Raw genomic sequence first — 72,089 nt, forward strand, 5'->3', positions numbered from 1 at the left:
TTGGGTATCACCCAAGGGAATCACCTGGCCATCATCAGAATTTCCCGTTACATGTTTTCTTTGTTGTTTATCTTGACTTTTTCTTGGTTATCCCTTGTCTCAACCCTGCTGCCTGATACATGATGTGCCCCGCCCATGCCCATCCTTAATCCCGTAACTCTGTGTACCCGTTTCCTCAACTTTTCCTTGCCAGTTCTGTCTCCTTTGCCTCCTCGTTATCCTTTCCATTGCACCCTTCTGTGCCACTCTGGTCCCAGGAACATGTGGCTAAGCACTAAGTCCTGGTTGGGGGGTTGTCCGGTTAGGCAAGAGACACTAAACCAGTCGTCAGCCCTCTCCAGGGATACGGGAAGTTGGCTAAGTGCCCTTGAGCAGGCGTTAGAAGTCTGGAAGGAGAGATGGGCAAAAGCCTTTGAGTCCATACAATGTTCATAGAGTTCTGAGCACATGGGCAACACGATGCTCAGAGCTGGCTGGAGAAAGAGCAAGTGTGATGATGAAAATGCACACAGTGCAGTGTCCAGCTGTGGCAGTGGTTTCGGAATCTAGGGAGAGGGGGGCTTACCTTGCATGTCTCAGGAAAATATTGGGGTCCAGAGACAAATCATCCATGTGTTTGGTGGAGTGAAGCTCCTAGTAGGAAAATAAAAAGCAAAAGCCCAGAATATATATTATGTGGGCACAAAATCAAGGTTTGCGGACAAAGAAAAACGCTGCATGTTCTCATCAAAGAGTAAAATTACAGGATGTCTATGATAAATTGTCCAAATGGGATCCATTTAGAAGGAAGAGCTGCTACTAATAACTATGCTGGGACAACAGGTGTACTCTGGGACCACCCAACACACAAGTATATATTTTTACCCTAGCTGTATCTCATTTCACAGATATACAATGAGAACCTACAATGTGCTGGATTTGTGGTATAGAGGTGGGCGGTCTGGTCCTCATTGTCAGGTGTCTCTCTGGAACTTGCTAGAAACCCACCCTCCAGGGTGCCATGGAAAGGTGTTCACAAGGAGGTGTCTCATTGGAGACAATCCTTTACCAAATCCCCTGAAGAAGGTGCCGGGGAAGCTGCTAGCCACTGGGTGGCCCTGGCCACCATGCGGGGCAGGGACCCTGTGAAGAGGCTGTACCTACTGCAAAGGCCAGGACCTTGGGAAGCTGGGAGCACTGCTGAGCCTGCCTGCAAGTCCGCTGGAGCTAGAAATCAGAACGCTCTTCTCCTACAGGGTCTCCCCAGCACCCTCTACTGACAAAACTGAACGCTGTGCTAGCTGACAGAAGAACAGATACTTAGAGGGCCCAGATCCATTTTCATGCATCAGGCCATGAAGGGAAAATTTAGAGCTGAGAGCATTACATAGGTAACTGACCCACACAATGAAAGCACATCACCCGCAGACCTACCCCTCAGGGGCTTCTCCTTTGAGTGTTTCGGTTTTAGGTTTTTCTAGTAGTTACTTTTAATACTACAGGCAGACCTCAGAGATATTGCGGCCTCTGTTCCAGACCGCTGCAGTGAAGCAAATATTGCAATAAAACAAGTCACATGAATTGTTTGGTTCCCCACTGCATATAAATGTTATATTTATCACATACTATAGTCTATTAAGTGTGCAATAGCATTATGTTTTTTAAAAAGTACACACCTTAATTAAAAAATACTTTACTGCTAAAAATTGCAAAACCAATTACAATAAGAAGATCAATGATCACAGGTCACCATAACAAGTATAATGAATTTATAAGTTTGAAATATTACAGGAAAAGTTTGAAGTATTGAAAAGTTTGAAAAGTTTGAAATATTACAGGAATTACCAAAATGCGACACAGAGACACAAAGGGAGCAAATGATGTTGGGAAAATGACACCAACAGACTTTGCTCAAGGGAGGGTTGCCATAAACTTTTAATTTGTAAAAAATGCAATATCTGCAAAATGCAATAAAACAAGGGATGCCTGTAAGCTACTTGTAATTCTTGCTAAATCAATTTTAAGCATTATCTACTAATACTTTACTATGAAAAATGACAAACGTGGCCTGCTTGGTCATCCCAGTGTTTCTTCATCATGACTGCAGTGACCTATAAAATTTTAAACAATATACTTGAGCTTTATTTCCACCTGTCATCTTTGGACAGTATTTTGTGACTCTTCTTCACTCTCAGAGAGCTGTCAGTGCCTATATACTTTCTTCTACTGACCCTCTCCTCATTAGCACAGCCAACTGAGTTCTCTCAGTCTCAATGCTACTTTTACATTCCTACTATTACATTCCTTTTTTAAAAAGTTATTATTATAATTAAGTCACCTGTGCTTTGTCTGGTAGTTGGTCTTGAAAACTGAACCCAATGAACTGCATTTTCAATGTTATGATTATGTAAATGTTATTCATTGGAGTATTATTTATGGGCTCTTGGAGACATGATTGCAAACTTAAGAGCAAGTATGTAAGCATTAAATGAGAAAGGTACTCTTCTTAAGGTCATATAGCCAATAAAACTTGGAGTTTTCTGGAAACCTTCTCAAAGTTATAGTGAGTGATGGAGGTGGGATGTCTCAAATCTAATTCTAATGCACTGATATTGAACACAATGCTTTACAGTAAGAAGTGCAGATGATGAGATTTTAGTCATAGAAAAGTAATTTATGTTCATAGCATTAAGTCAGGCAATATTGAGATGTCCATATGTTCCCATATGTATCCATCCATACCAGTGTCTGTGCTTACAGAAATATACTCATGTTTTTAGTTTGGGTTTATTTATTTTATTCTTTTTTAGAAAAAAGGATTATACTATGCATATTATTTTTTAAAGCTTTTTATTTTGAAATTACTTTTTGATGAATAGATGGGTTCCAAAAATATCACAGAATGTCTTGCAAGTCTTTTACCTTATCCTCTAATCCTAACATCTCACATTATTGGGGCATATTTATCAAAACTAAGAGTCTATTAGTTAACTAATAGACTAATATTAGTTAATGCTAACTGTTTAATGTTAACTAAATAATAGACTTTGATTTTCCACTGCCTTTTTTCCGACTAATGTTCTTTTTCTGTTCCAGGATCTGCTCCAAGCTACCATGATGCATTTACTTCATTTAGTCTTCTCCCATCTGGAATAATTTCTCCATCTTTCCTTGCCTTATATGACCTTCACACTTTTGAAGAATCCAGGTCAGTTATTCTGTAGAGTGACTCTCAATTTGAATCTGTTTCATACCTTCTCATATGTAGGCATCTTTATGGCTCTAGGGCAAGACTGTTATAGAGGTGAAGTGCCCACTCAGTGCATCCTATCAGAGAATATTTGATATAAACATGATTTATTACTGGTGACATTAGCTTTGATAGCTTGGTTAAAGTGTTGTCTGCCTGATTTTCCACTGCAGTTACCTGTTTTACTTTTTCATACTCAGTTCATTACAAGCGACTTATTAAGTCCAACCTGCACTCAAGAAAAGTGAAATTAATTTCCATCTACCTCCTGAAGGAATTTCAAAGTACCTGTGGACCCATGTTAATAACAATGCAGTAATTACGTATATTTGATGGTGATATTTGAAGGCTATATAAACTAAACGCCCTGTTTCTCCTTAAAGTTTGGTCAGCAGGTTTGCCTGGAGTCATTGCTGCTATTGGCCTCCAATGGTAACTTTCTATTCTCCTCATTCCTGGGTTCGCCAACTTCCTGTTGGATTTTGTTTTTAATTTGCATACAATAAAACTTATTTTTATGGTGTAGAGTTCTATGGGTATTAAAAAATGCACAATCGTGTATCCACCATCCAGTACAATATAGCAGTGTCATTCTTGTGAAAATTCCTCTATGTAGCCTCTTAGTAGTCAGCCCTTCCCTCTTGCCTAATTCCTGGAAACCACTGATACATTAATCCTCTCTACAGTTTGACGTTTCCAGAATGCCCTGTAAATGGAACCCTAGGATATGTAGACTTTGGTTCTGGCTTCCTTCACTTAACAAAATGAATTTAATATTTATCCATGCAGTAACATAAACCCATAGTCTGTCCTTTACATGGCTGAGTAGCGTTCCATCCTATAGATGGGCCACACTTTGTTTATCCATTCACGTGATGAAGAACGTCTGGGTCATTTCCAGTTTGGGGTTATCATTAACAAAGCTCTTCCAAACATCCATGTATAGGCTCTTGAGTGAATGCATTTTTTAATTCATTCAAATAAAAACTAGTACTAAGAGTGCTGCACCCTATAGGAAGTATATGTGTAACTTTATGAGGAAAATGTCAAGCTTTTTCAAAGTGGCTCTACCAATCTGCATTCCCTCCAACAATGAATGAGAGTTCCTGTGGCTTTGTATCACTGGTAATGTCAGGTTGCTATGGCTGTGGAGTTGTTTAGTTCGCTTTTGCCATTTTTATTAAGTGTGAAATGGTATCCAATTGTAGTTTTAATTTCCACTTCCCAATGACTAATGAGGCTGAACATCTTTTCATATGTTTATTTGCCAAACATATACCTTCTTTAATGAAATTGTTCAGAATTTTTTTCTCATCTTCTGTTGCTTTCTTTGTGTTGAGCTTAAAGGGTTCTTACTATGTTCTGAAGACAATCCACATATTTCTTTTTGTTTAATTCCATTATTGTCTAAGAACCAGCTTTGTATGATTTATATTCCTTTTAATTGTCAAAGGTGTGTTTTGTTAACTGAGGTATAACTTATTAATGGTGACCTTTCAATGTGCACTTGAGAAACATATGCATTCTTTTCCCATTGGAGGGAGTGTTCTATAAATATCAATTGGTCACATTGGTTGATAATGCTGATCTCGTCATTCAGATTTTTCGATTTCATACCTACTCATTGTATCAATTACTGAAAAACAAGTGTTGGGTACACTAACAATATATATGGCTTTGCCTAGTTGTCCTTTCAGATCTGTCAGTATTTGTCTCATGTATTTGTAAGTCCTGTTCTTAGGTGCATGCAATATAAGATTGTTATATCTTCTTGATGAAATGATCCACACATGATTATCATATTATTTACTGTTATTTTACATTTTCTGTGTGGTACTTGTCACACTTGTGTCGTATCTGAGTCTGGTTCTGATGATTGTTTTGTCTCTTCAGATGGTGGGAGTTTCCTGTTTCCTTCCCCAAGCCTCAACGAGAGTCTATCAGTTCTGTAAGGCAGCAGATTTTATTTTTCTTTCCCCTTCTGTGAATTGCTGGTGGTTCTTGGACGAAAACCCTGAAGTCTGCAGCCTCACACTAGCCCAAACTCTCACACTAGCCACACTCAGCCCTTAGGATTTCATGAAAAAATTTTAGTTGAATCTTCTTACTGAACTAAGGTGTCTAGTAGTGTCTGCCCCAGGTAACAATTACATGAGCCTCATTTATCCTGCAAGTACCTGTCTGTCCCCAGATTTCTTGTTGGCTGTTTGTTCTACAAAGTCATTTCACTGATGGGTTTGATGAAAATTTTTAATTTACATTTTGTCCAGCTTTTTTATGTTGTTGTATGCAGTGGCCATTTTCAACTCTCCTACATCTCCAAGATGAAACTGGAAGTCTTATATCCTACATATTATTTTTAGCTTCTTTTTTTTTTTCTAATTTGAAATATCATGGATATAGATCTATTTCCATTGAAATATCAGTATATTGAGATTTAGCTTAATTTGTTTAAATAGCTGCAAAACATTCTGAGTATGCACAGAACCATAATTTATTTAAGGAGTCTCCTCTTGATAGGCAGTCATGTTTTTAATAAATTTTTCATTCGTTTTTTTTCTCCTTACTAACCTTGCTGCTTGTTGGCTTGTTGGGACATTTAAACTGTTAGGCATTGAATTGTGTCCCCCTAAAATATATGTTGAAATCCTGCCCATCATCAGTACCAATCAATGTGATCTTATTTGAAAATAGGGTTTTTGCAGATGTAACCAACTTAAAATCAGTTCATTAATGTGAGCTCTAATCCAATAGATGGGTGTTCTTTTAAGAGGGAAATTTCATGTAAGACAGAGACACAGTCCGTGTGACAACAGAGGTGAAGATCGCAGTTCACTCTCATTATAGCTTTTGATTCTTGCTGGACCATGAATACAGCTGTTCACTGTTTCCCAAGGAAAGAGTAGTTTTCCCTTGGAAAACAGCACTAGATATTTCCCTGTCTTTTGTCATTACTTGTTCTCAAATTCTGTACCTCTATTCTCTTAGTCAGTTGTGTGTGTAAAGTGGGTTTCAGTGAACTTCTGGGTCTGACTTCCCAATAGAAGAATAGAATGGTACCGAGGCAAATAAAGTGGTTATGGAAGTGACAATGATACTCATCAAATACTCTAACTATGCCCCTGAATTTCTCAGCTGCCCTGGGAATCCAGGTGACTACTTTTTCCAGCCAATGGGCCATGGGCAGAAGTGCCATGTGTCACCCGCATGTATTTGTAAACTGGCAAGACACGCCCAAGTTGCCTCTTCTGCCACAGCAACTGAGGAGGCTTCATTTTCAGGATTGTAAAGCTAGAAGACAGTAAAACCCTTTCTACATCTCTGAATGGGTAACTCTATTTGTACCAGACGAGCAGTATAAGTGAAAACAAAACTGTGGAATGATATTTAACTTCAGCATGACCTAGCCTATCCTGACAAACAAGAATACAAGGAGTAACTTTATTCAAAACAGGAAAGCAGGTACAATGATAGTGTCACCTATTGAGCATGAAGAAGCAGATCTTAACCCAATAAGAAAATCAAGGAAGGCATCACAGAGTAGAGAGCATCTGAGTTAAATTTCAGAACTTAAAATCATGTGTCGTTTTACACTTGAGATCTCAGAGGCTCAGAATTGCCCTCAATCATTCAGTTAATAGCAACATAAAGACCAACCCCTACAGCCTCTGAAATGGGACTTTTAAAGAAAATTGTGGTAAGAATTTATTCATTTAGTTTTGATTACACAGACATCAGAATTGACCCTCTGCAATTCTTAAAGATGATAGGAAATGAGAGGAAATAGCTATTTGAAGAAACTCCTTAGTGAGTACAAAACACTGCCCTCCTCTTGGCCACAGATGATTTTTTTTCTCAGGATCTCTTCGAATCAGATTTTCTAACAGTACATCTCAACTCCATCACTAAAGTATCAAAAAAAGTGAATAAATATATTTACATAGGATATAAATATATGAGCCATTCATCAGGAAATTGAGATAATCTCTTAAAAACAGCATTTCTACTCATATTGGTCATTTATTATTTCCTTTGAGAAACTTACTAAAAGCCTCAGCATAAAGGGTCTATATTCATTTTCAATAAAATAAAATAAAATCCAGCTTTTGTAACTGGATCTAGGCCATGAAACTCCTCCAATACTTTTCCCTCTCCTATATAATTGTCATTTTGTCATAATTGTCTTGGAGGAAGTGTTTTATTTGTTCAACAAAAAGACTATCCTATGAATGAAAGAAATTGGCAGAGGCTTTTGGTATTAACTACCTGTATCATTACAAAATTTCCCCAGCTAACATTTCTGAAAATATTTTACAGGTATTTTTGACAGCCTCTTAAAATGTTTAAGTGGTATTTTTTTATGCTTTAGTTATATCACAAGTTTTAACATCATACTGTAAAGTATTATATATATTTATAATATTAATATATAAAATACTTTATAAATATATTTAAAAACCTAATAACCATACAGAATAATTAGATCCAGAGCTCATATTCCCAGGACAGTCTTGAGAAATCGCTGGCGTCTCTACAGACTTAGTGGATCCAATGGTATGTATGATAGTCCGCAGGTGGGTCCACGATGAAAGTTCATGTAGGTTGTACTCCACAAAAGACTCTTCCCCAAGGGAATAAGTAGAGTCCAAAATCCAGTCCACTCTCTGTTTACCAAGCTTTATTTCCTGGTTAAGCTGGATTAGGTGAGAGGAAGTGGCACTTTACACAGAAAGCCATAGGCTCACTAATCCCCGTGCCCCAAGTCAGAGTCCTTCCAGAAGGGTAACATCTTCCCTCATCTGTATACCCCCTTGACAGAGTCAGCAGTGATCTCTTCTATATCTTTAGATCAGAGAGTTCTCATAATGGTTTACAAGTGTGGTGGAATATCAAACCCCATCGACCCTTGAATTGAAAGGGAATTTTTTAGACCAGTCCAAGACCTACCAACAAACAAGACATAGAAAAAACAAAAAAACGTGGAAGCCACAGGCACACCTATTACAGTTAGTGGAATTAAACATTAAAGTAACTCGAATTAATATGCTCAAAAAAAGACTTCTTAAATTTTTAAAGATTAAAAACCATTTAAATGAAATAAAATGGAAACTCTAGAACTATAAAGATATATAATGTCAAAAATTACGATATTAACAAATGAGTTTAACTACAGAGGTATGCAGCTTAAGAGAGAATTAATAAACTGGAAGATAATTCCATAGAAAGCACAGAGAAAGAAGAAAAAAATAGAAAATACTGAAAAAGGCATAAAATTATACATGAGTTATGGTGAAAAATCTAACATGAGTTATTGGAGTCACATAAAGAGGGGAAAGAATGAGGTAGAAGCAGTGCCTGGAGATACCAACAGAATTTTCAAAACTAGTGAGAGATATCAAGCCACATATTCCAAAAACACTGTAAACTCTAATCAAAATAAATACCAGAAACAAACTAACAAAAACATAAAAAGTAAAAGAAACACATGTAGGCATGTAAGAATGAAATGACAGAAAACCAATGACAAAATGTGAAGAGCAGCCAGGGACCAGGGTGGTTTTTTTAAAAAGTCACAATATCCTCAGAGAAATAGTAATAATACTGGAAGCTGACTTCACAAAAGAGATGGGAAGCCAGGGAAGAATGTGCTCAAAGAAAATGAAAGGAACTGGTTAACTAGAATTCTGTACCCAGAAAAATGGTCCGTAAAAAAGGACATTTTCAGACAAGAAAACACAGAATATAATATTGGTAAACTCACACACAAAAAGATATTAAAGTGATTTTTTTTCAGGGAGAAGGAAAATGAACCCAAGTGGAAATAGAAATGAAAGAAAGAATAAAAACAAACAAAAGAGTAAACATGTTGGTAAATCTATAGGAATATTGACTGTATAAAACAATAATGCCTCGAGGAGTTTGAATATATATAGTTTTAAAATTCATGAAAATAACACATAGGAGAAAGGTAATTAAATTTAGTGAGTTTAGTGAGTTTCCAAACAAAGACTTTGCTTTGTTTGGAAAATGATAGCAATATTAATTTATATTGAACTATAATAAATCAAAAAAGCACATTTAATTTCTAGATGTGGACATTCATAAAATAATAGTAACAATCTATAAAAAGGAGAAAAGTTGCATAATGCATCCCCTTTCACATATGCAAAAAGAAAATTATTAACTACAGAGACAACCGAAATTATTTTAAACAGAAAAAGTAAAAATAATGTAAAAGAAATAAAACATAATTGTATACTTCGTAGCTCAGCTGTACATAATATTTGTTAAAATCACAGAATATAGTTACCTAATATTAGTCTAATTACAAGTAACATATTAAGAAGTCATTGAATCATATGTAAAATGTAAACATTAAGGAGTTACAGTATAGAAAATAAAGGAATAACAAAATACATTAAAAATATTGAGGTAAAGACCATAAGAAACAGCTAAACGTGTTGAAAATCGTTGCCTCTGAGAATCAGGGTAAAGACAGAAGGACAAGTAGATGGTGATTTTTCATTGTAAGACTTATAGAAATATTTTACATTGGTGAAGTAAAAAAGTCAAATTAAAATTTAAAATAAATAAAGAAAAATCTTTATCCAAGAACGAGTACCCAAAAAAGCTGAATATTTAAGTAGCTCAGGCAATTAAAAACCTCAAAGGTGAATAAAATTCCCTATTAGATCTTAGTACAAGCAATGGAATGGCTCCTTCATCGAGAACTGTTGCAATGCTTGCAATAAATGAAAAAGAGAAAGAACAACTATTGATTTGAACTTCTCTCTTTTGAGATCAGCAGAATTTTCTTCAAACTAGAAATGTTAGCATAACTGTCGTTTGCACCCTGTGAGAAGAAAGGCAACATACTAACGTCCTCCCAGAATCACAGAAGCCTTTCAGAGAAAAATCCTTCAAAACTTGTAGGAGGCTAAACTACCAAATTCTCAAAGAGGAAAATAAAGCACCTTATAGAAATTTCAGTACGTTTGATAGATTCCTCCCAAATTTTTAAGTAGATAATTTGTGAATATTTGAAAAAAAAATAATGATCACAAGTAAGCTACATAGGTTGCTTCATTAAGAAAAGGAAGTCAATTTCTTCTTTAATTACATAAACAAAAATGAATGCTCTCTCTATACAGCGGGTCTTGAATTCTGCAATACATTTGAGAAAAGTCTATTACGACATGTTTAAATGCACATGATTCAGGAAAAGGTGGACAAAACCTGTGGAAAGGTTTACTTAGGAGACAAAAATGTCCACAAGAACTTTTGCCTAAATTGCATTTGCCGTGGTGGGTTATTTATTAATTTATCCAACAATTAACTACTGCCTGTCCACAAAACTAAGCACAATGCAAGACGCTAATGGGATAGTAATGAGTAAGATAGACAAGCTCTCCCATTCATAAGATTACAATTTACAGACGGGTGCATATGGTTAAATATGTAATTACAATAAATTGTAACAGATTTTACGATATCGATATATAGAGTATGATGGGAGAAGTAAGACGTGGTTCCCAGAGGAACTGAAATCCAAATGAATCTTTGAAGGATGAACAGGAACAAACATGTACTAGCCTGTTCCTGAATAGTGTATCTGAAAACAATCAGAGTACCTTAATATTATCAGCGTGCAAAGTAAACGTGGAGTGGGAGACCTGTAGAGAAAAGACGAGAGACAGCATCAGAGGCCAGGTGTGAATAAGACAAGTCACCTTAAGGAGTCATCCCTGGGAGGCCCCTACAGCAGAGGAGTGATGAGATCAGATCACCTTAGAAGGACCGCTCTGGCCACGGTACGGAAAGTGATTTGAAGGCTGACAGCACTGGAATCGTAGAAACATGGAGGAGGTCCCTGGGACGATTCAGACAAAAGTTTAGATGGGGGATGCAGTGATTCAACAGAAGGATTAGAAGGAAGTAGGCAGATTCAGGAGGTTCTTAGGAAATGACTCAGGAGAACTTGGGAACCGATGACTCTGGAATGAGGTGTTGTATCTGTCCTGGGCTGTTCACCTCGATACAGAGCATAGAGGATACACATGAGAGGGACAGTCATGGGTTAGTCTGGGGCATGTGAAGTATCTATTTGGATCTATGTATTCAAGGTGGGGAATCAGTAGACATCTGGATATCAGCTTTGAAAACAGTGAGTAGCTAGAGAATGAAGCTAGATTTCTGGCAGTCATCAGGGTCTAGATAGGAATTAAAGACACAGGAGTGAATGAAATCTCTCAGGGGGGCTTGTGAAATGAGGATAGACCGGGGCTAGGATGCAAAGCTGATAAACACTAACTTTCAGGCAGAGATTCTCAAGGGATTGCTAGAATTAGGATCAAATCTGTGCTTGTTAAATCTTCGAAAGGCTAATCTCTTATGGTGAGACCCACAGGATTTCTATTCATACTCAAGCTTGGCAACCAGTGATCTGAAGATTTGCCAAAGGGAAAAAGATCAAGCAGGAGGTGTTAAAGGAAACAATTAGAGAAGTTTAAGGGAAAACAACAGAGGCTGACATTGTTTCAAAAAGAGGTGGTGGTCAATAGTGACAGATGTGTCCAAAATTTGAGTAGGGAAAAGTTGGGAATTGCTATTGGGTCAAACCCAGGCATTTGGTTGATATCCTCGAGAAATGCAGTTTCAGAGGAGCCAGGAAATCAGGAGACAGGCTGCCCTAGGAAATTGTAGGGATGGAGAAGGATGGCAGAGCTGGTTAGAGGAAAATGAGTAGACAAACAGACACGCTCTAGAGGTATGGCTGTACAACGTTAACCAGGGGTACAGAGATGGGAAACAAAAGTGACGCGGGGAACTCTTTACAAGATGGGGGAGACTTGAGTGCTAATGGGAAAGGAAGTGAGAGAAAGTATGTGATTTGGGGGCTCAGCCTGAAGAAAGATGCAGTCCAGAGGTGACGTGGAAAAATTGGTTTCAGAGAGGAAGAACAACAGCCAACGAGTTGTGACCAAAGAGGAGGGGAAATGTTGGACCCCCTGGCATTTGAAGATTTGGTGGCAAGATTTTTCACAGCTCTCTTCAATCAGATGAGTCTACAAGTATTCGGGGGGTGGAGGGTTTCTTCTTTCTCATTTGGTTTAGTGGCTTTTTGGTGCTGTTTCCATATCCATGATTTGGGCAGTTTTTTACAAAACGAATTCAATAGTTTAGGGGGAAAAGAAACTTTTTCAATGCTTTGGAATCAATTATGTAGTATGGAAATTACTTGTTTCTATTTTTTGTTTGTTCCTCTGTTTTTGTGAGTCAACTACAAGTCAGAATAGTCTTAGCTTTGCAATATATGCTTTTGACTAATTCTCAAATATCCCTGATGATTGACCTTTTTTAAAAGAGAAAAACCCTTGAGGCGAAGTGAGAGAGTGGCATGGACATACATACACTACCAAATGTAAAATAGATAGCTAGTGGGAAGCAGCCACATAGCACAGGGAGATCAGCTCCGAGATTTGTGATCACCTAGAGGGGTGGGATAGGGAGGGTGGGAGGGAGGCGCAAGAGGGAGGGGATATGGAGATATATGTATACGTATAGCTGATTCACTTTGTTATACAGCAGCAACTAACACAACAATGTAAAGCAATTATACTCCAATAAAGATGTTAAAAAAAAAGCCCTACCTGTTGTCAATATCTGGCAGAGAACAGACACTCAGTGCACATTTTGAATGAAGAAGGAGACAAATCAGCCCCGTGCCTTCCACATTGCCCTCCAAATACATTCTACCTCTTGTATTTACAGCTCAGTTTCCAGTCGGGAGGCTTGAAGCCACATAAACTATTGGCATAAATTGAATCTCTGCTATTTGCCAGGCATTGTGCTAAGCCCTCTGACTTCAGGGCAATTTTCAGTTGTCCCCAACTCTCTCCTCACCATCTACATCTGCAGATCCCACTCAAACTAATTCTACTCAGAGATGCCCCTGGATTCCTGCCTTTTCTCTCTCTATCCTAGTGATGATACCTTCATCCTCTACCTGATGACCTCTCACCTGGACACCTAACAAGCCTCCGGTGTGAGTCCCCACCACCACAGCCAGTCTCTCCCCACTCCCTCCACCTTTTACATTCCTAGTAAAGTTATCCTCCAAAAAAAATTCAAAATCATTCACACCACTGACTGATTTTAAAATGTCGACTATTTGTGACTAGTTTGGATAAAATCCCAAATTCTTTAGCTTGAATGGTCCTTATTTCGGCCACACTTCTTATCCACATTCATTCTCAACTCTCTCCCACCCCGCAGACCCTCCACCATGCTCACAGTCTTGCTGTTCCCTAACCCTCCCTATGTCCCTTGTCTCTGCTTCTGCTTAAATTGCCCTTTGCACCTTCATCTTCTCCCAAATGCCTGCCCACCCTTTAAAGTCGAGATCAAACGTCACCTCTTTAATGGAACTTCTCTCACATCCCCGCACACAATTATTTCCTATCTCTGTAATGTCACTCATCACCGTGCATTCTTATTTACCTTTAAAATCACTCAAGTTGCTCCTCAAAGCAGGGAGACAGGCTCCTTCTCACCCCCCACTGTGTTCCGGGTACCTAGAAGTGTCACATTCAATCTTGGATTAATTTGCTAGGGCTGCTATAGCAAAGGACCACAAGCTGGGTGGCTTGGGCAATGAAGATTTACCATCTTGGAGCTCTGGGGTCTGGAAGGCTGAAATCGAGGTGTTGGAAGGCTGGTTTCTTCTGAGGGCTGTGACAGAAGGATCTGTCCAGGCTTCTCTCCTTGGCTTGTACATGATCATCTTCTCCCTGTGCCTCTTCACAACATCTTCCCTCTGCGCGTGTCTCTTTGTGTTCAAATTTTCCCTCTTTACAAGGACACCAATCCTACTGAATTAGGGGCTCACCTTGCTCAGTATGACCTCATTTTATCTGATTACATCTGCAAGGACCCTATTTCCAAATAAGTTCACATTCTGAGGTCCTGGGGGTTCAATCCATAACAAATGCAACGAATGAATGCTGTTGAAGTAGTGCATGAGCACACAGTGAAGGAAGAAATGAAGGAAGCATCATCACTCTGTCCTTTGAAATGTACCCCATCATTTCCTTTCCTCCCAAATCCCACCAGCTATTTTCTTCACTCTTTCTCATGTAACTTTTTATTGATCGCTGCTATATGGCTCTATTTCCCAATCCAGCCTTCATATTTCTGCCATATTATTCTTTTTCAGTGCTCTTTACACCAACTCATTTATCTGATCATGAATAAACAGGCAAATGCAGATATAGCATCAAGGGCTCTACACAAAGGAGCAGTGGGTCCCAACAGGCTGGTGGAATCTAGCAACAGGAAATCTAAGGGCAGGTGAAATTCTGAACTGCAGGGAAGCAGACCATACAGGGAAATGTATCTCTGGGTTAAAAAGCACAAGCCACTAGGATACAGTTCAGAAGGAGGGTCCAGGTTTTCTGGTTGAGCCATTAGACCCATGAAAACAAACAAAATACAACCTGGGGCTGGAAGGGTTGAGCACCAAGGAACTGAGGTGAGAGCAAAGAGGACATGGGAACCAAATGAGTCAGCCCAGTTCATTCAAGCTGGGTACAAGAATAATGGAGCCGCACAGGAATGGGATGAAAAACTAGGCTTATGTAATCAACCTTCCCTCCCAACCAGGAAGAAAATATATACAGATAAAATATTATTTTTGTTATTATTTAACAAATATTTTACACATAAAACAACTGCTATTTAATATTATTTAAAGACTTAAATGTATGATCTGAAACCATAAAACTTCTAGAAGAAAACATAGGCAGTCTGCTCTTTGACACAGGTCTTAGCAATAGTTTTTTAGATGTGTCTCCTCAGGCAAGGGAAACAAACAGAAAAAAACAAATGAGACTACATCAAACTGAAAAGCGTTTGCACAGCGAAGGAAACTATCAACAAAACAAAAAGGCTGCCTGCTGAATTGGAGAAGATATATCTGACAAGGGGTTAATATCCAAAATACACAAAGAACTAATACAACCAATATCCAAAACAAACAAACAAACCGATTAAAAAGTGGGCAGAAGATCTGAATAGACGTTTTCCCGAAGTCTTACAAATGGTCAACAGACACATGCAAAGATGCTCAATATCACTAATTATCAGGGAAATGCAAATCAAAACCACAATGAGATATCACCTCACACCTGTTAGAATGGCTGTTAACAAAAAGACAACAAATAACAATTGTTGGTGAAGATGTGGAGAAAAGGGAACTCTGTACACTGTTAGTGGGAGTGTATATAAATTTATGCAGCCACTATGGAAAACAATATGGAGAGTTTTCAAAAAGTTAAAAATAGAACTACCATACAATCCAGCAATTCCACTCCTGGCTATTTATCTGGAGAAAACATAAACACTAATTTAAAAAGATATATGCACACCTAATATCATTGCAGCAGTATTTACAAGAGCCAAGATATGAAAGCAATCTAAAAGTGCCCATAGATAGATGAATGGATAAAGAAGATGTGGCACACGTATACGATGGAGTATTACTCAGTCATAAAAAGAATGAAATCTTGCCATTTGCAATAACATGGATGGACCTACAGAGCAGTATGCTAAGTGAAATAAGTCAGACAGAGGAAGACAAATGCCGTATGATTTCACTTATGTGTGGAATCTAGAAAACAAAACAAATGAACAAACATAATAAAACATAAGCAGAGCCATAGATACAGAGAACAAGCCTGTGGTTGCCAGAGGGGAGGGGGATGGGGGAGGAGAGAAATAGGTGAGGGAGATTAAGAACTACACACTTCCCCTTACAGAATGAATGTCATGGGTATGAAATGTACAGTGTGGGGAATATAGTCAATAATTATGTAACATCCTTGTATGGCGACAGATGGTAACTAGAATTTTCGCGATGATCATTTTGAAATGTATAGAAATATCAAATCATTATGTTATGTACCAGGAACTAACATAGTGTTGTATGTTAATTATACTTCAAAACAAACAAGCAATCTCATTGAAAAAGAGATCAGATTTGTGGTTACCAAAGTGGGGCTGCGGGGAGGGAGGATTGGATGAATGTGGTTAAAGGTTACAAGATTCCAGTTATGAGATAAATACATACCGGGAATGTGAGGTACAACATGATAAATAACAGTGTTGTACATTATATACGAAAGTTTTAAAGACAGTAAATCCTCAGTTCTCATCACAAGGAAAAATATATTTTCTCTTTCTTCAATTCTGTACATATAGGAGAAGATGACTGTTCACCAAACTTATTGTCGTGATCATTTCATGATGTATGTAAATCAATTCATATGCTGTACACCTTAAACTTCTACAGTACTGTATGCCAATTATATATCAATAAAATTGGAATAAAAATATGATTTTGAAATTTTAAAAAGATCCACAGCAGTTTTTCTGGTTTTAAAAATTTGTGACACAGGGGGCACAACATGATGTGAGGATAGATGTTTCCTAAAATATCAGTAACGTTTTCTCAATGAATAATCACAGCAGAGGGAGAAGAAGCCCAGCAGGTCATGAGAAGTAGACACAGATTTCCAGGCTATCACCACAGTTCCTTGTAGGAGCTAGTAACCCTCTGATGGGCCAAGCCTCTCTTCTCTTATACTTACCTTATATGGTTGTCTTAGAACCCAATGAAGCCAACATATGTGAAAATTGCTGTGTTGACGAGAGGATGCATTTCAAAAGCTTGTCACCACCATCAAGGATAATAGTACAGCAGTAGATAATAGAACACTATAGTAACATACTACTAGTAAGAGGACTAGTATTTAAAATCTTTGCTGCTGAGAATTTCCTTGCGGTCCAGTGGTTAGGACCCTGCGCTTCCACTGCAAGGGGCACCGGTTGGATCCCTGGTCAGGGTACGAAGATCCCACGAGCCGCATGGTGTGGCCAAATTAATTAATTAATTAATTTAATTAAATCTTTGCTGCTAAAGGAAAATGTGACCTCAGAGAGGTGTGCTTTTCTGCTATTCGTCGTTCGTTTTATGCCCTTTGGCCCTTGTCCAAGAGGTGCAGTAGCTTCAGATGAGACCCAGCACAACAAAGGGCAGGAGATACTGCAGGAAGATGGTGCCGGCGGAGGACTCTTTCCTCCCTGCCCCCATCCCCCTCGGGTGCCTCTCCCCCAGGCGGGCTCAGCTCCCCTGCCAGTATCACAGTGACAATATGAGATATCGCATCTGAAAGAAGCACAGCCAAATATTTGATTTGGACGATTACACTGAAGATGCCTCATCACAACTGTGGGTGCCCAGATTACCAACTCCTTGCTCTTGGCTTCCGTACACTTTGCAGTGAGTACAAACTGCACAGAGAGCTCATTACAACACTGATGGAAGGGATCCCAAATGGCTGATGTGCAGTGTCTTGTTTGGGGAAGGAGTTCACTGATGAGGAATAAGCTGCGGAGGCAAAATGCTGTTGTTTTTCCTGTCAAGGCAAATGGTACTAAGCACATGGCAAGCGTGTTTTAATTTTTTTTTTTTTTTCCTTTCTAACTTGGATTCAGAAATCCTTGGCTATGAGAAAGCAATTCTTTTTCAGGCAGTAGTCACCATGACTTTTACCCTTCCCTCCTTGACACACCACTGTTTCCATTTCTGTTAACATCAGTGACAAAAATTACAGATCCTGAAGGATCTCTAGTCTCAGCTGTTTCACCCCCTCCCCTTCCGGTATTAGCTGTTTCTGACACCCTCTTGTGTTCCTGTTTCAATTTGACTGAAACGTAAATAAAACCATTGTGCCTCATTAGCGACAAACAATACCTTCTTTATATTTTTACTCCCTGGGGATAGTATCCTTTAAACTTTATGCAGAAACTCTTAATGTCCCTAAAGAAGAAAGGAGACCAGGACTTCAGATTTCCCTACATCTGATTGCAAAATGAAAGGTACACTGTGTTTTTATTTTAAATGTATAAAAGCGAATTTCTCATTCAAAAGTATCCAGTCTTCCTGTCATTGCTTTCAGTGATAATAGTTGTTATTAGAAAATCCTGGAGGATCACTGAAATGCAAGATTGGTGAGACTTTGGTCATTACACACGTACATACACACACACCGCACATTCGCAGACATTAATCATGTGAGAACATAAATAGATGCACGTGCGTAACACAGAATCCTGATGAGGTTCACATTTTGTATCTAGGGTTGTTTATCTTCGCATGTATTCACGTACATTCCCACCTGCGTACAAACACAAGTATATCACATGCCAACTTGTATATATACCTAAATCAAAGTCTTTAGAATGATCTAGAAAAAGGATTAAAGTGACCAGATGCACGTATGTTTTAATAGATGTCCCTTCTTGATTTTCATAGCCTGACCTGAAAAAAAAACATCAAATCCTAATAAAGGATGCAGAATAATTTGCTTCTGCTGTCGAGTTAGTTTGTTAGCCCTGCGTTAATCATGCCAAGGTTGTGGGTTTGGTCCCCAGGCAGGCCATTTACGTCTGTTCAGCTCCAGAGCACCAAGCTGCACTTGAACCCACAACGGTCATGAGATGAATGCACCACAAAGACTTGAGGTTGAGCATGTGAGGTCTGGAACAGACTCCATGGCTGTAAAGCCCAGCTCTCCACTCCCCAGATATGTGATTTCCAACGTTATGTAGCCATCCTAAGCTTCCATCTCCTCATCTGTAAAATTGGAATAATAATTATATTTCTCTCCTCAAACTGCTGTGGAAACTAACTGAGAACACACACAGCACAGAGCCTGCTGGGGATGGAGGCTGGGACAAGAGATGGTATCGATACTCATCACTTTGTTACCAGGGAACTAAGCAGTTATGTTGAGTGGATCATATAAATTCCATCCAGCGATCACAGCTCAGGAGCAAGTTTGAAACCCAGGATCATGAGTTTGAAGAATTTGCTTCCTGCAAATTCAAAACTAATGGAAAAATAACTGGCTTATTCCCCAGCTCTCTATTCCCTGATTAATTATTTGAAAGGTTTACAAAATGAATTCCACGGCTTAAAGCCCAATTAAACCTTGCGTGAAAAAGTGAAAAAAAAATCAATATATATAGTATAAACTTCAAAAAATATATTGTCAAGGAGAAATATATGCAGAGAAGAAAATTAACTGTATTCTCCATGCATTCCTATTTCAACTCTACTTTCTACTGTCTTTTCCACTAGTATTGCTCTTATAATTTCACTGAATCCCCCGGAAGAGCTTTTAGTAGAAAGTGGAGTCATTCAATTACTTTATCTAAGTCCTAATTCATCTATGTTAATATCATAACTAAGATACTATGTGATGAACCTAAATGTTTTTTGGATATATTAGGTAATTTTTCTATGTGATGATTTACCTGCTATCATTAAAACTGATTCTAGAAGGATATTCAGTTTGAAACGTACTATAAGTCCCAGACTCCCTTTTCTTTTTCTGTGTTCACTAATATTGTAATTTCTTCTCACAGCATTGGTTTGTGTTGCTTCTTTGGATTAATTTTTCCATGTTTCTAATTCACTCTCTAGAGAAATCAAGGTCACGTATAAACAAAACCTCAACTTGTTAAAAAGTAGAAAAAAGAAATCAAACCAATTATTTGCCATCATTTCCCACCTTTATATTTGTTTCTCCCACCAGATAATCATTTAAATGAATTCCACTTGTGATACTGACATGGTCTATTTTATAATTAGCTGTGACATAACCTAAATCTTAAACAAAGTGTCTTATAGAACCTCTAGCATCTTAGAACCACTTGGAACAAATTCTCTTTAGCACTTACCAAAACCTTCTCACAGAGAGCTTCTGGAAAATTATTGAGTGTTTCCAAAAAGCTCAATCCAATTTAAAATGTTTGTATTACTGACTTATTCTACATTTTACATCTACATGTAGCTTTACCATTATTTATGCAAATTCATCTTCGTGTTCCTTCATCTTAATTTTCTCTAAATTTATGTTGATTCAATCTCTTTTCCTTCTTATACTAAAATAAAGTGAAAAAAATTAAAAACTAAAATTTCCACCCATGATACATTTAATAAAACCAAACAATGAAGGTTTATTTAAATTACCTCCTCACCTGATATTTAAATATCAAAATGTTCAAATCAGACCACAGACAACATGTATGAAAGGGTAGCACCTATGTTGAACTCAAAATCTTATCTCTTACCTGCTAGTAAATATAATGTGATTATCACCTATCAGGGGGTTTAGAAATGAGAGAATTTCCCAAATATGGATTCATCTGCATTTTTTAAAAGTAGTAAAGAAAGAAATAAAACTACTATGAGAGGGCTTCCCTGGTGGCGCAGTGGTTTAGAGTCCGCCTGCCGATGCAGGGGACACAGGTTCGTGCCCCGGTCCGAGAAGATCCCACACGCCGCGGAGCGTCTGGGTCCATGAGCCATGGCCGCTGAGCCTGCGCGTCCAGAGCCTGTGCTCCGCAACGGGAGAGGCCACAACAGTGAGAGGCCCGCGTACCGCAAAAAAAAAAAAAAAAAAAAAAACTACTATGAGATGTTGTTTACTAAGATGCTGGTTATTCCTCTTGGGACTTTTGCTGACAGTTTAATGAGGCTTCCTAAAAATAGCACCCGGCATAGAGATTTACACTGACCACACAGGAAAGCAAGAATAAAACATCATAGGGTGGAGAGGGCCAAATCTCTCCCTTCTGTCTCCCCCCACCCCCCACCCCGTGAATGTCTGCTAAAGCTTAGCTAGCAAGACTGGTATCTGTCATCACCCAGTTGCTGTGCTCTGAATGCATTAGGGGCACAATGAAAACAGACCTCAGTCCCTGTAGTGAGCCCACAAAGGATGCTTGAGAATTTGAAGATGTTCTCCCTGCATCCAGAGGCCAAGGCAGTGCCTTTTTTGGTCGTGGGACTGGGATTTTGGTGTACTGTTCCCCAGCAGGGCTCTGTATGATTTTTCAGCTATGGCATATTAGGAGGACGGGGAGATACAAAAAAAGAACATTTTAATAAAGAACAGTATAACACTAATCTGGAGATTGGAGCAAGAAGGACTCCAGGACAAATCAATTTCCTTTCCACTGGTACATGGTAGTCCTGGGCCAAGGTTGTGAAGCAGGGTGTTATTTGTAGCAACCATGGATAAATTATTTTCTGGTTTCATGCTTCGATTTTTAACCAATTCATGTTGCTCATGGCAAAAAAGAATAAATAAACAAACAAACAAACAGTCCAAGGAAAGGTGGAAAGCACAGGAAAGGTGATGAGGCTTTTCTTAAGATTTAATGAGTGCTGGAAGGGGATTCCACTCAGGGAGAGAAGGTATCGCAGAAGCCGAGGGCTGCTGAGATGTTTTCTGCAGCATCAGTGGCTGAAGTGGCTTCGTGTGGTCCTTCCTGCTACCCGGTACCTCCTATCTTGTGATGCGCAATAAATATTAATGGAAGATGAAAAATGCATGAAGAGGCAGGCAGGAGCCTAGTGCCAGAGGAAAGGAGAGAGAAAACTGGAGAAGGCTTTCACTCCCATTTCAATCTGGGTAAATGTAAGGAGTCCGAGAAGCATGAGGAAATCCTCAAAACTGAAAGAATAGGAATGGGACGGGGCAGCAAATTGATAATGATTTTTTAATTATTCTAAACCTGCTTTTGCTACCATTATATGGTTTGAAAGGAGCTTCATCATGACTTATTTTTCTCAAAAACTCTGAGAACAGGGGGAATGAGACACATAAATCAAAGGGCAACAGAAAATCAAAGTTGTGGAGGAGTTCAGCTTTGGAAAAAAACATGTAATGAAAAACGGAGGGAAAAAGAAAATGCACAAAATACTGAAACATAAGTAAGATTTGAGACGCAAACACCAGGGAAGGAAAGAGAACATGGGACAAGTTTGCCCTTAGTTTTTGTTTTGCTTTTTAAGTTGGTATTAGAGGTCATGCTTAATGAGATTTTGGGTTGGGAAAAAAAAAAGTTTACTGCCATTTCAAGCAAAAGAGAGCCCGTGCTAGGGATGATATTTCCTGCAACCACGGCATCATTTGCCGATGTTCTGAAACCCAGGGTGTTCTGGAGCCCTGCGCTGATACTGTTGAAGCCAACAGGAGAGCAGGCACTTGAGTCACACAGAGTCTGCAAGTTAGGGGACCATGGCTAATTCCTTCCTTAATACACTTGTCTTGTGTATACTTGTTTGTTTTTAATAAGATTTTTTGACCTAGGAAGGGTCTTTAGACAATTAATATAGAGGAAGATAAAGGAAAGTAGAAGAGAGAAGAAGCAGATATTTTTTAATGATAACAGGAGTACATCAGTGAGTTCTTTATTTTGGTAAAACAATTATTTGGATGATAAGAATAATAATAAAATTTTTTATTGTTTTAATTTGTCATGTGTCATCAGGCCTCAGTATAACCAGCCACTGCATTGTTTACATGTATCATGATGTATTTAACATAAGCCAATTTTAATTTAATTAATCAACAGATTCAATGACAGTGATGATATCCTTTGTAAATAATGTCTATGATGAACATTTTAATGCCAGAAAGTAAAATTGCTGGGGCAAAGAGTGCAGAGTTGTTACTGATATGGGAAAAGGGAAGATGTCAACAATAAAGTTTAAAAATAACTTAGCAAGGCAGTGTTATAAAGAAGGAAACAGTTTATTTCCTGTTTAGAGAAAATTAAGATGAAGGAACACGAAGATGAATTTGCATAAATAATGGTAAAGCTACATGTAGATGTAAAATGTAGAATAAGTCAGTAATACGAACATTTTAAATTGGATTGAGCTTTTTGGAGACACAACAATTTTCTAGAAGCTCTCTGTAAGGTTTTGGTAAGTGCTAAGAAGAATTTCTTCCAAGTGGCTCTGAGATGCTAAAGGTTCTATAAGATGCTTTGTTTGTTTAAGATTTAGGTTATGTTACAGCTAATTATAAAATAGACCATTTCAGTATCACAAGTGAAATTCATTTAAATGATTATCTAGTGGGAGAAACAAAACAGTCAACTGTTTCTTACTAGTTTGTAGTCACAACCCAGCCTTTGTCGAGTCACTCCTCGGAAGACCTGGCCCCTGAATGCTGCAAGGTGGCCTGCAGCTCCATCCTGGCTCTGCCCCTCTCTGGGACAGCCATCCTGGGTTTTGTTTCTATAAATCATATTCTACTTGCAAATGGATCCATAATTCCTTCCTCTATCCTTATGAGGAATTTGGTATGTTTTGAATGTGGAATTCTGTTAATATTACCAATGATAAAGAAAACATTGGGTATGGTGTATATATATATATACACACAGTTTCCCAACTCTACATACATCCCCCACAGACACACTTGGATGTGGATGATACACCTGCTGTTGAGTAGGGATTCACCAGGCATGAGAAGCTCCTTTGGGTGAACTTACTGGGTCTTCATGCTATCCTGAATTTTCCCAGCTGCTTAGATAGTCTTTCCATTATAACTCTGCCCACTTTCCAAGTACAAAATCTTATCCAAACAACTCTAACACTTTCCTAGGTATTTCATCTGACATTGGTAAAGGGAAGGGCAGTTTCCCAGGAACACCAGGTCCCTGTCTTAGACATAGCTGGGGTTTATTCCTTAAAGCAGTATACACACTTTGATTTGGTTATGAGTTTTTAAAGGATAACTGTCCACCATATGACTACATAGATCTAAGCATATTAAATAAAATATGACATATCATCTTAAATATATAGCTGACATTACAAGAAAGGAAGAAAAATCCACAGACTCTGAAAATAAAGAAGCTGACAATCTACATGGTAAGTGAGTACTGATGCTTTAACAGTCATCAGGGCATTTGCTTGTCCGTGTAACCCAGCAATGTATGTTTCTAACGCCTACGAAGTGAAGAAGACAAGGTGACGAGATGAAGCTAAGATAGTGACTTAAAACTGGGTCTGAGTTTACCTTTAGCATAAAGGTACATTAGAAAAAACAGTCCATCATCCAATAAGATAAGGGAATGACTGAGGCTTGTCATGGTTTGGACTTTGCCTGGAAATAAAATTGTTCTCTGAAGATTCATAACCATAATACTACCTTCCCTTGGATTTGGGGTTTGAATTTACATTGCATTGAAGGTCCAGAAAACCCTAAACTGAGAACTTAACATGGAAATCCATCTCAGATTTTAACAGAACTAAGAAATACAGATGCCCCCCTCTCAAGAAGTTCAGATAATGGAATGATCAGACATAAATTCTAAAATAATTTTGTTTAAAATAATGAAGGAAAGAAAATTAAGATAGTCTCAAAACTTGAGAGAGGAATGCAGTATTAAAAATTAAGTGTATTTGAAAAGGAACCAAAGAAAAATTCTATGAATAAAAAAAATTGTCATTAAATTTAAACACTTAATGGGTGAGTTAAACAGCACATTAGACACAGATGAAAAGAAAATTCAAATACCGAGAGATAGATTTTTATGGAGGCACAATGGTCAGAGAAACATCAAAAACAACTTAAAAGAAGAACAAGTTAGGGGACTTGCCCTACCAAATAACAAGATCTATTTAATAAAGCAATATTTTATAGCAATTGGAACAGAATAATGTTGGTGCAGGGATAAACACAGTGTAATAGAGAGAAAAGCCATAATACTCAGAAACAGACTCACAATATATGCAAACCTGATATATGACATGGTAAATCAGTTGGATAAGGATGCATATTTCTGGGACAACTGGTTACACACATGGAGAAAAAAAATGAAGTATATCCCTACCTTATACTGTACACAGACATCAATTTCAGCTTCTCTTCCTCAACCCTCCCCACTGCTCTCTCCTCCTTCTCCTTTTAGGAAAGGAAATTTTAAAAATAATTTAGTTTATCCTGATATTTTATTTATATCTTTTTAATATATAAATAAATAATATTTAATATAAGCAGACTTTACTTATATATACAAATATATGAAATGTATGTATATACAGATACACGTTGCAGTGTATTGTGTGTATATGTATTCGTACTCCTTTTATGTATGTTTGTATTCATACCCTTTACCCTTCTTAGATGAACAGCAGCATACTACACACTCTTTTCTATCTTGCATTTTTCACCTATGGTTATAACACTGTATAGACCTATTCCTCATTCCAACAGTTACCTAATACTTCACCGTGTAGAATATGTACTGTACAACCTAGTGATGTTGCTTTCCATTTTTTGCCTTAGAAAAACTCTCAGGTGCATATGAATGTCTACTGTCTACAAAAAAATTAGAGAAACTCAAATGGCCGCCCACGAAGGAAAAAGGAAATCATGGTTTATTCAAATAAAAGAATATTATGCTGTGCTGGCAGGCTCACTGGTGTGTAACCTTAGATGACTTACTTAAGCTAAGTGCTGATTTCTTTAATGGTTAGGGAATGATGATATTACAAAGAAGCTGATAAGTATTAAATGGAATAACATAAGGGAAATGTTTAGTACTATATCTGTCACAGATGAAGTTTCGTCGTTATTGGTGCTGTCTAGCAAAGGGACCTGGTGGAGGCTGGAAGAAGGCAATGCATATTACCAGTGGAAAAGAGTTGGTGAAACTGGTGCCTCTACTGTCTTGGAAGGGAGGTACGTGACAATGGATTCCAGCTCTCAAGGAGGAGGCTGGACAATGGGGTGCCAGCAGCATGTGTGGTTACTATCAGCTGCATTAAACAGGTTATCACAAGAAAGAGATGAATTCACAAAAGAACTGGTCAATTTGAAACCAGGGTTGAACGGGAATGAATAGATACCAGGAAAGCAAGGTTTGCAGGGGTAAAAGGGAAAGCTGCTCTCTGTGCCCAGGGTAAAAGATAAAACTGAAGAGGCCTTGAGCAAGAGGGTCTATTAGAACTTAGACTTGCAGCAAGAATAAAATCAAGGGCACGACTTCCACATCCTTTCGTTAAAAAACCTGAAGGTCTTAAGGTGTTTCAGAGTGTAGACGCTATTAGGCTTCGATACCCAGTAAATCTGATCAATTGGACAAAACGTTCCAGAGGGGGAAAATAAAAAAGATTCACATGTGGTTCTGAAGGATAGGTTCATGGTTCCAACAGTTAGGTAGAGAATGACAGCATCATATAAAGGAAAGAGAACAGTAGATCATTAAATGTGTCTAGAGAAGAACTATGGGTGTAGCTATGATGTGGAGTCATTGGAATCAAAGTATCACATAACAAGTCCATTATATTTTAAGGAAGTTTAAGTCCAAAGAAATCCTAAGTCTGACCTTAAAAACTGTGATTTAGCCAAGACATAAAATAGCCCACGATCTCCCACCGTTCTTTGGATGGGAACCCCTCTGAGAAAGCAGTTTAGCTCCAAGGAGAACAGATTCTCCTACGCCGTTTTCAGAGATGGCCAGGGAGGAACTGAGATGGAAAAAACTCCCAGAGGGTGGATGTTTAGCTCCATGCGCTAAACTAGGTGGAGCTATTGGGTTGGCTCCTTTCAGGAGGGAGTGAGTGCTTTATGCCCTTTTGGTCCCAATAGTGTTGGGTGGGGCCATGTGATAGGTGAGTGGTGAGCCGATGGGACATTGCAAGGCACTTGGGGGCCAGGGCATTGAAGTGCAGATGAAACACATTGCTGGACTCTGCCAATTGAGAAGGTTGTCGCTTCATCACCCAGAGTGCAGAGCTAGGAGACCTGGAGCAGAGTCCCCAAGCGTACTGTGAGCAAGAAATGAAATGTCATTGTTTTAAAGCAGGAAGAAGAAGTGCAGGTTGTTTACCACCACAGAATAACCTCTGATGTGATTAATCAGTAAGAACATGGTACAGTAAACAGACATTATAATAATGAAAACGTTAATGAGTAATAATGCTAATATATTACTCATTAATGGTAGTCTCTTATCTTATATCACTAAAAGTTTACATAGAATGGATAATGGACATTTATGTTATGTTTATTTAACAGGTCTCCTCTGTTTAATTGCACCATTTTTGCCTCTTAAGATTTCCTGTTTCCTCATCGAGCCTTATCTTTTCTCCTACTACCTAAATATTATCATTTAACTTGTTCTTGTTCCATTTCTCATCCTCATTTTATATTAATCCCTATACTTGCTTGAACAAGGGTAGAACTTTCTTTGTGTTATCCCCACTTTTGTGCTTTTCCTTAAACAAGGGGAGAGTCCACTTTGTATATACTCAGCACCAAAAGAGCACATGGGCAAATTCCCTCTGTCCCTGCTCTCTGATCACTGGGTGAGGACTGAATCCTCTTCCCAGATGGAGACAGGGGTGTTGGTTACGGTGCCCAACTCAAAGGGTCCCCTCTTCAGCCATCAGATATAAAACAGTGTGTATTCTGTGGGGTAAGACTCTCCAAACCCCTGCCTGATTCTCTGACACACTGGAGAGAATGGCTGATTCTCTGAACATCTCAACCAACACAGCAATTCCAGGTGGCCCTCCTCTCCTCTTTCCTCCCTCATGGACTCCAGACTCCCTCTAGGATGTCACTTTTTATCATTAGTCCCTTGCCGTAGGGAAGACCTGTCATATTTAACACTTTGGAGAAAGGAAGTAAGGAAAAAACACAATATTATGGGTTTAATTGTGTTGCCCTACAAAAGATATTCTGGAATCTTAACACCCAGTATCTTAGGATGTGAACTTATTTAAAGATATGGTATTTACAGAGGTAATAAAGTTACAATGAGGTTATTAGAGTTGGCCCTAATCTAAAATGGCTGGCGTCCTTAGAAACAGGAGAAAATGTTGGTGGAGACAGACATGCATAGAGAGAAGATGATGTGAGGAGACACAGGAAGGAACAGATCCTCTCCTCCCAGCCCTCAGAACTAAGCAGCTCTGCCAAAACCTTGATCTTGGACTTCTAGCCTCCAGAACCACCAGACAATGAATTTCTGTTTTTCAAGCCATTAGGGCTGAGGTACTTTGCTATGGCAGCCCTAGAAAACTAATATCCACATGTTTAGAAATTTCATATTATTAGTAAAACTAATAATTAAAGCAGTTATGTCAACCTAGACTTTAAGCATATGATGCTTCTAAGGAACCGGGATTTAATGATGATTTCCATGGTTCCTCCCAAAATTTGGATGATGGCTTTTCCTCCAGGATCTATGCTCTAATCTTCTGATCATCCAGTTATTTGTGGCAGGACACCTGCCATCCTGTGGACTCTCAGGGTGACCACTCGTAGACTGTCTCAGTGATTTCTCTTATTTTAGGTGGAAATTACATCAAAATGCAACATTTTATTTTTGACGTTAAAAATGGCAGCTCTCTGCAGCCCACCCCAGGAAGCTACAGATTCCACAGAGGAATCTTAGAGGAAAATATGAAAAATCAGACATCTATACACCTTTAGTCTAAGGAAGCAGGAAAGCTTAGTCTGGAGAAGTGAAAGTTCGGGAGAGACTAGACACATTTCCTAGCTGTTGGCCATAACTAATGAGGATAAAGCAAATAATTCCTGAATAGAGCAAAAAATAGGAAATAGGTTTTCTCCAAATATTGTCACCAACTCTGTTGCTTCCCAGTCTCAGCTCTGACACTGCTTCCTCGATTAAATCACAGAATCTCAAGAGCCCTCTGTTTCCTTACATATTAAATAATGGCAACCATGGACAGTAAAGTAAGATATTTTACTTACAATTCTACAAGTGTAATTGATTCTAGAATTAAACTATATAAATTTTACAAAAATGTAAAGGGCTTTAAGTATTGACAAAATGTAGTATCAATGAATAAACCTTTTTTGTCCAATTGCTCTAAAACTTTCAAACATGAACATTCTAAGGCAAGTAAAGGCTCCCTAACTTAGTTTAAATTAAGAAAATGTACTGTCTACGTCAAATGGCATAAACCACCCAATAGTATAACAAAATAATAATTATATAAATCGTTGCATACTGACATAAGATTTAGGTGTCACTTTCACTCCCTTGCTCCCCCCCAAAAAGCACATAATCACACACTCATTTATACACATACATGTACTCACACACATGCACTCTCATGTACTGTGTACATCTCCTACCCAGTTTTCCAAAGGTGAAAGTCAAATGAATACTGCTTCCCTCATGTTATTCCTGTAGAAACTCAGACACAGAGAGATTAGGTGATTTGCTTACATTTATTTAGCACAGGAAATAAATTGTGGAGACAAGAAACAAATCAGAATTCCCTGGCTCACTTCTCCAATGCTCACTAGTAGACTTTAATGTCTCTAGCTATCATTCTTGCATGAAACGTATCAAATAAATATGAGGATGAGGTCACCTTTGACTGCGCAAAATAATTTTACTCTATTTCTTAAAAAAAAAAAATAGGGAGGGAGAAAGGATCCCTGAGAAGATGTCATCGGCAGATGTTGTCAGGCTGTGTCTCTACCACTTCTTCTGTGAAGGCTGCCCTAATAGAGGTTCACTGCTTGACAGCGAAATGCCTCTTACTGTGTAGGACTGAAAGAAGAAGATAACTGGCCGACTGTACACTATGTCAATGGCAAGGAAAACTGTGTCTCTTTCACCTCTAAAGCCTGAAAGCCCTTTGAATACTTGAGCCAGGATCTCCTAAGAGGAATCTATTTTCCGTGTAATGGTGTGAATCTCCCACATGGAAACTAAATATTCATGACTTCATGAAAGAGCTAAGCTTCTGGAGGAAAAAAAAAAATAGATTCTAAGTCCGTTTTATACATTTTGGACAAGCTAGTATTTGACATACTCTATGTGTTCTGAATAGTATTATAATTTCAAATAAATCTCTACTGACATCATTTCAGTAGTGTCAGATCCTTAAAAACCATCTGATAGGTGAAGTGCCCTTTTTGCGGATTAACCAAATAGACACATGAAGAAGGATGTAGAGAAGGGGAGAAAAAGCAAGCCAAGAGGAGGCTCCCTCTCATGTTCTGAGCTGGGATTGTCCCTTATCTCAGAGCTGCTTTTCTTTCTAAGCATCTTAGAAAGTCCTCCGAAATTTCTTTATGGCTCAATGCCTGGGGCATTTCACAACACAGTCAGTACATAGTAGAAAGAGTTATTCTTCCTCTCTTTCTCTATCTGGGGAAAATATTAAGCAAAGCGGATTACACAGGGGTGTGTCCTATACAAACTGAGCCAGGTAGGGAAACCAGGTGTGGCTAAAGCATGTGGTTACAATGATGCCAGCAAATGGCCTTATAAAACTGAATAAAGCTGTCCAAACCTCATTAGGATGTTCTTTCTATGCAGAGAACCATACCTGTTCCTCTTTGTAACCTCTCCCTTCGCTACCCCACCCCCAGGAACTAGCTTCCTCCTCACTCCAAACATACTCACTGACTTTGCTAAATAACATACAAAAACCACTTGAATGCAAAATTTCAAGCCGAATGGTTACTTGATGAATATATAATTCTTTAATTCTATTTTAAAAATAACATCAAAATAGCTAAGAAAAAGTACATTTTTACTTTTAAGTACAACCTCAAAAGTTTAGAGATGGGGTAAACCATCAAACCTAAAAAGCCATCATTCTTTGCTAATTCAGCTGAGCCCTCAGAAATCTCTCAGTCAAATAAATCTGCATTCTTCTAATATTCCTGTTTTATGTCCAGTTGTTCTTAAAAAGGAGTGGATTCAATATTTCTTGGTTTCCAATAAAATATTTTATGTACTAGAAGCTAGTCAATGACGATTGTGAACAAAAGCCAGTCCTTACTTTTAAATTAGAATATAGTAAGGGAGAGACACAAGGAAACAGTGCAGAGCAAGGAGTGTATATGGGAAGCAAGAGGAGGCTATTTCCCTCCAGGCTCCAGGCTCCAGGCTTGAACTCTGAAGTTTTGCCAGTGCGATAGGAAGGATAGAAATTTGGGCATCCTGCCCACATACTGGTACTGAGAGTCCAGCCCTATCGTAGACCTAGAGAGTCCGCCTGCAGATAACTGAAATTCTCTCCACCATTTCAGCGGCTCTCACACTATACCTCCTGTACCTCCTATACATTTGGCCTCCCTATACCTCCCAGGTAAAGGCTTTCTTGCCATTCTGTCTAGTCCTGACTACTTTCTTAATAGTCTCCTCCTCAATCTTCCAGATTAGCCAATATACCCTCCAAAATTCTTAGCACTCCAACCCAGGATTGCATTTTGCAATTTTCTCAAATTCAGGGGGCATGCATTTGAACCCCAAACATCCAAGTTAAGAGTGACCCAGTAGAGACTCTGGGGAGGCAAGATGGCAGCGTGTGAGCAAGGGTGAAAATGGGAGGGGTGTCACCCATTCTAGGCTGCAATTCCCTTTACTCTATGAGAATTAGAATACCATCTTCATATTGACTCCAGGAGAATAGTTTCCCATAAATCACCCTTATCAGATCAATGTGATATCACTGCAACCTGCCCCATCGCGAACTACACAGCTTTCTTCCAGGAACATAGTGATTCCAACATCCTTTGCCTCAGAAGACTCCAATCGCTAGCACAGCCACTGTGGACCCCCTGCAGATTTCACTCCACAGGAATTTGCATGCGAAGACATCGACCTCCTGAGTGTCTTCCTGTTCCCTCCCTCCCTCCTGCCTCTGCCAGGGCTGGGACCTCAGCAGCAGCCATCCCTGGCCGGTGTTGTGCTAGTGCAAGAAACCAGCCTAGACCTCTGCAGCTGCCCCATTTTTGTATGCACATTTGGGGCTAGCCTCTCCAGCTGTGCACCTCCACACCACTGGCCTGACACCTGTCATGGGCCTCCATGTATACGCGGGAAGACTATGGAGCTACAGGAGTGCACGACCACTGCCGGGGCTCTTGGGCTGCTTATGGGCCTGGGTCTGGCCCTGTCTCCAATCACCAGCTGGCACCCAGAGGCTCACTTACAGCTAGTTCCTTTAGCTGTGCACCTGCACACCCTTGGCTTGACTCTTGACACCAGCCTCCAATGCCACGTGCCCTTGGTGAGACACAGCATCCAACAGCCAAGGTTCCTGTAGCCGACAGTGTGCTCACAGTAGGCACTTACCATTGCTATTGGGAATCATAGTATATTACAGAAAATCATCAATTTACAAAGGAAGACAGTAAGAGAGGAAGAAAGGAGAAAATAAACTACAAAACATCCAGAAAACAATTAGCAAGATGACAATAGAAATTCCCTACCTATAAATAATTACTTTAAATGTATGCAGATTAAATTCTCCAATAAAAAGGCACAGAATAGCTTAAGGCATAAAAAAACAAGACTCGACTATATGTTGCCTGTAAAAGACTCACTTTAGCTTTAAGAAAACCGTCATCCAAAAAGACACCTGCACCCCAATGCTCACTGCAGCACTATTTACACTAGCCAGGACATGGAAGCAACCTAAATGCCCATCGACAGATGAATGGATAAAGAAGCTGTGGTACATATATACAATGGAATATTACTCAGCCATAAAAAGAAGTGAAATTGAGTTATTTGTAGTGAGGTGGATGGACATAGAGTCTGTCATACAGAGTGAAGTAAGTCAGAAAGAGAAAGACAAATATATACTAACACATATATATGTGGAATCTAGAAAAATGGTACAGATGTACCTATTTGCAGGGCAGGAATAGAGATACAGACATAGAGAATGGATGTGTGGACATGGGCCGGGGAAGGGGGGATGGGGGTGGGATGAACTGGGAGCTTGAGATTGACATATACACACTACCATGTGTAAAACAGATAGCTAGTGGGGACGTGCTCTATAGTGTAGGTAGCTCAGCTCGGTGCGCTGTGGTGACCTAGATGGGTGGGATGGCGGGGAGTGGGAGGGAGGTTCAAGAGAGAGGAGATATATGTATACATATAGCTAATTCACTTCTTTGTACAGCAGAAACTAACACAACATTGCAAAGCAACTATACCCCAATAAAAAAATAAATAAAAATAAATAACAGCAAAAAACAAAAGTGAAGGAATAGAAAAATATCTTCCTTGCAACTGGAAACCAAAAGAGAGCAAGGATAGCCATACTTTCATTATATCAAATATATTTTAAGTCAAATATTATAACCCAAGACAAAGACAGACTAATGGACAATACACCCTTGAGTCTTCAATATTCCACTTTTAACAGTGGATAGATCATCCGGAAAGTAAGTCAATAAGGAAATATTGGACTTGAACTATACTTTAGACAAAATGGACCTAACAGACACAGGCAGAACATTCTGTCCAATAGTTAGTAGCAGAATACACATTCTTCTCAAGCACACATGAGACATTCTCCAGGCTACATTATATGTTAGGCCACAAAGCAAGTCTTAGTAAATTTAAAATAATTGAAATCATACCAAGAATCTTTTCTAACCACAGTGGTATGAAACTAGAAATCAATAACATGAGGAAATCTGAAACATTCACAAATATGTAAAAATATTAATTGTATCCAAATAAATCAATAAATTTAATACAAAGGCAAAAATATAAATTTTTCCGGGCAAAGTTCAGATAGGCTCATGGCCCACTATAAAAGATTTGGGCTCCCTAAATTTGGGGTCTCTCTCCTATAAAACAGCTCACTGTGTGTGCAGGCATCCCCTGCCTTCTTTGCATCATCCACTGGGAACTGTGGCCCAGTGAACCTGCACAGAAATGATGACATTCTGGCTACTTCTAAGGCTGCAACAAATACGCTATTCTTTGTCCATTACCCAGTAGCCTAATGTCTCTGTCAGCATCTGTATAACTGTGGCAAACTCATTTGTTAACTCACAATTAGGTTACCCATATCGGAGAAAATAAGATTGAATTCCTACCTTAAAACACATGTCAGAATCGATTTTAGGTTGATTAAAAGCTTAAATGCAAAAGCCACATAATAAAAACCATAAGAAGACATTATAGGAGAATCTTTAGGGCCTCCAAGTCAAGAAAAATTTATGTCATACAAAATACAAACTGTAATAAAAATTGATGAATTTAAATCATTTAATATTGAGAACTTCTGTTTATAAAAAGGCCCTAATGAAATTGAAAAGGCAAGCCATAAACTGGGAAAGGATGTTGCTAAAACAGATAATTGACAAAGGATTAGTATTCAGAATAAGTAAAGAACTTCCAAAATTATCAATAAGATGAAAACAAACTAGTTTTTATACAAAGAAAAAAAAGCTATGAAAAGACATTTCACAGAAAATATATGAAAAGCTCATATGGAAAAATGTTCAATCTTATTTAGAATCAGGGAAATGCAAATTATAACTACAATGAGATACCTTTCCCTACCCATTGAATTGTGAAATATCTTCTTAAAAATCAGTTTATATCAAACATTAACTAGGATGTGGAATAGCAGAAACTTTCCTTTGCTGTTTGTGGGAGGGTAAATCGGTACAACATTTTTATTTTAACATCTTTATTGGAGTAAAATTGCTTTACAATGGTGTGTTAGTTTCTGTTTTATAACAAAGTGAATCAGCTATATGTATACATATATCCCTATATCTCCTCCCTCTTGCATCTCCCTTCCACCCTCCCTATCCCACCCCTCTAGGGGGGTCACAAAGCACCGAGCTGATCTCCCTGTACTATGTGGCTGCTTCCCACTAGCTATCTATTTTACATTTGGTAGTGTATATATCTCCATGCCACTCTCTCACTTCGTCCCAGCTTACCCTTCTCTCTCCCTGTGTCCTCAAGTCCATTCTCTTAAGTCTGCGTCTTTATTCCTGTCCTGCCCCTAGGTTCTTCAGGACCTTTTTCTTTTTTTTTTAGATTCCATATATATGTGTTAGCATGTGGTATTTGTTTTTCTCTTTCTGACTTACTTCACTCTGTATGACAGTCTCTAAGTCCATCCACATCACTACAAATAACTCAGTTTCATTTCTTTTTATGGCTGAGTAATATTCCACTGTATATATGTGCCACATCTTCTTTATCCATTCATCTGTCGATGGACACTTAGGTTGCGTCCATGTCCTGGCTAATGTAAATAGAGCTGCAGTGAACATTGTGGTACATGACTCTTTCTGAATTATGGTTTTCTCAGGGTATATGCCCAGTAGTGGGATTCCTGGGTCGTACAGCAGTTCTAGTTTTAGATTTTTAAGGAACTTCCATACTGTTCTCCATAGTGGCTGTATCAATTTACATTCCCACCAACAGTGCAACAGGGTTCCCTTTTCTCCACACCCTCTCCAACATTTATCGTTTGTAGATTTTGTGATGATGGCCATTCTGACTGGTGTGAGGTGATAATTCATTGTAGTTTTGATTAGCATTTCTCTAATGATTAGTGATGCTGAGCATTCTTTCATGTGTTTGTTGTCAATCTGTATATCTTCTTTGGAGAAATGTCTATTTAGGTCTTCTGCCCATTAAAGACCTAAATGTAAGACCAGACACTATAAAACTCTTAGAGGAAAACATAGGCAGAGTACTCTATGACATAAATCACAGCAAGATCCTTTTTGACCCACCTCCTAGAGAAATGGAAATAAAAACCAAAATAAACAAATGGGACATAATGAAACTTAAAAGCTTTTGCACAGCAAAGGAAACCATAAAGAAGACGAAAAGGCAACCCTCAGAATAGGAGAAAATATTTGCAAATGAAGCAACTGACAATGGATTAACCTCCAAAATTTACAAGCAGCTCATGCAATTCAATATCAAAAAAACAATCCAATCAAAAACAGAAATATAGATCAATGGAACAGGATAGAAAGCCCAGAGATAAACCCACACACATATGGTCACCTTATCTTTGATAAAGGAGGCGAGAATATACAGTGGAGAAAAGACAGCCTCTTCAATAAGTGGTGCTGGGGAAACTGGACAGCTACATGTAAAAGAATGAAATTAGAACACTGCCTAACACCATACACAAAAGTAAACTCAAAATGGTGCAACATTTTTTGAAAAACTCAGGCATGACCATTTAAAAACTGAACATGTGCATACCTTTTAATCCCCCAAGTCCAGTCCTAAGTCTATAGCTGGAAGAAACAGCTGAATCAAGACACATTTAAAAGAATGCCCATAGCAACATTGTTCGTAATGGTAAATACTGGAACAGACCCAAATAACCTAAGTAATAACAATGGCCAAGTAAATAGTACCATAGTCACACAAGGAGATATAGCAGTAAAACCTCAAATCCGGATAATATTATGATTACCCTTATGAGGAGGAGGGAAAATCATAATATTAGTAATATTGATGATGGCACAGAGGGAACTTCTTAGGGCAGAAAATGCTTTGTTTCCTAGTCTTGGTTGCGAGTACAAGGACATTAATTTTACTATTATTTTTAAATAGGTGTATAGTATAAACATTTAATAGGCACACTGTATTTCTCAGTAAAATCTTAAAAGGCATTTTAAACTTAAAATAGAACAGTGTGCCAACTCCTTCAACATACACAGTATGATGTATAGAACATCTAATGTCCTTCATAGTTAACTGAGCTAATCTGTTTTAAATGCTGTATTTGCATTACTGCTCAAATATCTCTCCTCTAAGTCACTTGTCCCTGTACTGTAGTCGTTACCTCACATCCTCTCCTTGCTTCCAAAACTGGGTTCAACTGCACATTGAAATTGCCTTTGCTCTGTTATTTTTTGTCAAAAAGAATAAAACTATAAAATACGTGGTTTTTTGCTGGCAAAATGTAAAAGAGCTACCAACTCTAGTGCTTTGGGCTTTTAAGGGTGTCTATTTTTCTGTGTATAAATTTCATTGTGAGTTAACATTATAAAAGTTTTTTTGATGAGTCAGGCAGGCGATCCTGGTGAATATCTTGGCAGATGATGGGATAATGCGACCCTCAAAACGGTGTTAGCTTGTGACACTTCTGAAACGGAGACAAGTATTTCTCCAGCAGAGACTTCAACTCTGTCTCAACGTAAAAACTTGTTTGCAGGACATTTGTCCTGTTATTTCACTTTGACCTGAGATGTTCTTTCTTTCATTTATGCTTTCATAGAAAGTCTAAAACCAAGGGGTTAAATGATTGTTAAAGTACCTATCAGAGAAAGAAGTAAGGAAAAAGCCACTGGATTGCTCAAACGAATTAGAAATGTTGATTACTACTGCTCCAGGCCAGCAATATTTGTGGTGTTTCAGGCCCAAGGGTGCCAGGCCAACTGTGGAAAAGACAAAATTAATTAATGTTTTCTGAGATTAATTAGAAAATTAAATGGAAGTCTAATGAAAACCAGCATGGCTTAGTTCACTGCATTTACAACTGTGTGCCCCTAAATTTTAGAGTTGTTCAAAATTTCTGTGCATTATTCAAATAAAAATGTAGTGAGATTAGCTGCAATCATTTTTTTCAACTCTAGCACCTAATTCCAAACAGAATCAACTATACTCCAATAAAATTCATTAAAAAAATAATAATAATAACCACAAAAAAACCCAAAGTCCTACTGTATAGCTTGGGGAACTATACTGAATATCCTGTAATAAGCCATAATGGAAAAGAATATGAAAAATATATATGTATATATAATCACTTTGCTGTATAGCCAAAATTAATACATTGTAAATCAATTGTACTTCAATAAAATAAATTTTAAAAAATGAAAAAAAAAAAAAGAACTTCACAGCATTATAAAGCATAGAGCCATCTGACAGCCCTGATCTGAGTTCATGTGCTCCAAAGTACCTCTATGCGGTATAAATTTAAATATTCCAACTTTTTTGGTGGAATTTTGGAAGGTTGCCACAGATTATTTTGTTGACCTCTCAACTGGATGATCCTTCTGTATTCCATGGACCTTTTTCCAGCCAAAATATTTGGTCAATGTATGACTTCTTCCATCAACCAGAGGAGGTGTGAGAAAAAAGCACAACGATAAATGCAAGTGGGAATGTGGGAGGAGCCAGGGCATCATGACCTCAAATGTGCCGCATGGAAGTTACGTGACACATATTTTCACCTTCTTTTACCCTGAGTCTTGTTTTCTGTAAAATGGGTGTATTCTAGATGTTTTCCATAGGTTCACATTGAGCTGTCAGATACAATGAAATAGGAATTAGCCAATTATCAAGTGACTAATCCCATCAGTGGGGTCCTTACTATAGTTTAATATGGCCAGCATTTAAGGGTGTTTGGTAATTGAAAATTATTTTTAACTGCATACAATTCTGAGTAAATGCAATTTTCTTTCATCAGACTTTAGAGGTGTCTTATCTTTCTCACGATCACTGCTAAGGGTCTTGTTCAAACCACTGCTGCCCGCTTTCCAAATCCATCTTCTCTGAGCTCCTTTTATGCTGGTCTCTCTGTTACTTTAATCTCTTGATGCCATAAGATAGAGTTATGTATAGTGGGACCAACAGAAAAGCAATCAAACTCACCTGCTTGACATCAGCTAGGCAATCACCAGACCCAATAAGATGCAACAGATAACTGACTATGGAAAGTATTATGTTTCAGAATCCTGTGATTAGGAATAGAGCAGGAAATTCTACCCGTTTTCATACCTACTTTCCTTGTTCTAAATTTTTTTTTTTTTTTTAGGGAGAATAGTCTAGCAGTAGGTTTATTCTGTTTTGTTTTAAAACATATCTAGTACAGTATCAACAATGGCCACCATAAAAAATGTTCTTGTTTCAAGATATCAGTATTATGCAATTTTTTAAAAAATCCATGCTGTTACATTTTTAATGTCATTTGTAAAGCTTGTCCTTTTACTTTCTTCAGTCACTGAGTTAAACAAGACTTTACTTAAAGACTGAGATTATAAATAAAAACTAAAACTCACCTCCTTTTAAATAGAATAATGTTACATCTCATGATATATTATTAACATTTTTAGTATTTAGATTGGTGTTTCCCAAAGAGTCCTCAGGCGAACCTCATTTGAGAAGATGTTCCTTGAATAATTTTTTTTGTGATGAAATGAATTAGGGGAATGCTACCTTCTCTTGGATTTACCTAACACATGAGAAATGTAAACCCTGAGAATTCTTTCAAGAAGGAAACTGGTCTGAATTTGTGTAAACATATTTGTCTATACATAAAATTTTAATTTAATATCTATTTAGATCTTTAGATACTAATTCAAACTTTGTGTTCTCCAATCAGGAATTGGACTAATCTTGTAAGTTTCCTACCAGAGTCCCACAGGCTCATAGTAAGTTGTCCTGGGCGATACTTTGGTTCCATAAGTCAACTTTATCCTAGATTAGTAAAAAGGGAATTGTAATACCAAGACACATGTGGAAATATGATGATATTCAAAACCCCACATCATAGATCACATCAAATTGAGATACCTGGAACCTACAATAGCCAGAATGAATCTAATTTCTAGTAGAGATTTTTTTAGTAATGTGTATGTTTTAGTCTCCACAATAAATCTAATATGGTCACTGTGCTAATTCACCTTTGTTCTCATTACACTTACGTTACTGACCAGGGTTCTTGGACTCATTAATCAATGGAAATTGATTCCTTGTCCAGACAAGGAATTCAAGCAAGGCTGGGACTCATGCAGGAGGGAGAGAAAACAAGTAACAGGTGTCCTTGCTCGCTCCTGAGGGGGTGATGAGCTGGTGCCTTAAATGGGGTGAGGTCCAGGGGTCAGGCCGGAGGGGGGGGCTTAGGTGGTGTGCCCACACCCTTGGTGGTGCTGTGTGCAAGATGCATGCACAGTATCCTGCTTTTGCTCCCCACACCTCAGAAGTGGCAGTTGAGTTTTTGGTCTTTTTGTATCTTGTTTTCCACAATTTGTCCCAACTGTGTGTGCACACAGTTATTTTTAGACCCTTATAGTTTCTTTGTATTTTGTTGCTGGAGGTCGAGACATTTGTCCAGGTGCAAGCACTGCGGCGAAGTGTCCCAGGTCCCAGGTCCCAGACTGTCTCACTTAGAAGCATGAGGTTAGCTTTGAGATGACTGGCATACTTGGAGGCGTAGCATCCTCTGGGGACTCCTGTATATCCATGGTCCTGGCCTCTTGTCTTCCTCATTAGCTCTCAAGATGATTCCAATAGGCACCATGCTTGAGAAGCACCCCACTATTGAAATAAGGAGTTTTCTTTCTTTTTTTTCTTTTATTATTCAGCTCCCATGCCATATCACACCCCTGCAATGAAACATAACCCCCAAATAAACCAGTTGGCAAGATGCTAAACTATTATAGAGATGAAACTCTCCCCGTACACTCCAGGGGTCATGGGTTTTGCTCAAGGAGTTATTGATGTAACAAGAACTTGATTTCATTGGTGAAATTGCCCCACCACGTCATCTGTGAAATGTACAATTTAATGTGTAAGTGACCTGTTCCGTTTTGTTTCCATCACTCTCAGAATGATCAGGTACTCACCTCATCTGTGCTCAATCTACAGTGCAGTTCCGAGAAAGAATAATCACAGTGGAGGTAAGGAAACCAGGCTTCGGGATTTAAAGATGAGATACATTCAAGGGCAGAAGAGGAGAAAGCAACCCAAGAAGGGTAGGTTATTAATATATTAATATAGCTGGATGACACATGGGAGAAATATGCCAGATTCAGCATTTCTGGTGCCCGAGAAGGACTACGGGGCAGGGGGCTTAACAACCAATGTCACTCACACCGGCATGAAGTAAAGTAGGCAAACTGAAATTTTGGATGGAATAAAGGTAGAATCAGAGTCATTCGTTGTCACTTTCATGTAAATCTAGTTCCATTTAACCTTAATCTGAAACATTCTGGGACTCGCTTGCATCCCCACCGCTCAATGAGGAGAAAGGATGCTTTCATACCCGAGTTTCTCTATTTAAGAAGCAAGCCCCCAACTTCCTAAAGTGACTGAATCCCTTATAAGCACTTCATCCTGGTTTAGAGGGAAATAAAGCATCCTGGTTAGCATAAAAAAACTCAACCGCGAGTCCTTCAAGAGCTTTGCTGAGAAATCAGCGCTTTGATGAAATAAGACCCACAAGTGCATACACACAAAAATTCAAAATTTCTTCAAAACAACCCTTCTTGATTTAAAATAGGATATAACAACAACAATAAAAGGGGGTTTCCTACAGCTTTCAAATTATATTGCACTCTCAAAATTACAGGTCAGTTACACCCACCTGAGAGGTCTTTTTTTTTCTTTCCATCCTCCCTCCGTACTCCCCGGCTCTCCCTAGCACAACTTTTCTTTTCTTTTCTTAGTGTTCAGGTAGCACTGTGGATAAAGATATCAGGGAAAAAATACCAGTGCCCAAGACACTCTGATGGCCTTTTCACTGTGTAATTATACTCACTCTCGATAACACTAAAGGTGTCCGCTATTGTTGGTGGCAGAAAGACCTTTTTCAGAGGGAGATGGATTGTTTCTGTGGGTCTTGGTGGTCTTCAAATTATCTGAGCACAGAAGAGAGGGCAGGGTGAATTTTATTTTAATGCATTTTATTTCTGAATTTATTTCCCAGTAGCTAGGAGGTGGTGAATGCCCCAGCAGTCAAGTCAGTTGTTATCTGTGAGACTTGATTATGTTTGGACCCAGTCGTTCATTTTGAGCAAGACACAGTTAATGAGGAGAGAAATGAAAAGTGCATCGAGACCCAGTGTGTTTGTGGTAATTTGTGACACATTTACTCCCCTGTTCTTTGTTTATTCCTCCCCCCTCTGTGCAGGTTCTCCAGAAAAAGGAGCAGATAAGTGAATTCACTGGTTGACAGCTAAGGATGTGGTAGGTAATGAATCTCTCTATTTCGTCTCCATTGTTGGCAGCAATTGGGGCACCGTTCATCTCTACAGTAAAATGACAGGAAAGCTCATCTTAACGAAACACCTTTTTTTCCCCATTATTTCACAACATATTTTTCATTAACACCGATAGTTTCCATTATCACTATGTCTTTTTTTTCTTTTCTTTTCTTTTTTTTTTTTTTTTTTGGTGCTCTCTTTGCCACTTTTCTAAATAATAGTCCATTAAACAGTTCACAGTGTGTGTTCTGTAGAAATGTAAAAAAGTGATTGGATGATACTAATTAAGGAGAGATTTTGTTTCCACTCGTTGCAGATCAATGGTGGGTTACATTAAAGCTGCATTTTGTGATGAGTTTAACACAAAAGAACAGCTGTGCTAAATACATATTTCAAGACATGCAGGTAGGTCAAATAAACATTCCTTTCTTTGAAAAGTTTATGTGTTATAACTATAAATTCTACTTGCAGAACCGTGGGGAGACACAAAAGCTAATTATTCACTACAATTATTATTGATTTTAGTAGAAACTGCTAAGGATAAAACTGAGCTATGTTCGGTAAATGCTAGTTCTTACTTTAACCTGGGTCCTTCAATGTACTGGTTTAACTGTGATATTTTTCCAGTCTGATTTTTAACAAAATGTCCAGTTGAATCAGGTGTTCTGTTTTTATAACAACTTTGAATTGAGGAGAAATGTCAATGAATTTTTGTGACTTAACCACAACTGCCCTCATGATTATCTTGGGTTTTACTTGTTCCCAAGGAATATGATTTTCCTCTATACAAGTTTGAGGAAATACAGCTCAGTTGTGTGAGTAACGATGAATATCCATTAAAGAGTATCATCAACTCTGAGGGACACAAATACTTGGATTAATAGAATTAGAGAGCAGAGGAAGAGAAAATATTTACCTCTTTCACATAAGTTTAGCCTGCAAGGGCCTCATTTCAGACTGTACGTGTGCAACCCAGATTTATACACATTTCTTTCAGTGAATGCTATTTTTTTCTCTTTTTTTCTTTTTTTTTTTTTTGTGGTATGCGGGCCTATCAGTATTGTAGCCTCTCCCGTTGCGGAGCACAGGCTCCAGACGCGCAGGCTCAGCGGCCGTGGCTTACGGGCCCAGCCGCTCCGCGGCGTGTGGGATCTTCCCGGACCGGGGCACGAACCCGTGTCCCCTGCATCGGCAGGCGGACTCTCAACCACTGTGCCACCAGGGAGGCACAGGGAATGCTATTTTTTATAGCAGTATATTCTTTGCACTACCTTTTTGACATTTAGATATATACAATAGATACTTTATAGCAACTTTCTGCTCCAACTGTAGTGTCACTTGCCTGCAACAATGCCCGCAACAATGTCTACTGCAGTTACTGGTTTACCTACTCATATTCTCACAGATGCAATGTTGCTATAATATTGATTTTTGTCAAGAATGCTTTCTGCTTAGGTTTGGGAATAAAAGGTTGGACACTCTAACAGAATGAGATTGATTAAAAGGCTTACAAGGGAGGAGGAATCCAGGATGACTTTCCCAATTCCACATCTGACTTGTTGGATGACTTGGGGCCAGTAGCCCTGCACTCTGTTTAGTCCTCAGTAGAACCTTCCTTAATGGAAATGAGAGCTACATGGCAGCCCCAGTATGCAATTGGCTTCAAAGGGATCACATCTCTTGAGGGAGATTCAAGCCAGGTTTTAAAGTTAGGGAATCGGGCCATGAAAGAGTAAATGTCTTTCAACATGGGATGGAAAGCTTGGGAGGCTCTCGTTGGTTATGGAGCTCAGCTTTTCAGAGGAAATCACAGAATTCATATTGGTTCTGAATTAAAGGAAATAGTCTTCCACGTGTTTTTGTATTCCAGGGCAATAAGATGAGACGGAAATGAAATTCCCGAATGCAATGTGAATGCCATTGTGTTTTAGTAAATATATCTATATGTATTTTTATGCATATTTTCCCACATCAATTATGATATTTTCCTTTACCACCAAGATATGTGAACTCAACATCTCAGTTACCTTATTTATAAAATTGGGATTGTACTCTCCTTACCTCAGACTCCTCATGAAGGCTAAAGGAATCCAAAAATAGGGTACGGGGAAGCCCTTTGTAAAATAGACATCATTGTTAACATTGTCAGTTTGTCATGGCATGGCTATGGCAGAAATTGGCACTGATTGTACATGCAATTTTGAATTGATTTTACTTGCGTTTTTCAACAAAAATGTATTGAGCACTTTCTATAAGGCAGGCAATGTTTTTGGCACTCAGATATGAATGACTGGTAATAAGTGAAATGAACATGAATCATGTCAGACACTCTGAAATCCAGAATTAACTTCTCCTTAGTGTGTGCTCTTATGAGATGTCATTATAAATTTACATTCCTCCTTCTTTGCCAAGCTCCCCCCATGACATGGACATGGTGAGCTCTGCGATGGACTGAAATGGGAGACTGGAGCATCTCTTCTTTGCAGCTCAGGGTCCAGAATCTAGAGATTGACACCATATTGTGCATCAGAAAGGGTTCTGAGTCCCTTAGGTGGGAGTTAAGGGCTGAGATGAGAACATGAGGTCCAGGAGCACCAGGGAGGGGACAGTGATTCTGTACAGACCACAGAGACACCAATCGCTAGGTCATGCCTTACCACTCACTGGTTGGCTGAGGACTATCTGGATGTTATTATTTGGGCCCAACAAATGATTAACGACTTCCACAAGAGAGATAAGAATTGTCATGTATGAGAAATAGAAAAGCCACAAATGCCAAATGGAAAAATCTGGAATCGAGTATAAATCCTAATCTTTGCTATATGAATCATTCAAGCAGTTTCCTTAAAACTCTGACTTTCGTTATCTTGATCTTTACAGAAGGATAGACATCTCAGTCTTACAAGATAGCTGTTGCATAGACTGGATGTTTGTGTCCCTCCACATTCATATGTTGAAAACTAACCTGCAATGTGATGGTATTTAGAGGTGTGGCCCTTGGGAGGTGATCTGGTCATGAGGGTGGGGTCCTCATGGCTGGGATTAGTGCTTTTATAAAAGAGACCCCAGAGAACTCCCTCGCCCCTTCCACCAGTTGCAGAGCTAGACATGTATTTTTAAAAAGTAAGACATTGATGCTGCTGCAAATAGCACTGGTTCATTCTTTAGAGATGATCACACTGAGTGAAGTCAGGCAGAGAAAGACAAATGTCATACATTATCACTTATATGTGGACTCTAAAAAGGCGATACAAATGAGCTTATTTACAAAACAAGAAATAGACTCACCGACATAGAAAACAAACTTATGGTTATTAAAGGGGAAAGGAGGGAGGGATAAAGTAGGAATTTGGGATTAAAAGATATCCAGTACTATATATAAAACAGACAAAAACTAGGTCCTACTGTAGAGCCCAGGGAACTGCATTCAATCCTATAATAAATCATAATGGAAAAGAATATGAAAAAATAGATATATAGATGTATAACTGAATCACTTTGCTGTACACCTGTAACATTGTAAATTAACTATACTTCAATAAAAAAGTAATCGACATTGATATAAATATTAAATCGTTATACTGAGCTTTCAAATTATTCTAAGACTTACATTTATTACATTATTAACTTCATGTAACCATATGGTATCTCTTATTTTAAGCACACACAGAGTCAAATCATAGGTTCACTTGAATACACATGGTAGATGGTGGCCAAGTGTGGAATATTAAATGGGGTGAGTCACAAATCAACAGTCAATCAAAGGCTAACATCACCATCATAAGATGATGAACCTACGAGATATAGGAATAACTATGAAGCTTTGTCCCAAAAGTATTTAATTATTATTGCAATTTTCTTATGAAAGTAGAGTCATTGAATTTTAGGTTGGTATTACAGCACAGGACAAACATTTCACACACCATCAGCTTTTCCATTGCTCTTACAATCCACTGTACTTTAAACTAAGTTGAGATTCATTTTCTATCAAGGTTAAGGGAAGAATAAGATATTTTGAGAGCGGCACATACTTCCCTAATATTTCACCTTTTGCTCACACTGAATACATACTATATATTCTTTATTGCATCTGGTCTAAGACAATGTCTCATGGATGCCATGCATGATTTTGGAATGTTTCTTCACTTAACTTTCAAGTGGTAAAATAGATCTTCTATTTTTAGTTCATTTTCATGAATTGTAAAGAGTTCCCACAAATTGAAAGACGCATTGACCAATGGAATCAAACAACTAAAAATTAGAATTACAATCAATTCCTATAATTCAGAATAGTTATGTTCTGTAAAGTCGCAGCCAACACTGAACCATTGCTCCCAGGGGAAATACAGGGTTAGAATCCTGCGAGCCTCTGGTCACATTTTCATCAACCTTGTTTTATGTGTGTTTTTGTTTAAAGATACTTTACTTAATACATAGCACTGAGTCATTAACATTGAACTCACAGCCAACAGCACCATAACTCATGCTGGAAGGAAACTTACATAATATGTATTTTTTTCCCTAAGGCACATCTCAGTTATTTCACTCTTCTGAACACTAGAAAGCACTTCAGCGCTGCATTCAGGAGGTTTTTTAAAGGGTGAAATCACCAGTAACAATCACAAGGATGCAAAAAACAGTGCACTAAATAGGCCAAGAGAAGGAACCTTGTTTACTATATGAGGGTAGAAACAAAAACTCAGAACATCTCTTGTTCATCCTCAGCTCAGAATATACCTGTACGGTGGCTGAAAGTTTTCACTGCTTTGTACACGTTTGCATGTGATCCTGAAAGTACAGGCTTCCAGTATTGATTTTGGACTTACAAATAAATTTTGGCAAGTAGGCAAATTTGCAAATATTAAATCTATAAGGAATGAGGATTGACAGTTGTTTTAAATAATATTTTATTTGTTGTATGACCCTTAATAGCAAAATAAATGCTACAAGAAAAGAAATATAAAACAGGAGTATAATATTGTTTACATCTATTTATTTACACAAATTGTTCAAAAAATATATTATTCCTGAATTTGGCTAACTCATTTTTTTTCTAGTTTTAACTGTTAATCTATTTATTTAGTTGTCGGAGAGTTCCCAATAATAGGCCTCTGTATAAACTTTACAGTTTTAACAGTTGTCATAAATTATTGCATAATCCCCCCTTGCCATTATAACTATAACTTTATATTTCAGTAGAATTTTACCGTCTAAAACATATATAGAAAAATGTTCTCATTTTTTCTGATTTTCCAAGAGAAATCATTTTTCTGATTTTCCAAGAGAATCTAAGTGGTATACCTTGTTTATATATCAGACGTTATGCTAAGTAGGAGGATAACCTATGCTAAATACAGGACCACAGGATCATTGACAGTATAAAATTCAGGAGATCCCAAACTGATGGCCTTCTAAAGGCAGTTGGGAAAGTTCAAAGCCAACTTAACCCAGTACTAAGAAAAAGCCAAATTTCAATGCATCCCCATCAGAATGCTGAGCCTCTTGGTTCTGATCCATTGTTCTTTCCTTCATATCACTCCTGCCTCAGCACAGCCCTACCTTCCTGTGTAAAAACATCCATAATTGTATTCTCTTACTAGCCAAGATTTTTAAATTCATTCTTGTGTGAGAAGTCCTTTGTAAATTAAACAGTTTCTCATCAACTAAGAATGATTTAGGTAGTTCCTTGCCTAAAGACTGGAGACAAGGCAAACTTCTGAATGCATACCATAGGAGTTTGTTGGGTTTGTTCCAATTCTTTCTTCTGAGAGGCTGTAGAACTTGGAGGTTAGACTCACACTCTGGCGTCAGACTGTCTCAAGTTGTATCCCGGCTCCATCACTTATTAGTTGTGCAGTCCTGGGCAAGTTACTGCATCTCTGTGTGCCCCAGTCCCTCCCCCATCAGTAGGCACATCAATGGTCCCTATTTTGCTCACTGTGAAGAATATATGAGTCAACATATGGGGAGAGAGTCTGGCATGTAATAAGCACTCAGTAAGTCTCAGCCATCCCTTTATCTCATCACCAGTGCCCTCATGGCTTCTTCTATAACCTCCGCAATTGTCAGCATTGTTCCTGGACCTCCATGCCAGACTCAGGTGAGAGCAGTGTTGAAGCTGAATCCCACCTCTGTACCCTGACACTGAATTAAATCTAGGAGACAGAGTTTTGGATGAGGTAGAAAAGAATAGCTTTATTGCTTTGCCAGGCAAAGGGGGCCACAACGGGCTAATGCCCTCAAGACTATGTGTCCTGACCTGAAGGGGGTAGTGAGGAGTTTTATTGTAATGGTTCAAAGAGGACGTGATCAGCTAATGGACATTTTTATGATTGGCTGGTGGTGAGCTAATCTGGAGTTGGCATCATCAACCTTCTGGTTCCAACAGATCTGAGGTCTATGTTCTTGTGAGCAGCAGACAGTTAACTTCCCCCACCTGGAGGGGGCTTCAGTATCTGCAGAAGAGCTCAAAGATATTGTTGTGTGTATCCCTCGAGGGGGAACCTGGATCCTGCTCCAAGGCTGCACTATTGTTTCTTGACTGCTCCACCCTTGTATCTGCATCCCCTCACTTCCCTAATCAACAACTGTTTGAACATGCTCCTTGGAACTCAGGGAAGGTCCTGGAGGCTGAACGAAGCCTATTTCCTATAACCAAGAAATGGCGGACACAGAAGTGTTACAATTAATTTTGGATTCCCCAATTCTGGCTGAAAGTTTAGTTTTGATTAGGTTATGTCGTGAGACAAAAGTAATAGGATAGTCACTTTCTTGATTGAGTTACATTTTATGACTCCATCTTAGTTGAGCAAAAAAAGATTCTCCTGCTGGCATTAAAGGTGCTGTGTTGCAAGAGAGTTCCAAGGGAATGACATAAGGGCAGCCTCCAGCCACTGAGAAAGATCCTCAGGTAACAGATATGGGGAAAACTGAAACCTCATTTCTCCAACTGCAAGGAATTGAATTTTTTGAATAACCTGAATGAGAGTAGGGAAAGGCCTTGAGCTTTAGATGAGAACTCAGTTCTGTAGTCATCTTGCTTTCAGACTTGTGTGACCCTGAGCAGGGAACCCAGCTATGCTGTGCTTGGACTTCTGAGCTACAGAAACTGTAGGATAAATAATAGGTGTCGTTCTAAGCCACGAAGTTTGTGGTCATTTCTTACACAACATAGAAATCTAATACAATAGCCTGAAAAGTGGGAGGGGATTTTTGATGACAACGCTGTGGCCACATTGAAAAGATTCTGTCTATAGACACAGCCATCATGTACCAAGCCCTGATATTCAGGGCATGGTACATGCTGGCAGCAATATATGCCCTTTTTCTTATCTGAAGATAAGAACTTAAACTTGAGGTCATATGACCTATGCTTCAATCCCCAAGGCCACATCACTGTGTCTTTCAAGGAAAATACATATTTATCTTGATGGCCATTCCAGCTGGCCAAATTAGACATCACCCTTGAACAAGAGCTATAGATTTATTTTGGTATCTTGAGCCATAGAGGAGAATTTAACACAATGGCTAAAGGATCACCATCATCAAATATATCTTATACACAACATATACAACTACTGATTTCAAAGAGAATTAATGCACTGTTGGCAAGACAGATGTCCATGGAGACAAATGACAATCTTTCTTCCTTCCCTTTGTGTTCATCCAAAGGAGAACGGCATGGCTGTTTTTTGTTTGCAAATGTTCTCTGCACGTCCCTGTCAAAACAATCTGCTACAATTTGAATAAGGGACAGTTTTGAAATCCTTCCCAACTTAATGTTTTCAAGGGTAATATTTTCTTTTGAGTTGACAGACAAAGCCTTCATCTGACAAATGAATGTGCTCAAGAGATTATATCAATGGCTAATCCAATTAAAAATCTTTGAGATGTTCAGTTATCTCTGCTGTGAATTGGATGAGCTGTAGATTGTGGAGGACTGAAAGTTATATTTCCTTCTCTCTTAAATCTTTATTAATGATTTTTTGTACGATTAACTTTAGGGAAATTGTAACTTCTAATTATTTTCCTTAACTTTAGAATGAAGATACTAACAATAGAAGAATAATCTTACCCCAACCTGTTTTTTTTATATTAGTTTTCCCTTGATTATCATCTTAAGCTTAAACAAACTTATGTTACTAAACCAGTGGATAGACACAAAAAGAAACCCATGAGTGGGACCAACCAAATGTTCCTTTCTTCTTTGTGTGTGTGTGTGTGTGTGTGTGTGTGTGCGCATGTGTGTGTGTGATTTGATTAGAGATACACCTCACAATAAATTATCAATTCATTATGTTGACTCAATTTCCAATTAGTTACTTTGTGATTCTCTAGACAGAGCTACCAAGTATGTGGTTTGTATGATATAATTTTAGACTTTCAGAAACATTGCAAGAAAAATAACCAATGATTATTTTGGAATAAAAACACAATTTGAAATCCTTTTAGAAATGAAGACATCAGTGGAGAATGGGAACATGATGATAGTGAGGACCTTTTTCCCTTCTTACTATAGACAGTGGGGTTTTGCCTTCTTGTTGCTAAGTGCTTGTCTTTGTATGAAAGGAAGGAAGGGGCAAGGCAGTGTTTTATTTCATTTCATATTATCTTATCCTCTTTTATTTCATTTTATATTTGGCATGGATAATACTAATCCTCAGATTTGTGACTTTCTTTCTTAAGAGAGTTATTTTTCTGATTTACAAAATGTTTCAAACTGTCTCCCAAATCTTTCCAATAAATATCAAAGTGAGAACATGAATACACCATAAGAATGTTGGAAGCCTTATGAATATCTGGACATTTCTTAGGGGCAGCTCTGCATCTTGCCTGAGAATTTCCAAACTGGATTACTGTATCCAGTTCTCTAGCAAATTCTACCTAAGGAAAAGGTGTTCCTCTACATCCACCTCACACCCTGTTTTATGTTTTTAATTCTACCTTATAAAATGTTACAACCAGAAAAAAACACATTCCAGTGAAAACGTTTTCCTTTATTAAGTGGTTCCTCCATGAAGAGAGCATGGCTATGATAAGAATTCTTTTCTTCCAGTCATTTGGCTATCATAAACTTGGCCCTTCTCTCTTTTACATCCCTAAAGCTTTGCGTGTGTGATTATCATAACTCCCTTTTCTGCAGGATTATGTGTAATTAAGTTTTCAATCAATCTGACTAATTAAATGGAAGCACTGTCTGTGGGCTAGATCAGGAGACTAGAAGTCTGGGTTTCTGAGTATTACCACTAGTTCACTAAGTGGATACAGCAGGTTACTTATCTTCTAATTTTGCAATGTAGGGAATAGAGGGGAAATACTCAAGCTCAGGTCTACAGGTCCCAATTTTTCTAATAACCCCAAATTCCTGTCTCTATCTCCTCATGCTCTCTTGAGCCTCACATGAAAATTCCCAACTTCCTCTCCTTGTAGGAGAGTTTTTAAACTCATCAGGTCCATCTGAAAAGTCAGCCAAGAAGGGCTAGACAACCCTGAGGGGTACTGCAAACCCTGGCTGAGGGTGCTGAGTGCCATCCTTGTGCTGGGTTTTGTAGGTTTCACTGCTCAAATGGTGGTAGATATAGGACAGGGTCTACTTTAAATTCATGGGTAAAGACTTTGACTTTCTCTTATTTCTCCATTAGGCATGAATGAAGTATTGTGCTGGGAAAATATCCTTTGTTATATCAATGTTTTCAACTTTGGAATAAATACAAAATAATAGGGAGTCATTTCTGGATGGAACCTTAGAGACACTGTAGCCCAACCTCCTTACTTTCTGTGAGGAAGCCGAGGCCCATGAGGGAAGAGGATGTGCTGGTCCCAGAAGGAGCTGGAACCCTATGCTTCATTCCCAGTGCTCTCACCACTCTTCACCACTGACACTAAGGTATGGCTGCTGTTGACACTAAGCATGATGACATTTTTGCCAAAATCAGTCAATATTTGAGCAAACGTGACTCCACTCAGTGGCAGGAGAGTGGGCCACCATCCAGCATCTCTTAGGTATCCAGAGAAGCAGGAGCTCAAGAGCCAAGTGCGGCAAATCCGCCATGTGACCCCTACACCTGTCTCGTTTCCCCCAGGACACATCATTTTACCCCCCTGGGGAGCAAATGAGAGCAGCGGGAGGAGCCCTTATGGAACTCATGAGGATTCCCAAACGACAAGCAACTCTCTAAGTGAGAGGGAAGGAGCATATAATTGCCTTCAGGATATCAGGCGTCCAAGAGCTTCCAGGCTGAGATGAAGAAAGCTCACTCTTGCTTCCAACTCTTCCCTCCACTGGGCCTTTCCTCCAAAACCCCATTCCCTCCACCAGATCCCCAGATCCCCAGACCCCTCACTTCACTTAACCCACCCTGAATATTCATTTCCTTCAAAGAGCACATCGGTGCTGACCTAAGCTTCCTTCTCTGGCTGAACACAGCACAAGGCAAAGTTTCCCTTACTTTAAATTCTTCAGTATTTATTTAAATAGTCTGCTCTGTACTATCACGCATTACTAATATGTTGCCTTAGATATGTTCTTTAGTTATTTCCTGTGTGTTTTTCACATCACCCTGTAATATTACAAGTTCCTTGAGGGGAGAGGCCCTGACTCTTTCTTTGGTGTTTCTAACAGAACTTACCACTTAATAAGTGGGAATTGAGTTTATATAAATTTCCATGGAGACTTGAGAAAAGGGTGACTTGTTTGTTTGTTTGTTTGTTTTCAGCCATTCTTTCAATGTTCTTGTCATGGTGAAACCAGAAAATAAATGCCATGGGCTTCTGGGGAGTCTTAACTAGCTCAGTCAGTATCCAAGCACCAATTCATGAAAAGCACGTATAGTTTCAAAATGAAAAACAAATGTTTTGTTTTTTTAAATTGTGGATTCTGTAACTATATTTTGAAATTAAAACATATATTTAAAAGGTAATATAGATAGATCAATAACTAATAAAGTTTTTGTAGATTGGTTTATAGTGACCTCGGAATCAATAGTTTTGATCTCAAAGTATGATATCTCTCTACACTAGAAATGAAACCATTTTGCTTTTCCCTGCTAAGCTAATTCTTATTCCGTCATGCTTACTGCTCACAAATGTTTCAGGGAATAATATGTATTAGAGCTATTAGGGACAGCTCTGCAATGTTAAGTAGTAGAAAGTCAAAAATGGCAAGTCTTGTCATTTAATGTGTCAAGGATCAGATATTAATATTGTATTAAAACTAAGCGATGTGCACTCATAGTTTGCTATTCTTTTCACTTGCAAAATGTCAGCAGAGAAGCAACAGGAAATAGCAGAATGTGGGAGAAAAAAGTTGCCCACACTTAAAGGATGGCAATGAAACAAAATGAAGTTTAATTGAAACAATGAATTGTTTAATTAAAAGAAATTCACATCTCCTATTCATTAAGATATGCATCATTGGGATTCACTTTAGAATCAAATTTTAATATCTGCTTTGTAACTTCAGTGACATTTTCACATACTCTATTTTTCAGAATAATACCGTCTTATGGAGGAGGAGGGGAAAGAAGTCTGCATTTATGCTTCCTTATGTACTGAGGGTATGCCATTGTCTCAAATAAAATTAACAACTTCAAAAGAGATGCATCAGAAATTGTGATTAATCAAGAGATATAAAGGGAGGTGAGAAGGAGTAAGACTCAGAACATTCTTGAAAGCTTTAAGTCTCTTAAAATTTACATTCATACCCACTGAATGATGACAGATCAAGTCATTTCTAGAGAAGACTGAAGGCAGTTGGCACCTTGGATATTGCTTTTAATGGGAAAATTCAGAAGAGTAGAATAAAAAATTCTCTGTTAAAAATAAAATTGACTGTTGGAGGAAAGAAACTGATTTTAGAAATACACACAACCACAATTTTAAAATTCTATGTTGGTTGAAGAGATCTTACCTCTTGGATCCTGGTGAAGAACTATCAAATTATGTGGAGTGACATCTGTCTCCATCAAATAGAGTAACTTCCCAGAGTAGAACAAGACTTTCAACACAACAGGAGACTTGCCAGTTGACAGGAAAGAATGTTCCCCGACTTGACCATTGTTGATGGGACTCTGATGTGTTCTCCCAGGAGTGGATGGTCTAAAACATTGATTCATTAGTCTGTTTAATCTTCATGCTTGCTAGGAAAGAGATCCACCTTGATTTAAAGGCTGTCAGGCTGTCATCTCAAGAGGTTCCTCCCTTGTCATTCCCTCCATCCACAATCAAAGAAAATGACACTTCGCCCTGTTATAAAAAATTAGCATAAAGAAGAAAGCCATCTAGAAATAGAACCTGAAATTTTCAGCTAAGGACATCTGCACTGCTAGTTCTACCTACTTCTGTTCCCACTGTAATTTTCAATAATTCAGGTAGATATTTTCTATTCTCAGTATAATGACATCAGTTTTAAAAATCTCTGTGGAAAAAAAAAACCTCATGATATGGTTAGTATTGAGTTGACGATTACAGCTTTAAGTCCAATCTTAGTTTTGTAATCATGGTGTTATCATTTAAAGTTAAAATTTTGATACAGGAACCCAGACACGTTGCAAGGAAAGTTGAGAAGAAAAGATTTTGTTGGTGGAAGGAGGACAGCAGTGGCAAAGTTCAATAGAGCTAAGTATTAGGCTGCTCTAAAATTAGTGTCTTTGAAATATATAATGTTGGATTAGATGGAGATTCACATTGGTTTGAGTTCTGCTCTGAAATTTCCAGATATATTTCACAAGTTCTTAACATGCAGTTTATTAAGAGTCCAAGGTGAAATCTACATGCCTAGTAACTGAATTAATATTATGAAGATATTTTGTGTTTTTAATACCAGAGGACAGTTTTTTTGAATATTTATTTATTTAGGCTGCACTTGGTCTTAGTTGTGGCACACGGGATCCTTAGTTGCAGCACGTGGGATGTTTAGCTGCAGCATTCGGACTTCTTAGCTGTGGCATGCATGCGGGATCTAGTTCCCCAACCAGCGATCGAACCTGGGCCCCCTGCCTTGGGAGCATGGAGTCTGACCCACTGGACCACCAGGGAAGTCCCCCAGAGGACAACATTTACCTGGCATTGTAACATTGATTGTAAGCATGGGCAGATACCACTGTTTATAGACAACCATGTTTATATTTGCATGATTATCTTTAGTTACCACCCAGATCATATTGATTGATGGTTAAGAGTTGTTCTATTTCTCAGTTTCCAGGTCCTAATTATTGAGTTTGCTGGTGTGATCTCCACTGATTATTGGTCATAAATAGAATGGGGATGCTGAAACACTATTAGGATGTTTTTGCAGCTTTGATTGGAATAAAGATACTAAGTATTTAAACATACAGAATTGAGCGCAAATAAAAAATTAAAAGAAGATACTAAGTATGAAGGGTTCATACAATTTCGTGACTGGTATGTAGTTTTGCACTATGTTACCTGGAAGAGAAACATTCCTTCATTCATTTCTCTCCACCTGCTTCTCAGTACAGTATTCATCAAGGCTCTGTCTTCAGTGGACCACACCCTATACTCCCTTTTACTAGCCCCAGCCTTATTTGTGACTCCATCTTCAACCTGCTTCCGCCAAGTATAAAATCACTTTCTGCTTACCAACCATTCTATCTTGGAAATATTCCTAGGATGAGCATTCAACATTCTGCATATTCCATGGCCTTACTGAGGCTATCAAAATGATGTCCTAACCGGGCTACCCACCTTCAATTCTTCCCCTTCCTAATTCTTTGTCAGATACTTGTAAATGCCACATCTTTCTCCAGTTAAATGTCCTAATGCACAATTCCTAGCATCGTTTTCTCCTGCTTAAGATATCCTGGGCCCCTCTATTGTCCATGCCATCAAATACACACTCATCCACTGGGGTATCATTACTGTAGTCCTAAATTGAGGATTCATTCATCTTCATAACTGGATCTCTCTTCCTACTCCCATCAAAATGGACCATGTGCGATGGCTCCCTTCCCTCACCTTTGCTCTCTTTTCTGCTTCACCTCCACGTGGAGGTGCTTGTCCCCCGTATCTGCCTGTCCTAATTATGTACACTTCAAAGCCCAAAAAGGAACCTTCTCCCCACTACTTATATGAAGCTCTTAACCAGAAAAAAATTTTTGCTTTCTTTTCCCCCTAAACTCTTATGTCATTATTTCCTAGAGCTTCATTTATGAAATATCACTTCTGATACTTACTTTAGTTATTTACACATTAACTGTACATTTCTTACAAACGAAGTACATGTCTTTAAGTCTTTCTGACTCTCAAAAAAGCCACCAATATATACTTTTAAGATGCATATCATAATCTAAAGCACGGTTAATTACAAATATTTCCCAGAATCTTTACTGCTATTATTCTCAAAGAAGTCTAAATCTACCCAAACCGACAGTTTTCTGTCATCACATATTTATTTCTGATTTTTGACTCAAGAAGAATATTGGGGGGGAAAGCCATGGATGCTTCTATTAAATATTGGCAAGTACGTGGAAGATGAGTTTTTGGGGGGAGTGGGGTAGGTTGTGTGGGAGGACTCCACATATATTTTTGAAAGAAAACTTGTGCCCCAAAGAAAAGAGCACACTTTTGCCAAGATGAAAATCAACATGCTTAAGACCACTCCTGTATTGAAACTACAGTCACTCAATGCCTGACCACTCCATAATGTAATAAGCCCTTGAGTTGGGGTTTCGTTGAAGAGGAGGTATTACCTGATGCCACTGCAGGCTCTCGTCTTAGACCCAGGAACATGGTCTTCCCCTAAAACATTGTGTGTGAGTAATTAGAATTAGAACTGCTGGGGCTGGACATTTAAAAAGGAATAGGTGGTGCAGCATTTGTAGCTGTTGCCTGAAAGTGATCCCCTAGGCAAGTGATCCCCTAGGCAAGATGAATAAACTCAGGTGATGCACACTCCCTTGGACCGTTCCCTTTCATCACTAAATACAGGACTAATGAAGTCAAGACAGAGCACTTGAGTGGAAGAGGTGAATTCTGGAATGCCACCTTTCAGGGAAGGGGTATCTATAGAACAGTGAGGTTGCCAGACTGAAGGACAGAGAGTGGAAAAGATGGGGGGAAAGGAAGAAGGTCAAAAGGCTTTTAAATAGTCACCTAGTGTGAAGATATGAAGTTGACAAGAATTTCACCTTTTCCCTAACATTTTCCTGTCTAGGAGTGCCATGTTAAGATATGGATAAGGAGAGGTAACCAAGGAACTTCAATACTATCCAAACAGGTAGTCATGGAAAGAGATGAGAAAAAAGAAATCTAGACTGTATGGCCCCAGAATGAGCGTAATGCTATGCCGACCACAGGAGAACAGGGTCCTTAGAATAATGAACTTTTCTCCCTTTAGTATCTAAGGACTCTGTAGTCTCTGCTTTCCTCCCTTTTCTTAGAACCTGATTTTAGCCATTTCCTTCAATCAAATAGAAATGACAGGGAGCAGCTTAAAATGTCATCTATCCCATGGACATCTGTATTTTAACCAGGGATTAGTCTTTAAGCTCAGGTACCTTCAATGATATTTCAAGCAATCTCTCCAAAATAGGGTATCACTTTAAAGACATCTAGGTTTCCATGACATCTCTAAAATCCCTCCTAAGTGGCCACATGGAGAACTAAGAGCTGATTAGAATATGCTACCCCAGCTATACCTGTTTGAAGGAGGTGCTATCTTTTATGAGCCAAAAAGCAGCTCCATTACTGAGGATAATTAGCTTAAGAGCTCTTTGCAGTAACTTGGCTTCTTTAAATGCCTTGTTAACTTCAATTTCCCTGACTCACAATTCACCTCCTTTGTGATACACATTATTTGTACCTACTTCAAAAAAAAAAAAAAAACACTGAAGGTTGCTTTTGTCCAATTGTCGCTAATAGGCTGTTGAGTTCCACACAATTCCTTTCTGGATAAGAATATATTAAATATCTTTAATTGACCCTTGTAAGAATGGAAGGGTTTAGTGTTTTTAAAAAGGAGTTTATAGGAGGAAGTGCCTTTTTCCATCTCCTTTCATGTGCTGTCATTGAAGGAGGCTGATTTGCTAATTAATCTCAGAAAACTGTGATGCTTGCAGGGGTCATAGTTGTGGCAAACTTAGAAACCGACACATATGCTACATAATTAAAAAAAAAAAATCTTGTTGGCTTCCTACAGGGCAAGCACTGTTGCAGTACCTGCAGGGGTGCAGCAGGAAACAAAACAGAGAGGTATCACTGTGTAACCAAGCAGGGCCATTTGGGGCCTTCCTGGGGCAGGCCCTTCCCCCATATCCTCTGCTGTAGCTCCTCTCTGAAGTACCCAGATAATAGTATCTGATGCACATTTCCTGAGTTGTTTTTACTGATGTGAAACCCCCCACCAAACTACCTGATGACCATGAGCACATGACCGCTCCCCCAAGACCCCAGGCCTCCTGGAGCCCAAGGATTGATAAGGTTAACCACTGTGTCCCTGCCCTATTACCCGACCATCAACCAATCAGATTGTGCATGAGCTGATCACATACCCTGTGACCCCCCCACCCCCTCACCTGGCTTTTAAAAATGCTTGCTGAAATAGAGTTCAGGGTTTTAGAGCATGAGCCACCCGTTCCCCTGGTATCGGCACCTTTACAATAAAGCTTGCACTTTCCTTCACCACTACCCAGTGTCAGTGGGTTGGTTTCACTGCACACCGTCAAGCGGACCCAAGTTTGGTTCACTAACAACTGCTCATGTGAGGCCGACACTGCATGCAGTGGTTGGGGTCGATTCAGTTCTAGATGCTCTGGCAAGTAGAACAGTCACCTGATTTAGACAGATCTGAAACATCTTACTCAGTAGTCCACATTTTTAAATAAATGCAGGAAAAATTTGCACAATAAAGATTAACATCAAAAACTTGACTAAGCATCTAATATGCTAGCTGAATGAGTGGATTTTGAATTTTCACCTATCTTACTACAAAGGAAGACAATAAAAGCCACAATATCTCTATACGTAAAGTGTTAGAACAGTAATTGGAACTAAAATACATTATCCCATTCCAGCCAATTAGCTCTTAGAATGCAAAATCAAGTACTTCCCCAATAGGGAAATTTTGTTTCCTCTCTGATAACTGGACAAGAAATTTAAATAAATCATGCCTCAACTCCATCCTCTGACGCTTCTTGTAGTTTTATTAAAGATTTAACCGTGACCAAGGACCATACCAAAAAATACAACTTAATCTGTCAGTTGCCCTAATTAATCCAGTTTTGATTAAAAGAAAACTGACATAAAGATATTCCATGTTAATGTTAAATTATGTGCAGTTACTTTGAAACCATACCTTGAGAAACAATAAAAGAATGGAATATAATACATAGTTGCTGGCAATGCGAGCAAACAAGACTTATGTAGGCAAAATACACACTGCTATGTAAAAATTAGATAACTAAAGAGGACCTACTGTACAGCACAGGGAACTCTACTCAGTACTCTGTAATGACCTCTATGGGAAAAGAATCTAAAGAAGCGTGGGCATATGTATATGCATAACCGATTCACTTTGCTGTACAGCAGAAACTAACAAAACATTGTAAATGAATTCTACTCCAATAAATTTTTTTTTAAAAAAACAAGACTTACATAGACATTGATGATAAATCGACACCCACCTCCTACCTTCAGGTGTGCCTGCTGTACTTGCCTGTTTTCAGCCTCCAGAGTCCCAGGTGCAAAGTAGTTCATATTCACAGACACTCTGGGTTCAACATCATTCATGTTCACTGTCAAGTCATCACAAATCCCACCTTCCCCTCATCTCTCAGGCTTAAAAAATTCATTTAACACCAAGGGCTAATTAATTAACTGGATTTTCTTATATTTAATGGAGAACATTCTAGCCATTAGAATGCAGACTTGTTCAAATTTAGGTCACTGAAAAGTTCTAAAAATATGCCTGTCAAGAGAAAACCTAATGATTTTTTCCAAGATTTTACCTTTTTAGTAATCTGGTTTTTTTTTAATGTTTTTTAAAAAATATCATGTGAAAGTGGAGCAGGGACGGATGTGTACTAGGACGATTTCATAATCCCTATCAGCAGGCAAGTCCTTATTACCAAGATGTCTTTATTTTACACAAAAAATAAACTTCACTTTTAAAATGCACAGCATCGTTAATTCTGAAAATAGTGTGAAGACCTGTTGTTAATGTTTGTGTATATTTGATTATAGGAGGGTGCCTCATCGTCTATGGCTAAAGGCAGACAGTGAACTTCCAGAAACTGTGATTGTCAATTTTTCCTACGTTGGAGTCGACCAATCTAATATTTTAGCTAGTCTTCTATTTGAGGCTGGCAAGCTCCCAATAGCAAACAAAAGCATGAAAGAAAATAGGGATTTATAATAGTGTATACAAATAAAGTGGTCTTATTCTGCAAAGCTTCAAATTTGCAGATATCCACACATCAATTTTCATAAACACCTTAACTCTGAAAGTAGATCATTTCTCCAGTGCAAATCTAAGGCTTCTTTTTCTTGAGGCCGAGGAACTCCAGGTTCCCTATTGCTATCAGAAATGTACTTTTCTTCATTTTGTATTACCTGCTCAGATTTAGGTAAAGATTGTTTTCCAAAATAAAACCCAGATGAATCCCGAGGTAAATTCACAGTAGAAAGATTCAATCAAGCGCCAAATCATTTTTAAAGATTTATCCTCGTGGATATGCATGGATTATTCCAGCCCCAGCTCTCTGAAATCCTTTGGGTTAAAGTTTGATGACAGTACTCAAAACCGGATTTCCAAAAATGTTAATTCCCAATGAAACTGCATTTTAAAATGTTCAAAATAATATAAGAGGTGGTTTGGGATTTATTTTCATATTCTCCCCCTGGAAATGTAGCTGAGAATATTTGCTGAGGTAAAAGCTCTCTGAGACTTTCACCTCTAACTCAGAAGAGCCTTTCTAGAATGAATAGGAGTAGAACATAGATCTCACGCAAATAAGATTCCCACAACATTTCTGTCATATTCTGCAGTAAGTGAACAGACTGACTGTGGACCATATTAACTCATGTGACTCTCTTCTGAGCCTCTGTTCATTCCACAAAATCCAGACCTAAGTGCCCGGGACATACATGCCCTCAGGTAGCATCTCCAGAAGCATAAACAAGTCTAGAGTCCTGTGAGGGTCGGTGGTTAGGGAGGCTGGATCCATGACCAGGTGGCTGAAGGAGGTTTGAACAACTGCACCATTTTCAGTGTAGACCCTGAACCATAGAAGTCTCTTCACAACTACGACAAAGCTTACCAAACTTCCAGAACATCCACAGGACAGACAATGACCACAAGTGCTCTGGCTGGTTTTCGAGACCACAGATGACCTGTCAATGGGTCAGTATACCTCACTCTGCAGCTGACAGTGAGTCTCCTGGTCTGAAGAAGCCTGAGCAGGTAGGAATCACCTTGGAACTTTTTTTTTTTTTTTTTTTTTTTTTGCGGTACGCGGGCCTCTCACTGTTGCGGCCTCTCCTGTCATGGAGCACAGGCTCCGGACGCGCAGGCTCACCGGCCATGGCTCACGGGCCCAGCCACTCCGCGGCATGTGGGATCTTCCCGGACCGGGGCACAAACCCGTGTCCCCTGCATCGGCAGGCGGACTCTCAACCACTGCGCCACCAGGGAAGCCCCACCTTGGAACTTTTGAAAGCCCTTGACATTCCTAAGGAATGACCATCACAATGACCAAGTACCCATGTTGAGAATGCCACAGTTTCTGTCACTTAACTCATAAAGTTTATTTAATAGTAACATCGGTGACTTCAATGAAAGTGAGTGTGATTTCAAGGAACGAAAGAGCAAATTATGGGCTGCTAGGATCCGGCTTCTGCTAAGTGATCATCTTCTAGCTCGTTACCTTTTCATCAGGAGACTCGAGTTCATCTTTTTATGGAAAAAGTAAAAGTTTCCACAGCCCACAGACCTTCCAGGACTAAACCATGAATGCTTAATATAAGCACATCTGTGATCTATACTTTCTGTGAATCACATCATCTTTCAGGATAGGACTGAAACATTTCTTGATCTGCTGACACTACCCTGCAAAGTACCTTGCACTGGACAAGCATTCCCTAAATGCTTATTATTAAAATGAGAAGTGAATGCATTACATGAATTCATTACTAAAATAATATTCACCATAGTTGCTCTTTGTACCAACCCTCTGGAGTGGCTGAAAGCATGGCAGATATAGCAGGTTTGTACATTCTGAAAAGCCTAGGTCCAGGTAACTCCTATTTATTCTAAATTCCTGATACATACAATAGGATTCTACCAGGAAGTATGATATAATGTCTTTTAATTTATGTCATCATCCAATTCTATTTGAGAATAAAGTACAAGTGTTGATACCAAATAAAGCATCTTAACACTAATTGTATATATCCTGAACAGCAGTAACATAATTAAAATGGTGATGGTAATGAATACTTTTAAAATTTGACACTATGAATGCTAAAATACAGTAAAATAAATATTGAATGGGACTGCTGCTAAATTATTTCAAATTTTTAAACCCAATAATATTTAAATTAGAAATCACATGTTTATAAATAATTATTATATGTTAATTTACTCACATGCCTTATCATGAGAGAAACTAATAGTTTTAAAAAACCTTTATATTTCTTTCATATCGTGATTTTCTGGACATTCTATCTCACACCCAAAAGCATATACTCATTTTTAAAAATTGAACAATAATAATACTGCCATGTCATTACCTCAATTGTGAAAATGTTATTATAAACTTAAGGATTTCTTGGGGACTTCCCTGGCTGTCCAGCGGGTAAGACTCCACGTTCCCAATGCAGAGGACCCGGGTTTGATCCCTGGTCCAGGAACTAGATCCCACATGCATGTCGCAACTAAGAAGTCCTCATGCCACAACTAAGAGTCCACATGCCACAACTAAAGATCCCGCAGGCTACAACGAAGACCTCTCATAACCAAATTAAATAAATAAAATAAATATATTTTTTTAAGTAAGGATTTCTTAAAACGGTGCCATGAAACAATTTATAATATATTTCAGTGGTACCTATATGTCCGTGGGAATTGCCCACATTTTAGATATCCAGTGTAGTTAATTACTCAATATTTGAGACACGTACGTGTCTCATTCCTTTTCTAAAACAGTGTGGCTTTTTCCTTTGTCGACTGTTTGCTATCCAAACAAGGAAGGAAGGAACAAGGAGGATGAACCCTTAGGTAGCTAGTGGGAGTCCTTCTCAGGGCAGGTTTACAAAGTAAGGGTACAGTTGCCTCAGCTCCACAAAAGATGAGCAGGGAGACAGGTGGAGTGGGAGAAAAGATGCCTTGACGGAGATGCCTAAAAGCCCAGGAAGGACCAAGCAAAGCAAAGAGGTGCGGAAGGAAAGAGGCGAGTGGGACTGCAGGTGAGGTGAGACAGGTGAGGTGAGGCTTGGGGTCAGCCCAGAAAAATCCAGGGGAACCTAGCTGCTGCTTCTGAATTCAGCTTACTTTCTGGGGCTCAGGCTGCCTCTGCCAGGCAAGGGTAGAGGTTATATTTTATAGGGGAAAGACTTGGAATGGAATTATTTATAGGATTTTTGTGATCACTTAATTTATATTATTCTTATTGCCTATTTTCCTATATTACTATCAGTCGAATGTAGCAACTCATTACGTGTTTATTTACTTTGTCTTTATTTTGGCTGTGTCTAATTTGTGGGTACATTTAAATATTTGTCATCATATTATAAGTATATTTTTACCTAATATAGTTTAAATGATACTAGCCTTAACATTCTGATTACAGTATCAGAGGCATCACCAATATTGAGTGTGGTGATTTCCTTGTGGATCCTCACATATGCTCTCTTTTCCATCCATCCAGGCCCGTCCAAACTGGGCTATGTGCCTGGGGTCCTGAGTATCCCTTCTGTACTTCTCATTGGGGCTTGACGCTTTAACAGGCAGATAAATGATAATTTCCCCCAACGTCTTTCAATTGCATCCCCTCAGTTTTGTAGTTTTGTATCTAACTAACATTTTCAATGTTTCTTACATTTGGATTACACTTATATCTTAATTTCTAGCACTGATCCAGATTCTTTCTTGTATTTTCTTCATTATTTTTTTCATGTCTGAAAAGCCAAGTGTTTTAGAAGATTTTTTACAAGTCATTATCCTGCCCTTGTTACAAACCTCCTAACTTGGTAGCCTCCCAGCCTGGTACTTACTCTTTTTATGCCTGGAGCCCTTTCTACCTCTTTCAAGTTCCCCCACAAGAACAACTATTCTGTCTCTGAATTGTACCAGGCTTGTTTCTGAGACACAGAAACTTACAAGTACAATTACCTTCCTATTTGAACAGGTCCTCTATCTACATAGTCCAATGTAGGCAGTTAGAGGGAAGAGGAAAGGTTCTTCCTGAGTCTTCAGGACCTTAAAAATCAGCCTAAATTAATCTACATGCTTAAGAGAGACTATCTGCGGTGGCACATTTTGCTTCCCTACAGTGGGTTCAGCCACTATGACCAACAGGATGGAGAATCCTCAAGAAATTAAAAATAACACTAATACATAATTCATCAATCCTACGTTTGGGTATATATCCAAGAGAAATGAAAACAGGATATGGAAAAGGTATCTGCACTCCCATGTTCATTGCAGCAGTATTTATAATAGCCAAGATATGGAAGTAACCTAAGTGTCTGTCAAGGGATGAAAGCAGATGGGAGACGTACACACACACACACACACACACACACACACACACACAGAATGGAATATTATTGGAAGAAATACTGCCATTTGCAACATCCTGAATGGACCTTGAGAGCTTTATACTTAGTGAGATAAGTCAGACAGAAAGGCAAATACTTACTGTATGATATCACTTCTATGTGGAATCTCAAAAAGCTGAACTCATAGAAATAGAGAGTAGAGCGGTTACCAGAGGCTGGCGGGGTGGGGGGGGGGGGCGGAGAATCGGGAAATTGTTATTAAAGGGTATAAACTTGCAACTAGATGATGAATATGTTCTGGAGATCTAATGTACAGCACAGCGATTACAGTCAACAGTACTATATCATGTACTGTAAAGTCGCCAAGGCTAGATCTTAAATGTCCCCACCACACGCAGAAAAAAGGATATGATACCTGTGTGACCTGACAATAGTGTAAGCTAAAGTTGAGGTAGTAACTCTGTTGCAACATACAAATGTATCAAATTAACAGGTTGTGCATCTTAAACTTCCACAATGGTATATGTAAATTATGTAAAAATTTAAATAAAAAAGGAAAAAAGATGGAGCTTAGAGCGGGGAATCAGAAAACCTGGATTCAAAGTGTGACTTTGTTACTTTTAAATGTGAACAATTAAGTCCCTTAACTACTTTCATCTCAGTTCCTTTGTATGCCAAATGATTATACCAACACTTACTCATAAAGGTATTATAAAAACGATTGAAGAAGCATATGTAAAGTAATACTTTCGAGTATAAATGTTTAACTCTAAAGTGACATGTATTATGTGATGCTCAGCTTGTGTTTCTAAGTAACACGATTGTATTACTGTTTATATATTGTGAGTCTCTCCAGCCCAAGACCGCCAGGAGCACACTTGTATTTGGATGCAAGCTGGATGCGCTGCTCATGGCAGAGGGAGGATACACAGGACCTGACAGGAAGCATCCTTTCTAACACCCTCAGTAGGTATTACCTTAGAAGGAGGGGAGACGAAAGTACAGCTGAAATAAGCTGTGCTTAATTGCTCAAGAAGCAGTGGTCATTCATAGGAGCCAGAATAGAGGGGTGTTTGGCCATTTTTGTGGCTTAGAGAGCAGCACTTATGACTGTCGATCTTCAGCCACGATTGTGCGGTGTTCTTGTTTTTGTCTTGTCCATCACAGAGTGATCTTGTCTGATGCAGATGTTCTGTAAAATTGTTCCTGTTCAACAGGAGAACACCAGGTTCTGGCTGTGAGTACCACCAGGCCAGCTCCTGGAGGTCAAGGTCTGCTTTTCTCCTTCCTGAAGTAAATGTGTGTACGTGCACACATGTATATAAGCATATCTAGAAGCTCAGTGTCAAACTCAAATTCTGTAAAACTGAATAAATTAAATTCTCAACACATTTTCATTAATGGAGATGAAATCCTTTCCATTAAGAAAATCCAAGCCAACTCTTTATAATTTGGGAAATTATATACTTCCTTTCTTTTTTATATACTTCCTTTCTTTTTTTATTTAGCTTTAAGATTAAAGCTCTATAATATTGAACCAAAAAAATGTGTAATTGTCAGATAGCTACAAGTGATATGAAAAGTATAACCAAGTGTTAAAAAATTAAGCAAAAAATGATAACTTTCTTCCACAAGGGAGAACACTTAAAACTTTTCTGAGGCGAAAAATGTAAATAAACAAAATTTATATGGATGTTTTTCTGAGTTCTAGGCTTGACTATGTCTTGAGCTACCCTGTCTGCCACTGCCAGCAAGAATGAAAAATTATATTTGTGCGGGAAAGAAGAAATAATTATTATTTCCAAAACATAGTTATTCCAGTATGTATAGCCCTCAACGATGCTGCTAAAGACAACACAACAAATCATCCTCATTCTCAGCCATGCTTGTGTTTTGCATGGAACTATCTATGCCAAATGGTCATTTTTCTCACATTTATTCTGTTAACAGGATAAATGCCAACGTTTGTCAACATCTTGTAAATGATGCGTCTTAATGAGGCAAGCTACTGTTTCACTCCTCCGAGGAATTTCATAGCAGAATAAGCAAAATATCAGGTTAAAGCAAGTGGGAGGAGATCCCAGAGAGCAAACCTTTCCTATGAACGTATATTCCTTGAGGTTTTGCTCAGAGTGTGTTCTAGGATCCAGGCCAATTTGGCCTAAACCTTTATACAACATTTTAATTATATTTTTAACAAATCCTGCAAAATGAGGTTCACATGTTGATTCAGCCAAAAAAAAAAAAAAAAAAAAAAGGCAGTATCTACAAGCTGAACAGAATGCAAGAGAGAGGGAGTGATTAGCGATGTTGCCAAAAACCAATGAATACAGCGTTTTTATAATATCGTGCCCCATTCCATTCATCTTGGGTAGATATAAAGACTGGTGGAGGCTACATCCTTGTTCTAGAATAAATGAACCAATAAGTTTTTATTTTACACATGTGTACTTGACTCAGAAGTAGAAAACGTGGCATTTACAAAAACACGTTTAACCTCCTGAGGATGTAAGGCCAGACAAATGTTAAAGATAATGCGTAGCCTTGCCCAGGTGCGGAAGTCAACACAAGATTATAGTTAAAGCCATAGGTTTGGGGTCAGAAATATTAAGTCTCTGCGTTTAAGTCCTGACTCCAGTGATGGCAAACTAAATACAAACTGAATACACTTGGGCAAAGCACTTTATTTCCCTTAATCTCAGTCTCCTGATCTGTAGAATAGAGATAATAATGCCTAGTATATGAGACTATTACAATAATTAAATGTGATAATATACATAGAACAGTGCTCATTAAGAAGCAGTTATTGTCACCATTGTATCTGCTAACGAAATTGAAAATTGCTAATCCCTGTCATTAAACGTAAACAGTGGTGGCTGGCTACTAACAGTTCTGTAAAATAACTCGCGTCTGATTGCATTTAGGTCTGTGGGTTGGAGGGAATGGGAGCTTCCTACGCGAACCTAGACTCCTTTACAAAGTAACTAGTAAGGACTTCAACATCTTTATCCGCTATTCAACCCTCGGAAGTGTTTCCTACTCAAATACCTGATCTGCAGATAAGGAAAGGTTTGGCAATGGGATTGGCAACAGTGACCAAATCTTTACCATCACTATGATTATGTGAGAGTCAAGGTGGCAGCTGCAGCTCTGGGCATTTTGTCCAAACCCCAGGCAAGAAGCAGCAGCATGGCAACTATATGAGGACACCAAGACTTTCACAGAAATCACAAGCACATTTCCACATATATATCACACATTTCCACATACATATCACGTGGCCACTCCTAATTTGTGTTTGCTTGGTTTCCTTTTGTTTTAAGTTGGACATTTGCAACTACAAACAGAACCAGGGTTCTGCTACTAAGGAAATTAGATTACCTAAAAGATAGTTCGTCAAATCACACTATGTGTAGTGGATAAGTGGTGAAAGGAAGGCTGTCAGTGGAACGGAGAACAGGGCCGAGAGAGAGAGAGGGACAGAGAGAGAGTTGGAAACCAGTGGCGCTAAGGAAATTTATATTTTTATCCTAAGTGTTACGGGGAACCACAGGAATGGATAGATAGATGTATGCTTTAGGAACATCACAGTGTGAAAAACTGGACTGGTGTGTACAATGGGGTGTGTGGCAACCCATTCACTCTGCTGAACATGTTAAGGCAGGTCATGGCTTAAGTTTGGGGCTTATGGAATGTGAAGGACTTTTTAGGTCATCCAAGTAGAGGTGTTCAACAGCAGTTTGGATAAAGAGGTCTAAAGGCCAGAAGAAAGATTTGGCCCATAGACAGAGAGTTGGCAATATTTAGCATAGAGAGAACCAAATCCATGAGCATAGATGAGATTGTAGGAGGAGAATGAATACATTCTGAAAGATGAGTGGAACGAAGACCATCTACTCAGAGAGACATTTGAAAACCAGGGAGAAGATTTGAATGATTTGCTTTGCAGAAAGAGTTGTTATAATTATAATGGAGTGGCAATGTATTGAGGTATTGAGGACCTGAGGTGCCAGTTACCCAATAAAGCCTTTTACAAGCATCCTTTCATTCCAAATTTAGAGCATCCATGTGAAGGAGATACTTTTATTGGGGATTTAGAAGAAAGGAGACTGAAGCTTAACTACATCAAGAAACTTGCCAATTAGGAAGAGATGGATCTAATATCTAACAGGTGTTTGTTTGTTTGTTTCAGGGATAGTACTTTTATCCATTATAAGCCAGTTAGAATAGAATGAAAGGAAGAGCTGACCAGGGGAAGATAGAAGGATTCTGACCAATAGCTGGACACCTTGACTAGAACATCAAATTCTGCCTAGTTGCATGGTCCCCTTAAGGTGGTACAAGATTAATTACAAGAAGACACCAACTGTTCTAAAAGACCTGACATGTGAGAGATTATCCCCTGATCCAATCAGTCATCAAATCCTATTTCTTTTCCTTCAGAAGGGTTGTAGTATATAACAGGAAACACATGTTGAGACATTTCTGCTATGTTCCCTGGAAAGTAGGCTTGAAAGCATTGTTCAACAAAGGAAAAAAATGGGGTCCACATAGGGTGGGAAATAAAAACCAGCATCGAAGGTTATCAGACAGTGTGAAAGAGAAGTGCACTCAGAAACCCAGACCAAGACTTGGAGCCAGAGTCATTCATTTGTTCACTTAGATAAAATCAGTTGGTACTCATGGTGTGCAAGGCAATGGACTAGGCCATGAAGAGAGGAAATGATGGTGGATGGACAGGATCTTATCTCAATGAACCTACGCTATTGGGGAGGTAAAAGCCATGAGCCATGCCCCTAAAACATGAGAGGACTCAGAAAGACAGTTGATCATGTCTTTCTAGAAAACATGTTGAATGGCCATAGTGAGCCATCTGTTTTTTTCCAAGCATTAGCTTTATTCACACACACACATACACACACACACAAAGACATACACACACACACACACACACACACACAGAATCCAAATGGTTGGTTTGTATAACATGATGAAGAAAATAATCTATTTTCTTTAGTGTTCAATTTTATACTCCCATCTTGGAATTAATCCCTCATTTTTGATTCCTCACAGAATCACTCACCTTAATCACTATGTATGACTCTAAATGATTTGTAACTATTTCAGAAAACTGTTTCTGTCATCCAAGAGTCCCCGTCATCCTATGTGAGAGTAATTAAGGAACGTGCTTAGGTTCTGACAGTGAACATCCGGCACCAAACTTTGAAAGCATCCTTGACCTTCCAAAACAAAGCTTTTGGAACATACAACACGTATTCAAAGTCCAAGGTGGTCTTTTTTTTTTGCGGTACGCGGGCTTCTCACTGCTGTGGCCTCTCCCATTGCAGAGCACTGGCTCCGGACGCTGAGGCTCAGCGGCCATGGCTCACGGACCCAGCCGCTCCACGGCACGTGGGATCTTCCCAGACCGGGTCACAAACCCACATCCCCTGCATCGGCAGGCGGACTCTCAACCACTGCGCCACCAGGGAAGCCCCAAGGTGGTCTTTTTATTTTCTGAACTGGCCACATAACTTTGCTATTTTGAGAGTGGAGGCCACAACTCTTCAGTAATGGATTGCTATACTTTCTTTCTGGAAAGTTTTGTGATTACCGAACAGGAACAGGAGGATTGCTAGTAGGAGCTCCCTGAGTGGGAAAAGAGGAAGAAGAGGGAATAAGACATGAAAATAAGCAGAATGTGGGACGAGGCTGGCAGCTTGGGCCCCTGAGCAAAGGGGAGATGGGCCAGCAGGCCTCCTCCCAGGAGCCGCCTGGTTGGCGTCAGGATCTGGGGGAGAACACGCTCCTTCCTTTTGAGTTACCTGCTTAGTAGAATCTTTGGGCAGGATTGTTGAAGAGGACGCTTTAGGTAATCAACGGATGCCTCTCCTCCTGTCTCACCTCCCAGTCACTCCAAGGGCACAAAGCATCAAACACTATGTTAAGGTAAAGAATCAGAAAGTACTTTAATTACATCACATATTAATATGGAATGTGCTTTCTGAACTACTTCCTTGATACACTGTGTGTGTGTGTGTGAAGGAAAGCAATGGCAGAGGTTTAAATTTAATAGGGGTCAACTCAAAACCAATTTTGGCCTGAAGTTGGAAAATTAGAAAATGCAGAAAGAATTAAATAAACATGTATTTAAAAATGTGGGGCTTACCTGGTGGTGCAGTGGTTGAGAGTCCGCCTGCCGATGCAGGGGACACAGGTTCGTGCCCCGGTCCGGGAAGATTCCACATGCCGCAGAGCGGCTGGGCCTGTGAGTTGAGGCCGCTGAGCCTGCGCGTCCGGAGCCTGTGCTCCACAATGAGAGAGGCCACAACAGTGAGAGGCCCACGTACTGCAAAAAAAAAAAAAAAAAATGTGGAAGTTCCCCATGAAAATATATACACTTTCTTTCCTATTAATTAGTTACTGTCTGGATCTTAAATCCTAACTTTAAGATAAAGTCAGAAATAAGAAAGTTACACTGATATTACCAAACAAAGCCCACTGGCTAGAAGGCAAATATGTACTCATCCCAGAGGTCCATATAAATAGAAAGAGAACGGGTGACTCAAGCATGATTTTATCCTTGCTGCCTCCAAGGCATCCAAGGTTATTATTAAACATCTTAGGGACAGGGTCAGAATTAAACAAATTGTCTCTAGGAATCTTTTTAAAAATTATTTATACATTTGAAGTTTGTTATCTAAAGAGAACACCTAATACAGATGATAATATTGATACAATCCTGATTATTCCTACAGGACAGTACATAAGTTCAGAGCTTAGCTTGTTTTCCTCTTTTTCAAGAAATATTATTTCTATTTATGTGTGCTATTATAAAGAGTAGGAGGATACTGGAGAATGAAAGCATTAACCCTGACACACACTGATTAAAGGAAGTAGAAGAGGTTTAATATGAGAAAGAGATACTAAGGTGTTAGCCAAAAAAAAGTAAGCCTGACAACATCAAGTGTTGGTGCAGCTGTAGATATACACGACTCTCAAACACAATTAACGGGATTATAATTTAGTGCAGCCACTCTGGAGGGCATTTTGGCAGAATCAGGGATAACTGAAAAGGTGCATGTCCAGAAATTCCACACTTCCACAACAGGCATCCGGAGAATGAGGTAATTAGGTCAATAATCAAACCCTATCAGGTCCGCTTCTCTTCCTGATCAGTGTTGGGGGAAAATTTCAGAGGAAGGACACTCTCTGTGCAACTCAGATGCCGTTACACCACGTTAGACGTAGTGTGGCATCGCAGCTGCCATCTTGATTGCAGACTTAGATATAGGCTCCTTTCCTGGCTCTGGCATTGAACTAACTGCTGCTTGACATCGTGTAAATTATCTAATTTTTCTGCCTTAATTTCCTCATCTGCAGCATGTCAGCAATAGTAATATCCACTTCATAGACTTATTAAAAGGATTATTTAAGAAAACATATGTAAAGCATTTAGGAAGGTT

Source organism: Phocoena phocoena, chromosome 14 (genome assembly GCF_963924675.1).
Source record: "Phocoena phocoena chromosome 14, mPhoPho1.1, whole genome shotgun sequence".
In the NCBI taxonomy this organism is placed as follows: Eukaryota; Metazoa; Chordata; class Mammalia; order Artiodactyla; family Phocoenidae; genus Phocoena; species Phocoena phocoena.